At 44.2% G+C, this 72,089-nt stretch overlaps 1 protein-coding gene across 1 annotated transcript; it reads right to left on the bottom strand.

The window, feature by feature from the left end:
- Positions 1 to 14,965: 14,965 nt before the first annotated feature.
- Positions 14,966 to 26,582, bottom strand: mrpl55 (mitochondrial ribosomal protein L55). The gene is made up of 3 exons (XM_072574254.1): positions 26,497 to 26,582; positions 21,053 to 21,254; positions 14,966 to 15,319 (listed from the first exon to the last, which is right to left on the bottom strand). Exons 1-3 carry the CDS (start codon positions 26,535 to 26,537, stop codon positions 15,173 to 15,175), a joined length of 390 nt encoding a protein of 129 aa, XP_072430355.1. The 5' UTR covers positions 26,538 to 26,582; the 3' UTR covers positions 14,966 to 15,172.
- Between the last annotated feature and the right edge of the window lie 45,507 nt (positions 26,583 to 72,089).

Below are 72,089 nucleotides of genomic sequence, written 5' to 3'. Positions count from 1 at the left end.
GGAACCTACTGAGTTCCTCCAGCAGTTTCCTTTTTCTGGTAATTGTTGCTGGATGTTTTTGTGACTAGAAGGCTGTTTCCAATGGGTTCCACAGGACTGAAGTCTAGGTGCCCTACTTTGTTTTTGCTTTGTGCTTAAAATTTGGGTTTACATGTAGAAGGTATAATCAAGAAGTTGCAGATGATGCACAAATTGGTTGCATGTTTGATAGGAGCAAAGCTACAAAATATATGAATATATCAGTGGACTAGCTAAGTGGTCAGAAACATTATAAATGGAATCAAACCCATAGATGAGTGAGCTTTCAAACAAGGCAAAAGAATATATAATTAATGGGACAATACTGAGAGGTGTAGAGGAAATCATTGAAATGAATGACCATTGATCCCTGAAGGTAGCAGGACAGATTAACAAGGTGGTTAAGGAGATATATGGAATGGTTAGGCTGCAGCTTGAGTACTAAGTGCAGTACTAATGACCTCATTACAGAAAGATTTAATTGCACTTGCAAAGGATCAAAGAAGATTTGTGAGAGTGTTACCAGGTCTGGAGATTGCAGCTATGAGGAAAAATGCGATAGGTTGTGGTTATTTTCCTGAGAACATTACAGCCTGAAGCGAGATTTGATTGAGCCTTTCAAGATTGTGAGAGTGAATGGGAAAGGCTTCTTTCCCTTCACAGACAGATTAACTGGGAAACATAGATTTGAATTAATTGGTGAAAGGATAAGAGGGGAGATGACGAAAACATTTTTCCAGAGGATGGTATGGATCTGGAACTCACTGCTGGAAAGGGCAGTTGAAAGGAAGCCCCTAATTGATTTAAAAAGTGTCTGGGTATGTGCCTGAATTCCTGTAAATTTTGCAAATATGGATCAATTGCTGACAGATAAAATTAGACGAATGCAGGGTGATCTTGTTCTGTGGGATAACCTTTTTAAAATAATAGTCTAACTATCTGGAAAGGAGGCAATAGACAATAGACAATAAGTGCAGGAGTAGGCCATTCTGCCCTTCGAGCCTGCACCACCATTCATTAAGATCATGGCTGATCATCCTCAATCAGTATCCTGTTCCTGCCTTATCTCCATAACCCTTGATTCCACTATCCTTGAGAGCTCTATCTTAAATGAATCCAGAGACTGGGCCTCCACTGCCTTCTGGGGCAGAGCATTCCACACAGCCACCACTCTCTGGGCGAAAAAGTTTCTCCTCATCTCTGTCCTAAATGGCCTACCCCTTATTTTTAAGCTGTGTCCTCTGGTTCGAGAACTACCCATCAGCGGAAACATGTTTCCTGCCTACAGAGTGTCCAATCCTTTAATACTCTTATATGTATCAGTCAGATCCCCTCTCAGTCTTCTAAACGAGCGTCTCACCTTCCGCCTAGGAACACTCCAACCACAAGGGATGAATGCAGATTTCTCCAGCTTCCTCATTTCCCCTCCCCCCCCACCTTATCTCAGTCCCAACCCTCGGACTCAGCACCACCTTCTTGACCTGCAAACTTCTTCCCGACCTCTCCGCCCCCACCTCCTCTCCGGCCTATCACCCTCACCTTAACCTCCTTCCAACTATCGCATTTCCAATGCCCCTCCTTCAAGTCCCTCCTCCCTACCTTTTATCTTAGCCTGCTTGGCACACCTTCCTCATTCCTGAAGAAGGGCTTATGCCCGAAACTTTGATTCTCTTGCTTCTTGGATGCTGCCTGACCTGCTGCGCTTTTCCAGCAACACATTTATTAGCTTCTAAACTCAAGGGTGTACAAGCCCAGTCGCTCCAATCTTTCAACATAAGATAGTCCCGCCATTCCAGGAATCGACCTCGTGAACCTACGCTGCACTTCCTCAATAGCCAGAATGTCTTTCCTCAAATTTGGAGACCAGAACTGCACACAGTACTCCAGGTGCAGTCTCACTAGGGCCCTGTACAGCTGCAGAAGAACCTCTTTGCTTCTATACTCAATCCCTCTTGTTAAGAAGGCCAGCGTGCTATTAGCCTTCTTCACTACCTGCTGTACCTGCATGCTTGCCTTCAATAACTGGTGTACAAGAACACCCAGATCTCTTTGTACTGCCCCTTTACCTAACTTGGCTCCATTTAGGTAGTAATCTGCCTTCCTGTTCTTGCCACTGAAATGGATAACCATACATTTATCCACATTAAACTGCATCTACCATGCATCTGTCCACTCACCTAACCTGTCCAGGTCACCCAGTAATCTCCTAACATGCTCCTCACATTTCACCCTGCAACCCAGCTTTGTATCATCAGCAAATTTGCTAATGTGAGTATTAATACCATCTTCTATATCATTAATATATATTGTAAAAAGCTGCGGTCCCAGCACTGATCCCTGCGGTACCCCTCTGGTCACTGCCTGCCATTCCAAAAGGGAGCCATTTATCACTATTCTTTGTTTCCTGTCAGCCAACCAATTTTCAATCCATGTCAATATTTTGCCCCTACCATGTGCCCTAACTTTGCTCACTAACCTCCTATGTGGGACTTTATCAAAGGCTTTCTGAAAGTCCAGGTACACTACATCCACTGGATCTCCCTTGTCCATCTTCAGAGTTACATCCTCAAAAAATTCCAGAAGATTAGTTAAGCATGATTTCCCCTTCATAAATCCATGCTGACTCTGACCTATCCTGTTACTGCTATGCAGATGTGTCGTAATTTCATCCTTTATAATTGACTCCAGCATCTTTCCCATCACTGAGGTCAGACTAACTGGTCTATAATTTCCTGCTCTCTCTCTTGCTCCTTTATTAAAAAGTGGTACAACATTAGCCACACTCCAATCCACAGGAACTGATCCCGAATATATCGAACTCTGGAAAATAATTACCAATGCATCCACATTTCTAGAGCAACCTCCTTCAGTACCCTGGGATGTAGACCATCAGGCCCCGGGGACTTATCAGCCTTCAGACAAAACAGTCTCTCCAACACCAATTCCTGGCAAATATAAATTCCCTTCATGTGCAGAAAGGTGAGGAGAATTCAGTGGAGTGGCTGTCTATGATTTACTTCATTGGTGGACCAGTATGGGCACAATACGTCAAATGGCCTTCTATAGTGCAGTAATGATACCCTAATCCATTCCTCATTCACGTCCAACAACCCAACATTTTCCCAAAGCACCTTTCCATGCAAATACTGCAATGATAACATCTGCCCTTTTAATTCCTCTCTCCTTACCATCCAAGGTCTCAGACACTTCTTTGAGTCAAAGCAGTGATTTACATATACTTATTTCAATCTAGTTCACTGTCCTCATTGTGCAGAATGTGGTCTCCCCATTGTACACATTGGGTGACCACTTTGAAGAAAATCTCCATTCAGGCTATAAAAATGAATCCAAGTTTCTGATGGTTTCTTATTTCAGTTCTCCACTTTGCTGTCTCACTGAACATTCTGTACATGACCACTGCACTGTTTCAGTGAAATTCAGTGTAACCTTGAGGAACCGAATCTCATCTTTTGCTTAGGCACTTTACAGCCTTCCAGGCACATCAGTGAGTTCAGTAATTTCCAAAGATAATCTCTGCTCCATTTTATTGTTTTGTTCTGCTATTTTTCTTTCAGTCAGCAGCACACCTGCATCTTTTGTTTCTTTTTTTTCTCTTGCTCCATCATTATTATGTGTGACCTGAGGAAGACTATGTTTTTCTCTTAACTTTCATTCTTAAATCTTCCTTTTCTCCTTGCCCCAAACACTCCAGTTCAAAACCTATTTCATCTCTAATTTTTCCCAGTTCTGATTAAAGGTCATGATCTGAAACTACTGTTTCTGTCCATAGATATTGCAATAATATGCAGAATATTTGCAACATTTTCTGTTTGTATTTCAAAGATTCTTGAAACTTTAATTGCTATTATTAATGCATATTGTAAGTTGCGATTCTTTAAAACTGAACTTTGGCCATTATTAATTATTAACATATTATTGAAGTAATGTAGTGCAATTACCTGGCAAGATGTGATCATTCATTTTCTTTCCACCAGTAATAAACTTTGTGCAGCTTGGCAACACCAAACATTCAGGATCACCAAAAAATGATTGCTTATGCCCTTTTTGAATTTTTCAAACTATTTACTGTTCAGAATGATAAATGTTAATCTTCATGCGTAGAGTGCGTTTACCTCTTAAGCTCACATCCAAATCATTTATATAAATGACGAAACCAAAAGTGGACCCAGCACCGATCCTTGTGGCACTCCACTGGTCACAGGCTCCAGTCTGAAAAACAACCTTCCGTCACCGCCTTCTGTCTTGTTTTAACCCATCTCCTGTCTCTCAGGACAGAAGCCCTTCAAACATTTATGTACTATAGATAAAACAATGTAACACCATAGTAATGGAATTTTAATATATATAAGTACTGTGTATAAAGGGGCTCTTGTAAGAACTGAATTTCGTGATTCTATTGCTGCCTCAAACTTGTGCTGTGCTACTGAATAAAATAGGCTATTTTCACCACTCACTGATTCTGGTCATTATTTGACCACCACCCCATTGGAGTACTGTACTCATTGAAGTTCAGAGAAATGAGAAACAACCTTATTGAAACATACAAAATTGACAGGGTTAAAAATCACACAACACCAGGTTATAGTCCAACAGGTTTAATTGGAAGCACACTAGCTTTCGAAGCGACGCTTCTTCATCAGGTGGTAGTGGAGGGCTCAATCCGAACACAGAATTTATAGCAAAACTTTACAGTGTGATGTAACTGAAATTATACATTGAAAAATTGATTGTCTGTTAAGCCTTTCATCTGTTAGAATACAGTGATAGTTTCACTTCTTTCATGTATAAATCACAAAACCTTTTTTTTAAAAAGTTGCTTTCTCGGGTTAGCTGTTAACAATGGTGATAGCTAGACAATATGTTGAAGGTGTTGGATTTACACATATGTGTTAGGATTGAGCCCTCCACTACCACCTGATGAAGAAGCGTCGCTTCGAAAGCTAGTGTGCTTCCAATTAAACCTGTTGGACTATAACCTGGTGTTGTGTGATTTTTAACTTTGTACACCCCAGTCCAACACTGGCATCTCCAAATCAAAATCGACAGGGAGCTTGACAGGAGGAACGTGGAGAGGTTGCATCAACTCGTGGAGACTTGAATAACAGAGGGCATTATTTCAAAGTGGAGATTGCCCAATTAGGACAGAGATGAAAAGGAATTTCTTCTCTCAGAGGGTAGTAGATCTGTGGAATTCTTTACTGCAGTGGGTTGTTGGGGCTTGGTCATTAAGTATAAGGCTGAGACGGACAGAGCTTTGAATTGGATGCGAACATAAGGGGTACAGTTAGTAAGTTTGCAGATGACCCCAAAATTGGAGGTGTAATGGACAGCGAAGAAGGTTACCTCAGATTACAACAGGATCTTGACCAGGTGGGCCAAGAAGTGGCAGATGGAGTTTAACTCTGATAAATGTGAGGTGCTGCATTTTAGGAAAGCAAATCTTAGCAGGACTTATACACTTAATGGTAAGGTCCTAGGGAGTGTTGCTGAACAAACAGACCTTTGAGTGAAGGTTCATAGCTCCTTGAAAGTAGAGTCGCAGGTAGATAGGATAGTGAAGAAGGCATTTTGTATGCTTTCCTTTACTGGCCACAGTATTGAGTGTAGGAGTTGGGAGGTCATGTTGCAGCTGTACAGGACATTGCTTAGACCGCTGTTGGAATATTGCGTGAAATTCTGGTCTCCTTCCTTTGGGAAGGATGTTGTGAAACCTGAAAGGGTTCAGAAAAGATTTACAAGGATGTTGCCAGGGTTGGAGGATTTGAACTATCGGGAGAGGCTGAATAGACTGGGGCTGTTTTCCCTGGAGCGTTGGAGGCTAAAGGTTGAGCTGAGTGAGCTTTATAAAAACATGAAAGGCATGACTAAGATAAACAGACAACGTCTTTTCCCTGGGTGGGGGTGTCCAGAACTAGGGTGAGAGGGGAAAGATATAGAAGAGACCTAAGGGGCAACCTTTTTACGCAGAGTTTCCTACGCATATGGAATGAGCTGCCAGAGGAAGTGGTGGAGGCTGGTACAATTGCACCATTTAAAAGGCAAGTGGATGGGTATATTAATAGGAAGGGTTTAGAGGGATATGGACCGGGTGCTGGCAGATAGGACGAGATTGGGTTGGGATATCTGGCCGGCATGGACGAAATGAACCGAAGGGCCTGTTTCTGTGCTGTACATCTCTATGATTCTGTGACTCTGTGCTAAGTGCTAGCTGCTACTTCTGATGGGATTAAGAGTCCAATCTGCTGCATAATTAAGAGGTGTTTTAAGTTAGTAAATGTTGGTAAAAATACTAGGCCTATATACTTTAAATAATTAGACATTGTACCTGCACTTAATAAAACTGATTCCTGCAGCTGGCTTGTGGGATTTATTTACTATTTGCCGGGGTGAGTTTCATTCATTCTTGCAATTTCATGGAAGCTCTGTTTTGTCAGTTAGTTTCTTAAAGGGATAATAGCTCAGTTAAAAGGTATGTAACATGGACATACTAACTGGGGAAACTCTTTGGTGTTCTGTAATCTATTCAGGTCCAGAGATGGTTGTTAAGAGCTGATTAATATTATAATGTTTTGTGGAGACATGATGGTGGGAATGATATTGTTCTGCTGTATGCTAGACAGAGGTAAACAGAGATAAACATTGTATTCAGAGGTAAACACTGCTTGTCGCAAGGGCTTATAGGGTGTTAAAATGCAGTAATGGGTTTGTTTAAAATTTACTACTATCCAATGATAGTAAAACATACCACAAAACAGCAGTTTTATGAATGAATGAATGAAACCGTGTTATCGTAAATAACGGGTTAGTAAAGGGTTATGAATAAATGAACTGGAACCTGGTGTTAATGAATATAGTGAGCTAGTGAGTGAGTTAGTAAAGATAACTTAAAACTTAATATCTCGCAGTACAGGCTTAACATACTGAACTTCTCGTAAGACACTTAGTCAAAACCCTGGATCAACCTAGTGAATCTTAGGATGTAACTGTTGTGGAGGACACCACACATGGGAAAGGAAGCATGCCCAGCATGGGAAATGCAAGGCTTTGACTGCAAGAAGCTGACCCACTTTGCTCAGCCGGAGAGAAGGAAAGCAAGCTGATAAACATGTCAAATGAATAATGAATCGTTCTGTACTCTGGAACAGGTAGACACCATCAGATTAAAAGGCAATAAGTAGTTTGTGCCAATTAGAATGATACTGCAGAAAGAGAGCATCAGGTGAGTGTGAAATATGAGATAGACACCATGCTATGTGTAAAATAATGAACTTTGCAGACATATGTTAAGTGGCTGAAGATGGTGACCCAAAAATGAAGCCATCAACAGTAACGTTGAGGCTATTTAATAGAACAATGCTTATTCCAAGAGGAAAAAGGTGAGAAACCAATGCAATGTGAAGAAAACGATATGCAATTCCAGGCAGTTGACATTAAGTAAAATCCACTTATCTGACATGAAACAATCCAAGTCTTGAATTCTACGTGTGCCCAGAGAAATTTGCATAGGTTTTACCAAGCACTGCATCATTGAGCTGATGAACAGATCCTTAATACAAAGATGCCTTAATGAACCTTAGATGTTTTCCTGTTTAATATGACCATGAAGTCAATCAAAATGTGGAGCCAACTTGGCAGCTGACAGGGAGAGTTTCATCTGCCCTCGAGCCCAGAATGTACAGCTCCTTCAGGCTAGATTTGCAATATAGTAGCAGTGAGAGAAACCTGGCAAACTGTGAATATGCATAGATCCAAAGAATTTCAGTAAAGACTTGAAGGGGTCTGACTACACCACATCAGTTATTAAAGAAGTTTTGTGGCAACAACCTCAATGTTGTTGGTTTTTACTGGTTTTTACTGCCCCAGATGTGAAAGATGGATACTACCAAATTGAAACTTTTTGAAGCAGCATTTCCTGACTATATTTTGGATATCATTTGGAAGTTATTTGCTTTTCAACAGCTCCAGAACAGTATCAGCATATACAAAATGATACAGTTACTGATCTTCCCAAAGTGGAAGTGATCATGGATGATCTGTTGGGTCTATGGGTGTGAAGATATAATGGAAGCAGCCACTGCAGACCACAATAAGAATCTATTGTCATGCTGGAGAGAGCACGTCTTTTGAATCTGAAGCTGAATAAAAAAAAGATGCAATTGAAATGCTAGAAGTCCAGTAGAAAGGTCACAAACTAACAGCAAAAACACTTTGCCCTGAAAAAAACTATTACCACAGTCCCGTGGTAACAGAGAAACAGGAATTAACAAATATGAATGCAATGCAATGATTTGTTGGCTCTGTAAGCTATCCAGCAATAGTCTTGTCGAATTTGTCATCAGTGTGAGAAGCCCTATTGAAGCTCACTGCAAGGGGTGTTCAGTGCTATTGGAGCACAGAACAAAAAGCAGCTTTCACTTGAATCAAACAACCAGTGATTACAACAATAAAACAAAGACTGCAGATACTGGAAACCAGAGTCTAGATTAGAGTGGTGCTGGAAAAGCACAGCAGGTCAGGCAGCATCCGAGGAGCAGGAAAATCGACATTTCAGGCAAAAGCCCTTCAAGGACGGCAGGTCAGGACAGAAGAGAAGCTGAACAAGTGATAATGAGAGCTGACAAGGCAGAGAATGGCATTGCTGTGCTGGAAACAACCCATTTCATGACAGGACCAAAGCGGGTAAAAACATTGAAGTTATTGAACTCAATGTTGAATCCTAGAGACCAAGAGGAAAATTAGGTGTTGTTCTTTAATCTGAAGAAAGTGAGAGGAGTTAAAGGAGAAAAAAGCACCAGACTCTTATTCCCCCCCCCCCACCCCTTGTCAGCCTTCCACAAGGACTGTACCCTCCAGAACACGTTGATCCACCCCCAACATGCTCTCACAGCCCTGTGATACCTGCCTCTGCAACCACAGAAGGACTAACTCCTGCTCGCTTACTTTCTCTCTCCTCACTATCCAGTGTCCCAGACACACCTTCCAGGTGAAGTAGCGATTTGCCTGTATTCATTCAATCTAGTGTACTGTATTCACTGCTCTCAATGTGATCTCCTGTACATTGGGAAGACAAAATGCAGACTAGATGAATGCTCTGTGGAATACCTACATCCTGCCAGTAAAAATGACCCCAAACTTCCAGTTGCCTGCTACTTCAACACATCATTGTATTCTACAGCAACATTCTAGTCGTAGGTCTGCTGCAGTGTTCCAGCGAGGCTCAATGCAAATTCAAAGGACAGCATCTCATTTTCCACTTGGGAAAATGAGCTGCTTTCAGCACAGCCAAATCATTCTCTGCCTTGTCAGCTCTCATTATCACTTACTCAGCTTCTCTTCAGTCCTGGCCTGCTATCCATAATCTCTTTGTTTACCTACCCCTTTCAATCTCCCTCTCTCTCTTCCCAGCTTCATCTCCACTTATTCACTCACCTCTTCCCCCAGCCTCATCTTCAGTATAAGTATCATGTTTGCTGAGCAGCTAACAGTTCTGGCCTGCTTTCTCTGCACAAATGATACCAGACCTGCTGAATTTCTTCAGCAATTTCTGTTTTTGTGTTAGTGAATACAATGCCAATGTTGAGGTACTACAGGCTGGGTATCTAACGTTGCACAGAGACTCATAGAGATGTACAGCATGGAAACAGACCCTTCAGTCCAACTCATCCATTCCAACCAGATAACCCAATCCAATCCTGGCCCATCTGCCAGCACCTGGCCCATATCCCACCAAACCCATCCTATTCGTATACCCAAAAAGATGCTTTTTAAATGTTGCAATTGTACTAGCTTCCACCACTTCCTCTGGCAGTTGATTCCATACACATACCACCCTTTGAGTGAAAAAGTTGGCACTTAGGTCTCTTTTATATCTTTCCCCTCTCATCCTACACCTATGCTCTCTGGACTCCCTCACCCCAGGGAAAAGACTTTATCTATTTATCCTATCCATGCCCCTCATGATTTTATAAACTTCTATAAGGTCACCCCTCAGCCTACGATGCTCAAGGGAAATCAGCCCAACCCTATTCAACCTCTCCCTATAGCTCAAATCCTCCAACCCTGTCAACATCCTTGTAAATCTTTTCTGAACCCATTCAAGTTTCACATCTTTCCGATAGGAAAGAGACCAGGAACTGCACACAATATTCCAACAGTGGCCGAAACAATGTCCTGTACAGCCGCAACATGACCTCCCAACTCCTGTACTCAATATTTTGACCAATAAAGGAAAGCATACCAAACACCTTCTTTACTATCCTATCTACCTGCGACTCCACTTTCAAGGAGCTATGATCCTGCACTCCAAGGTCTCTTTGTTCAGAGAACTCCCTAGGACCCTACCATTAAGTGTCTAAGTCCTGCTAAGATTTGCTTTCACAAAATGCAGCATCTCACATTTATCTGAATTAAACTCCGTCTGCCACTTCTCAGTCTATTGGCGCATCTGATCAAAATCCCATTGTAATCTGAGGTAACGTTCGTCGCTATCCACGACACCTCGAATTTTAGTGTCATCAGCAAACTTACTAACTGTACCTCTTATGTTCACATCCAAATCATTTTTATAAATGATGAAAAGTAGTGGACCCGGCACCGACCCTTGTGGCACTTCACTGGTCACAGGCCTCCAGTCTGAAAAACAACCCTCCACCACCAGCCTCTACTTTCTATCTTTGAGCCAGTTCTGTATCCAAATGGTGAGTTCTCCCTGTATTCCATGAGATCTAACCTTGCTCACCAGTCACCCATGGGGAACCTTGTCGACTGCCTTACTGAAGTCCATATAGATCACATGCAGATCACTCTGCCCTTATCAATCCTCTTTGTTACTTCTTCAAAAAACTCAAATCAAGTTTGTGAGACATGATTTCCCATGCATAAAGCCATGTTGACTATCCCTAATTAGTCCTTGCCTTTTCAAATACATGTACATCCTGTCCCTCGGGATTCCCTCCAAAAACTTGCCCACCACCAATGTCAGGCTCACTGTCTATAGTTCCCTGGCTTGTCCTTCGCACATTTCTTAAACAGTGGCACCACATCAACCAACCTCCAGTCTTCTGGCACCTCACCTGTGACTATTGATGATATAAATATCTCAGTAAGAGGCTGAGCAATCACTTCCCTAGCTTCCCACAGAGTGCTAGGATACATCTGATCAGGTCCTGGGAATTTATCCACTTTTTTTGCGTTCCAAGACATCCAGCACTTCCTCCTCTGTAATATGGACATTTTTCAAGATGTCACCATCTATTTCCCTACATTCTATATCTTCCATATCCTTTTCCACAGTAAATACTGATGCAAAGTACTCATTTAATATCTCCCCCATCTCCTGTGGCTCCACACAAAGGCCGCTTTGCTGATCTTTAAGGGGGCTTATTTTCCCTCTAGTTACTCTTTTGTCCTAAATGTATTTATAAAAACCCTTTGAATTCTCCTTAACTCTATTTGCCAAAGTTATCTCATGTCCCCTTATTGCCCTCCTGATTTCCCTCTTAAATATACTCCAACTGCCTTTATACTCTTTGAAGGATTCACTTGATTTATCTAGTGTATTACTGACATATGCTTCCTTCTTTTTCTGAACCAAACCCACAATTTCTTTAGTCATCCAGCATTCCCTATACCTACCAGCCTTTCCTTTCACCCTAACAGGAATATACTTTCTCTGGATTCTTGTTATCTCATTTCTGAAGGCTTCCCATTTTCCAGCCGTCCCTTTACCTGTGAACATCTGCCTCCAATCAGCTTTTGGAAGTTTTTGCCTAATACCGTCAAAATTGGCCTTTCTCCAATTTAGAACTTCAACTTTTAGGTCTGGTCTATCCTTTTTGATCACTATTTTAAAACAAATAGAATTATGGTCGCTGGCCCCAAAGTGCTCCCCCACTGACACCTCAGTCACCTGCCCAGCCTTATTTCCCAAGAGTAGGTCAAGTTTTGCACCTTCTCTAGTAGGTACGTCCACATACTGAATCGGAACTTTTTCTTGTACACACTTAACAAATTCCTCTCCATCTAAACCCTTAACACTATGGCAGTCCCAGTCTATGTTTGGAAAGTTAAAATCCCCTACCTTAACCACCCTATTATTCTTACAGATAACTGATATCTCCTTACAAATTTGTTTCTCAATTTACCACTGACTGTTAGGGGGTCCATATTATAATCCCAATAAGGTGATCATCCCTTTCTTATTTCTCAGTTCCCTGGTCCCCCCCACCCTGCCACCTGCCCCCACTAACTAGTTTAAATCCTCCTGAACAGCTCTAGCAAATCCCTACCAGTATATTAGTCCCCTTCCAATTTAGGTGCAATCCGTCCTTCTTGTACAGGTCACTTCTACCCCAAAAGAGATTCCAATGATCCGAAAATGTGAGTCTTTCTCCCATACCCCAGCTTCTCAGCTATGTATTCATCTGCTCTATCCTCCTATTCCTGCCCTCACTAACTCGTAGCACCGGGAGTAATCCAGATATTACTACTCTTGAGAACCTTCTTTTTAATTTCCTGCCTAACTCTCTGTAATCTCTCATCAGAATCCCAACTTTTTCTCTTCTTATGTCGTTGGTTCTAATGTATACAATGACCTCATGTTGGTCCCTTTCCCCCTTGAGAACATTCTGCACCCTCTTGGAGGTATCCTTGATCCTGGCACCAGGGAAGCAACACACCATTCTGATTTTTCGCTGCTGGCCGCAAAAACATCTGTCTTACCTCAGACTAGAGAGTCACCTAAGACAATTGAGCGCTTGGAACCCGATGTACTTCTCATTACATTAGAGCCAGTCTCAATACCAAAACCTTGGCTGTTCGTGCTACATACCCCTGAATCCATCACCCCCTACATTTTCCAAAACAGCATACCTGTTTGAAATGGGGATAGCCACAGAAGACTCCTGCACTACCTGCCTACCTCTCTTCGCTTTCCTGGAGTTAACCCACTTATGTGACTGTTTCTGAGACTTTCCCCCCTTACTGAAACTGCCATCCATCACATCCCCTTGCTCTTGTAAAAATTCCTGATTGCCTATCCAACCGAATTGATAGGATTTGCAACCAACGACATTTATTGTAGATATTATCCTCAGTAACCCATAAACTCTCCCTAAACCCCCACATCCGACAATATACGCATTCTACTAAGGGTCATTTTTGCTTCTTTCAATCTACAGACCCAGAAAATAGTCTTATTCCTCTACAAAACACTGCTCCAGCTTAAATTAATAGTTATGGCTTATATTTTAAGTTTAATCAAGAGCTGTAGCTCAATAAAACATATAATCAAGAAAGAACCCCCTCTACTCACCACTGCAGACTGATTTTAAGGCCGTTTACTGCCTTTTATTACATAAATGGATTTTGAGGACTTTGGGATTTCCTTCTATGTTACATTACCAGTCCGTCTGATCCTCTCCACGTTTCTCATTTCATCTTCTATATTCAGCCTGGCTCTCACTTGTATTATCAAGCTGACATGTCTTCGACAATTTTTGTGCTTCATTTTACTATCTCTCTCATTTGTTATCTCGGAAGTTCTGGTTTTGCTTATCTGCCTGCTCTCCCTTGTCATGATGTACCTTGACCGTTAAAGTAGCTCCTATTTCAAGAGAGTCCATTGTTGTTGCCAATCTTGGAATCCAATTCACCTCGGCTAGGTATTTTTCTGACCTTATTGAAAATAATCTTCCATCAATTAATTTTTGTCGTTCTGCATTGCGCCTTGTCCTGTTCCATAGCAACATGATACTTTGAGCACTAGCTCACAAATGTGCTTCTACTGTGCCTCCACTAACATTTGATTCATGTGACCTCATTCGCTACAGCTAGACTGAACGTCTCCTTCCCCATTAGACCAGAAATATTCTGATCCAGAAATCTCTCTTGAACACACTTCCAGAAACTCTTCCCCACCTCTGCCCTTTACAATATTATAATCTGAGTCAAAGGATGAGTGAAGTCTCCCATTATAATTATTCTCATTTATCGTGTTTGTAACTTCCAGACAAAATTATTCCATAAACCTAAATCGGTGGATGACATAAATCCAAACATGTAATGGTGCCTCTACTGTTTCACAAATTAAATCAATTCTGATCTTGATCTCTGACATGAGTCGTGACTTTAACTCGAAGCCAGTTTTAGGTACTTCTATAGCGTGATGGTTGCGTTCTTGTGTAACCCTGTGTTATGGAGAAATTGCACTTTGTAAGCATGTTATAGCCACACATTTTAAAACTTTATCCTTTAGAAACAGTGTCCCCCATTTGTCAATCGTGTTGTAGCAAAATCATGCTACAGCAGAACAATACGTAGGTCATAAATTTACCTATTGCAGCAAAAACAAGGTTCCCAGAAAAGCTAAGTTCTGGGTGCTTTTTCTATCTCTACATTTAAACTCCAATCCTTTCAAAAGTTGAAGCAGTAGAATTGGATGCGGTTTGCACACATTAGTAATTCAAACTGTTACTAATCCACTTTTTGCTACACAGTTTAAATCAGTCAGTATTTTAAATGCAGCACGATCTAAAATACGAAGGTAAAACTGCTCAGAAGTACTCTGTCCTGGACTGAACATTGTAGCTATGGATTTTACATTCAAATGACAGATCCAATTTCAAAATGTAAGGATTTTATGTTTAGTACAACCCTAACTACTTGTTCATTTCAGATTGTTGCAAATATCATTCCATTTCTAGGATAATTATCATTGAATGGAATTACTTGTAATCTGTCAGAATAAGATAATAAACGTCTAACATAAAACTCAAATGTGGCTAAATGTTCTCAAAATAACCAATATATCTATATAAGCGCAGCCAGGCACTGCAAGTACAGAATAGTTGTGTCTGGTGATGATGGGGGATGTCTAGTTAACAGGAAAATATTTTCTCCTAGCATTTAAGCCATATCATCCTAGAGATAAAAAGAAATAAAAACAGGATTTATTCCTGGTGACATTTTGAGTCAAGAACACAAGTGGATACAAACATACAAATAAGACTACTATTCATCAGTGAAAACGCAATTGTAATATGTGCAGTGTACATCAGTCAAGGTTTCACTGATGTCAGCGCCAGTCAAGCAGTCTGGTGACAGTTGTGCATTTCTGAATTCAAAATCCTGAAGGTCACTTTTTCTTCCAGAATTTGCTATAATCGTCAATTTTAAATTCATCTTCAAAATGCTCCTCTTTCATCCTGGTTCTCTTGGGATCACGTTTGCGCATTCTTGCTTTCCGTTCAGCTTCTGGCAGAAGGGAAACATCGACTGGCATCTGTAACAAATCAGTTAATTATATTCAAGAAATGGTTTTCAAATAATATGGATATACTGATGAAATGCATCAGCTCATAATAGAAAAACAGGCAATCTGCCTCAGCACATACTACAAGTGATCAAAACATGTTTTGATTTTAGAGATAGAATATGAAAAGCTTGTACGATTTTGAAATGATGACGAATGATTACTGTAGGAAGAGCAAGAAGCTTTATTTTCAATGAAACAATTATTTATATCTGATTTCACCTTTACCTTGAAGAACGCTTTAATGATATTTCATCTTCTATGTTTTAAGGTAATTTAACGAGTGGGGAAATCCAGAACAAAGAAACATAAACTTGAAATTAAAGCACAGGCCATTCAAGGTGGAATCAATAAGCATCTTCAAGCAAAATGAACACCACTGCTGAATTGTTTCCTCAAAAGCTGTTAATGCTAAGTCAATTAAAAATGTCAAAACTAAGACTGTGTAGGTATGAATCTAAAATTTGCTGGTTTAGTCAAAATATAGTTAAATGAAATTGAATGAATGAAGGAATAGGTGTGTTTAGATTGAGTACAGTAACTTAGCAGTAATGGACTGTCACATAAACAAGATTTCAATTTTCCAGAGTTAAAAATAGACCATGTGTCTGATGTAATTGTAGGGAGAGGGCAGTGTAATCTAAACTTAGGAACAGTGCCCTTAGTTACTTTGTCCAGATTGTTAATGTACAGCATGGATAGTTGTGGTCCTAACATAGGTAAAAACAATGACTGCAGATGCTGAAAACCAAATACTGGATTAGTGGTGCTGGAAGAGCACAGCAGTTCAGGCAGCATCCAACGAGCAGTGGTCCTAACATAGACCATTGCTGAATTCCAGTAGTCACTAGCTCCCACCCTAAAAAAGACCCCTTTATCACTACTCTATGCCTTGTCAGTCAACCAATGCTCTAGCCAGTACCTTGCCCCTAACACCATGGGCACTTCTCTTATTTAGCAGCCTCCTGTGCAACACCTTGTCAAAGGGCTTCTGGTAATCCAAGTAGTTCATGTTCACTAGCTCTCCTTTGTTTAACTTGTTTGTTACCTCCAAAGAGTTCTAACAGCTTGGTCAGGCATGACCCCGAACTCCCACCCTCACCCCGACTTTAATGAAGCCCTGTTTTACCATGCACTTTCAAGTACTTTGCAGTCTCATCTCGATAACGACTGTAAAATCTTACCAACAACACAGGTCAGGCTAACCAATCTATGGTTTCCTATCTTCTGTCTCCCTCCCTTCTTAAACAAGGGTGTTACATGAGCCATTTTCCAGTCTGGTGGAACGTTCCCTGACTCCAGTGATTCCTGAAAGATCACCACTAATGCCTCTACAATCTCCTCCGCTATCTTTTCAAAATTTTGTTATGTAGTCCATCTAGTCTAGATGATTTGTCCACCTTCATACCTTTCAGGTTCCCCAGCACCTTCTTCTTAGTGATGACCACAACAGTTACCTCTGCCCTCTGACCCTCCTGAAGTTCCGGTATGCTGGTGTCCTCCACTGTGAAAGGTAATGCAAAGTACCTATTCAGTTCCTCCACCATTTCTTTGTTGTCCAATACAACTTCTCCAGCCTCATTTTCCAGCGGCCGATTGTCCACTCTTGTCTTTTTTTTTAACCTTTTAAAATATCTAAAAAATAAACACTTGTAATCTTACTTACTACTGCTAGCCAACTTATCCTCATATTTCATCTTCTCCCCCATTATTGATTTTTTAATTACCCCTGCTGGTTTTTAAAGGTTTCCCAATTCTCTGGCTTCCCATGAACCTTCACCACATTGGACACTTTTTCTTTTGCTTTTATGCTGTCCTTGACCTTCCCTCGTCAGCCATGGTCGTCTCGTCCTCCACTTCTTCCTCTGGATAAATTTCTGCTGTGCCTCTCGAATTACCCCTGGAAACTCCTGCCATTGCACTCCGCTGTACATTCCCCTTCCAATCAATTTTGGTCAGCACCTTCTTCATTTCTTTGTAGTTACCTTTACTTAATTGTAATACCATTACATCTGATTCAAACTTCTCCCTTTCAAGCTGCAGGGTGATTTTGATCATATTATGGTCACTTCCCTTCACCTTAAGCTCCCTAATCAAAGAGTCATAGAGCCACACAGCATGAAAACAGACTCTTTGATCCACTCGTCCATGCCAACCAATAAGTCTAGTCCAATTTGCCACCATTTGGCTGCTTTCCCTTTGTACCCTTCCTATTCATATACCCATCCAGTTACCTTTTAACTGTTGTAATCGTACCAGCCTCCACGACTTACCCTGGCAGCTCATTCCGTACATGCGTGTATGGAAAAAGTTTCCTTTCTAAATCTTTCCCTTCTCACCTGAAACCTATGCCCTCTTGTTGTGGACTCTCCCACCCCAGAGAAAAGATCTTGTCTAGTCACCCTGTCCATGCTCCTCATGATTTTATAAACCTTCATAAGGTCACCCCATAACATCCATCGCTCCATGGAAAATAGCCCCAGTCTATTCAGCCTCTCCCTATAGCTCAAACCCTCCAACACTGGCAACACACTCGTAAATTTTTTCTGAACCTTCAAGTTTTACACCATCATTCCGAAAAGAGGGAGACCAGAATTGCACACTATATTCCAAAAGTGGCCTAACCAATGTCCTGTACAGCTGCAACTCCTGTACTCAATGCTCTGACCAATAAAGGAGAGTATACCAAACGCTTTTTTCAGTATTCTATCTACCCGCGACTTCACTTTCAAGGAACTATGAACTTGCACTCAAAGGTCTCTTTGTTCAGCAACACTTCCCAGGATTGTACTATTAAGTGTACAAGTCCTGCCCTGTTTTGCCTTTGCAAAATACACATCCCACATTTATCTAAATTAAACTCTATCTGCCACTCCTTGGCCCATTTGATCAAGACTCTATTGTAATCGGAGGTAATCTTCTTCGCTGGCCATTCCACTTCCAATTTTGGAGTCATCTGCAAACTTACTAACCATTCCTCCTACGTTCAAATCCAAATTATTTATATAAATGATGAAAAGCAGTGAACACAGCACTGCCTTACTATACATCACCAAATCAAAATTGCCTGTTTTCTAGTGTGATCTACCACCAATTGCTCCAAAGTACCATAACATTGACATTTTACATGTTCCTTTTTGTGAGGTCCGTTACCAACCTGATTATCTTGTTCTACCTGCATACTGAAGTCCCCTAGATTACTGCAATAGAGTCTTTATTACATGCCTTTCCTATCGCCCGATTTATTTTCTTCCAGACTACTGTTGGACAGCCTTCCAACTTCTATCAGGGTCTTTTTACCTTTGGGGTTCCTCAACTCTAACCATTCCATGTCTTCCGACTCAATATCAGTTCTTACTATCAATTTAATTTGATTTCTTACCAACAAGGCAACCCACCCTTCTGCGCATCCACCTGTCCGTTCAACAGAATGTGTTTCCTGGCCCTGATCCTCTTGCAGCCAGGTCTCTGTGATACCCACAATAGCATACCTGCCAATTTCACTCTGGAATGGCAAACTAATTTACCTTCTATCATATACTGTATGCATTTAAGTACAACACCCACAGTCCTGTATTGACTGTCCCTCTTTTCATAGTTGTTCTCTCATCTGCTGTGCCTGAAGTTAGGTCCCTGACCCTTTCCTTATTCTTTGGTCCAATTAGTTGTTCTGGAAACTTTCACAACCTCTGCTGAGATCTCCCCTCTAACTTTTTCAGTAATTTTTCATACAACTGCACCCATCCCTACATTATTTAGTTTAAAGCCCTATTCACAGCCCTCGTCATGCGATTCGCCAGGTCTCTAGTCTCAGCATGATTCAGGTGGAGCCCATCCCATCCCTCCATTCCCAGTACTGGTGCCAATATCCCACAAATTCAAACCTGTTTCATCCACATCAATCTTTGGAATCACACTCTTTAACTTTGTTGACCTTGTGCTATTTGCCCGTGGCTCAGGTAATAATCCAGAGATTACTAAATTTTTGGTTCGGTTTTTCTAATTTAGCAATGAAATGCTTGCAATCCCTCAGCAGAGCTCTTTCTACATAAGTCGCCGGTACCTACATAAACCATGACAATGAAGTCATTCCCCTCCCACTCCAAGTTTCTCTGTGGCCCAGATGAAATATTCTGAACCTGGACGCCAGACAGGCAATGCAGCCTTCAGGACCCTCAATCCTGGACACAGAAAACAGTACCTTTTCCCTGACTATACTCTCCTTGATTACAACTACTCTTTTCTTCTCCTCCCCTGCAAGTCAGTGTAAGGGGTGTGGCTGTCCCCAAAACACAACATCCAGGTAACTCTCCCTCTCCCTGTGTGTCACAGTGTTCAAAACTCAGATTCCAGCTCATAAACTCTAAGCCAGACTTCCTTAAACAACCAGTCACTGTGAACCACAATGGGGTCCACCAACTCCTACAACATGCAGGTATAATACATCACTTAACCCAGCATTTCCATTTTAATTACTTATTTCCCCACCTAGGAAGTTACCAATCATTTAAGGTTGGCATCAGTATGGAAATTCAGCCTTGCATCCAATCTGTGTGCACTGCCTTTGAACACGTAAAGATATGAATCATTAATGACAGTGACATATGTGTTGATATCAAGGTTCTTGTGTATAAGGTAAGTCATCTTTCAACTCTTCCACATGGCTCCAAAACTATGCATAGAAGCAACATTAAGGAACTTGCTAAGTACCATCAATGTTGTTTGAGGTGGAATTTCTGCATCAGCTGAGAGGACTGGCATACTGACATCAGCATCCTTGAAACAACCAATAGCACCAACATCAAGGCCATGATCATCTGAAACCAATTCCGCTGGGCTAGTCCGAGTTGCGACTGCCAAAACTAATCACCTTCATCCAGTTCATGGAAGGCACTTGAACAAGAGGAGGACACTCAAGAAATGCAACATGGATGTTAATGTGTGAGAGATCTCCATTCAGAAGAAACCGAGTTGCAGAAAACTTGTATGAAGGGACATAATTCTCTGAGATCACCTATTAGCAAGAGGAAGTACAGGAAAGGAACCAGAGAAAGGAATGCCAGTGATTTCAAGGTCAGGGGTTAATTCCACTTTTACTGGAAACAAATGTGTGGTCAGAGATGCAGCTGTCGGATTGGGTTCATCAGCCAGACAAGGATCCACATGATCAGCGACACATAATTTCCACATCGACAGTCACATTCATTAGTGAGTGACTGCCTCCACTAACTTTGGACCTGCCTTCAGACAGAGACTTGAAGACGATAAAACAATGTATACATGCCATCACCCTTATTTTCAAATGTCCAGTTCCAGGAATATAAGGTAATAAGAACAAAAAAAAAGCTGGAAAATTAAGTAGGTCATGCAACATCTGCCTCTCCACAGTTTCTACCTTTATTATTATTTCAGATAGTTAGCATCTTGTCTTGCTGAGCTCATTTTTGATGTGGCAAAACCATGAACATGGAAGAAAACATTCATATTTTTCCTAAGAAAGTATTCATTTCAAAAAAGCTTGAGGTGTTTTTGAGTTAAAATGTTGACAGGAAGGTTATGAAATTACAAATCCTCTCTTATGTGCCACCATATTATTTGTCTTAGAAGCATTACAGCACTTAAACAATCAATTAGTTTGGATGTTTTGATCAAAATTGCTTCCTTCTACCTCTCCCAAAAAAACAAGATAACCTTCATCCTTACAGTAATAATTCTTTTAGGTTCCTTGTATCGGATATTGATAGTGGATCCATCAGGTCGAACCAGCAGAACAGGATATAGCCTGGCATAAACCTGTCTTCCACAGCGAACTACTGAAGTTCGATTAGAATTGTTCCGCCTGGATGTGCTGTGCACAGGATACACAGCAGGAAGCAACCTTTCAGAAGCTTTTAGCTGTAAAGAACTATTGAAAAGAAAAACACTTACTAATAAATTTAAAGCAATGATTACTTAAACAGGTGAAGCATATGCATAATCAACAACATATCAATCCTGTGTGTGAAATTCAGTTATGATGTTAGCAGTAGATTTACACATATGGAGGTGCTTTTGCAAGCTGACTTATAACAAGTTAAGCTCGTAATAAAATTCAGATATTTCTTTCAATTAATAAGCTACAGGACAGCTGATTAGTACATAACGGGTCAACTGTTTTCTCCGCTTTCAATCTGCATTAAGGAAAAGCAAGAGTTGTGGCTTTAAAGTAATTTATTTTGTAATTGGCTTAAATTCAGGGTAAGGGTATTTTTAATGAAAGAAGCCCATCTCTGCACAGCCTGCAATATGGAGGAAGTTTCCGACATTCCTAACAGACCGGATGAGTCCATCTGCAGAAAGTGTGATTGGCTTGACCAGCTTTAGCATCAGGTTCCAGAGCTTCAGCATCGGCTGGAAGTATTGCAGTGCATCAAAGAAGCTCACAGTTAGGTGGATATGTTTAGATGCAGTCACCCTGTAGCTTATGGAAGTGCAATGACAGAAGGACTGGGTGACCACCATGCAGAAGGGAACTGGAAGGGACTTAGGAAAGCCCCAGTGTGTCTCTCACCCAAAAACAGCTTTCCTGTTATGGAAAATGGTGAATGTGTTAGCTCATCTAGGGAGTGGAATCAGAACTCACTGCTCAGGGGAGGAGCAGATAGAGAGGAAGAACAATATTGGTAGGGTTCTCAATAGTGAATTGTACAGTAAAGTGTTTCTGCAGACCTCACTGCAGGATATGCTGCCTCCCTGGTGACTGAACTGTTGAAGTGAGAAGGTAAACAGTTTGAGGCTGTGGGTCACACAGAAACAAATGACAGGCTGAAAAAGAGGAATGAATTTCTGCAACAAGAATTTAGGGAGGTATGTAGCAGATTGAAAGGCAGGACCTCAAAGAAGAATAGGCAGACAGATCAGATCAATCGTGGTTGAAGAGTTGGTGCAGGAAAGTGGGCTTTAGAATGAGATGGCGTGCAAAGGGTAGTGTCTCAATATTGATCAAAAAGTTGATAATTGTAATACGGAGACACGCTATTTTTGGAAGCTCCTCGAAGGTTGGTGGTTAATGGGAAATATTCATCCTAGCATTCAGTTACCAGTGGTGTACCGCAAGGATCTATTTTGGGGCCACTGCTGTTTGCCATTTTTATAAATGACCTGGATGAGGGCATAGAAGGATAGCTTATTGAATCTGCGAATGACACAAAGGTTGGTGGAGTTGTGGATAGTGCTGAAGGATGTTGCAAGTTACAGAGGGACATAGATAAGTTACACAGCTGGGCTGAGAGGTGGCAAATGGAGTTTAATGCGGAAAAGTGTGAGGTGATTCACTTTGGAAGGAGCAACAGGAATACAGAGTACTGGGCTAATGGTAAGATTCTCGGCAGTGTAGATAAGCAGAGAGATTTTGGTGTTCATGTACAGATCCCTGAAAGTTGCCACCCAGGTTGATAGGGTTATTAAGAAGGCTTATTGCTTTTATTGGTAGAGGGATTGAGTTCCGGAGCCACAAGGTCATGCTGCAGCTGTACAAAACTCTGGTGCGGCCGCACTTGGAGTATTGCATACAGTTCTGGTCACCGCATTATAGGAAGGATGTGGAAGCGTTGGAAAGGGTGCAGAGGAGATTTATTAGGATGTTGCTTATGAGGAAAGGCTGAGGGACTTGAGACTGTTTTCGTTAGAGAGAAGAAGGTTGAAAGCTGATTTATTTAAGAAAATCAGAGGGTCAGATAGGGCGGAAAATGAGAGTCTTTTTCCTCGGATGGTGATTGCTAGCACGAGGGAACATAGCTTTAAATTGAAGGGTGATAGATATAGGACAGATGTCAAAGGTGGTTTCTTTACTCAGAGACTAGTATGGGGAGTGGAATGCACTGGCTGCAACAGTAGTAGACTCGCCAACTTTAAGGGCATTTAAATGGTCACTGGATAAAAATATGGATGAAAATGGAATAGGGTAGGATAGATGGGCTTCAGATTGGTTCCATAAGTCAGCGCAACATCGAGGGCCTGCACTGTTCTTTAATATTCTATGTTCTCTAAGTGTGGAGCTTGAAATCAACAAGGGGGGCAATCATACTACTGGGATTGTACTATAGGCCTCCACTCCCCTACAGTCAGGGCAAGACAGAAGGATGGATATGCATGCAAATCTTAGCAAAATGTAAAAATGATAGGGTACGAACAGAGGATTTCAACTTGCCCAATCATAAATGTGATAGACAAATGTGAAAGTTTCAGAGGGGGTGCAATTCTTACAATATATCCAGGAAAGCTTTTTAAACCAGGAAGCAGTTGGAGTGTTAGCAGAGGAGCATTTCAGTAATAGTGACCATAACTCAGTTAAGATTTAAGGTAATTATGGAAGAGGGCAAAGGTGGACCAGAAATAAAGGTTCTGAATTGGAGATGGTCGATTTTAATGTAAGGCTGGACATGACTAAAGGGTATTGGGAGAAGTTACTTGTAGGAAAATCGACATCAGAACAGTGAGAGCTATTCAAAAGGTTTATAGTGAGAGTGCAGAGCCAATATACTCCCACAAATATGAAGAGTTGGAACCAACAAGTCCAGGGAATCTTAGATATCCAGGGATGTATAGGACTAGATAAGGAAAGAAATGGTAGCTTAGAGCAGATTCTGAAGACTCAAAACAGCAGAAATCCAACAACAGGATGTATTGAAAATAAGGAGTTACTTAAAAAGAAATTGCAAGAACAAAGAAGGGGCATGAAAAAGAAGTGAAGTAAAATAAAGGAAAGTTCAAAGATGATTTATATACATACAAGGGGAAGAATAACTTGAGAAAGAGTAGTGGCCATTAAAGATCATTGTGGCAACCTGTGTGGAGCCAGATGAAGGTTAGGTTTTAAATGATGACCTCATTATATTCATTCATTATAAAGAAAGGCGATGCAGGTACAGAAATCAGGAAAAGGGACTGTGATATTCTTGAATACATTAATATTGTAAGGGATGCGGTATTAAGAGTTTTTGACAGCTTAGAAGTGGATAAATCCCTGGGCCCATGTGAGATATATCCCAGGCTGTTATGGCAGGCAAAGGGGTTCTGACAACTTTCAAATCCTCGCTGGCCAAATGAGAATTGCCCTGAACAGAAGGGTAGCTAAAGTGGTCCCATTATTCAAGAAGGTTGATAGGGATAAAGCAGGTAACTAGAGATCAACGAGTCCAACACCAAAGGCAGGGAAACTGCTGGAAAAAATCTCATGGACTGAAATCTTCTCCACTGGAGAATTAAGGATTAACCAAAGATAGTTAGCCTGGCTCTATTAGAAAGGAAATCATGTCTTACAAATTTGATTAACTTTTTTATCAGAGGTGACTAGGTATATACATGATGGTAGCGCAGTTGATTTTATCGACATGGTCTTCAGTAAGGCTTTTGATGTGATATTGAATGAGAGACTGGTCAAGTAAGAAAGATGGATCCATGGAAATTTGGCAAAGTGGATCCAAAATTGGCTTAGTGGCATACAGCAGGGTGGGATGCTGGTCCCTTGCCACTTTTAGTGCACATTATATTTCCTACATTCACATGTAGAAAATTATTCAGTTAGGTTTGCAGATGACATAAAAATTGGTACTGCAGCAAGCTTTAGAATACAGGACAATATAGATGGGTTAATCAGGTGTGCAGAACAGTGGAAAATGGAATTTCATCCTGAACAATGTGAATTGATAGATTTTGGGAGGACTAACAAGATAAACAATAGCACAATGAATGCTAGGACCCTAGGAACAAAAAAGGATCAGAGGGACCTTCATATGCATGTCCATGCATCCTTGAAGGCTTCAGGACAGTAGAAAAGACAATTAAAAAAGCACATGGGATACCTGTTTTTATTAGTTAAGGCACTGAATACAAGAGTAGGGAGGTTGTGTGTAAAATATTGATTAGCTGCAGCATGCATGCAGTTCTAGTCATTGCACTATAAGATGGATGGGTTTACACTTGAGAAGAGATTCATCAGATGTTGCCTGGGCTTGAATGTTTTAGTTTAAAGATAGGCTATATAATTTGGGATTGTGTTCTTCAGAGCAGAGAAGGCTGAAGAGAGGACCTAATCAATATGTACAAATTGAGTATATGACCTGGAGGTGCCAGTGTTGGACTGGGGTGGACAAAGTTAAAAATTACATAACACCAGGCTACAGTCCAATAGGTTTATTTGGAGGGACTAGCTTTTGGATGGCGCTTCATCAGAAGGAGCGGTGCTCTGAAAGCTACTGAGGGAAAAAAGTAAGTCACTCAGATGGTGGGGGGCTATCTGTAACTCACTGCTTAAAAGGGTGGTATACACAGAGTCAAAAAGTGGGGTACTAGAAAAGCACAGAAGGTCAGGCAGCATCCGAGGAGCAATTGTTGTTGCTTCAGGCTTACCAAAACATTAACTCTTTTGCTCCTCATATGCTGCCTGATCTGCTGTGTTTTACCAACACCACACTCTCGACTTTAATCTCCAGCGTCTGCAGTCCTCAATTTCTCTCAGGTAGGAACCCTCACAAGATTTTACGAAGTATTTAAATAAGCATGAAAAGCACAATAGCATACAAGGCCACAGGCCAATGTTGGAAAATGAAATTCGAGTAGCTAGGCGCTTGATGAATGGTATGAATACGATGGGCCGAAGGAGCTGTTTCCGTGCGATGGAACTTTACGATTCTCAACTGTATTGGAATGATCTAGAGATTAAACATAGGGATAAGGAATTATTAGAGGGGAAACAGGGAGTTGCATTGCACAGATGTGTTCAGAGAATCACTGTTGACATTTAAAACCAGGAGTGCCTGAGAAAGTTGCTCGAGGAAACAATAACGCTCCACAATTTTTAGAAAGGTTCTTGCAAGAAGTCACATCAGATCAATTCTGAACCTCAAGCGATTGGCAGCCGCTTTATAAGAACAAATCCGCTTATTTTCCAAGTGAAACAGAAGCACAGGACTGTCCCAAAAAAGAAATTCTGCGTCAATCCTGATCCAAGAGGGACTTCAACAAAATCAGCCAATCCCAAAGTGAAAAAAATAATAACCCCAGACACATCTCAGCCTGGGTACAACAAGCTCTGCTTCTGCTCCGTCCAATGACAAATGTTTGAAATGTTGATATTTAACTGCTTTAAACTGACATTCATTACTTACAGCGCAGACCGACAAAGCCGCACAATACACCCCGACGCCATTTCCACGAGCCGGAAGTGTTCAGCGCACAGACCGGGTCGGCAGGACAACAGCGGCTCAGGACAATGGTTCCGCCCGGACACTAACCTGGGCCGCACTTAACCAGGGCCGCACTGAGTGCAGTTTATTTCATCGTTTCAGAAACCGGTGACGTTTTCCAGCAGAAATAACGCTGTGAATCCGGATTTATTTTTATGTCAGCAGTTTTTTTTTCGTTATTTATGAAATGTGAAGTATTTCCAAGGTATATCTGACATGAAAATGCTTCCCCCAACCCAATGCATTGTGATTTGTATTTGTTGCCAATTCTGCTTGAAGGTTTTCCCAGAGGCTTCATCACATGACGATCTGGGCACAAAATCTGACCTTGTCACTGAAGTAAGTCCACAGAGGACAGTATTCTGTTACCCAGGCACCCTTTATTTACACATGGAAAGTGCTTGACACTGATCCAACTTCCACAGAGTGAACAGAACCTCTTAACACTTTTTGTTGTAAAGAAATCCCCATTTCACTGCTTGTGGCCAACTAGCTCAAGAGCCAGGAACCCCGAGGCACACTGACTGTGGCTGGCCAGCTCAAGAACCAGCTCCCCACAAACAAAAACAAAATCCTCAAAAGCTAGTTTCTCACAAAAAAAATAAAATCACAAACAAAAACTCCCTAGGGCCACTGGTTGTGGCCAGTCAGCTCAGTAGCCAGTTCCCCATAAACAAATAAAACCATGACTAAAAATCCACAGTACACACTAGCTAGCTCAAGAGCCAGCTGATACTCTGGTTTTTATCTGTCAGCCAGGACCCCAGCTCAACAGCCCCGATCAGGGAACTCATTTTCCATGAGGTCCACCTGGTTGACCTCTTTACAATCACTACAGTCACACCAATAAATGTTCTCACATAAGGTTTCAGTCTTTATAGTTGACAATCTTTCTCATGGTTTTGGAATGAAATGTCAGCATCGTTGGCAAGGCTGGCATTTATTTCCCATTATATTTGCCCATGAGAAGACATTGGAGAGGCACCTCCTCAGTCCACTGCAGGTTGTGGTGGAGAGAGTTCCAGGAACCTGATGTGGCAATGGTGAAGGAACAGTGATGTATTTCCAAATTGGGATATTATAGTCTCCATAATCATACAGAAACAGACCCTTACGTCCAACTTGTCCACGCTGGCCAGATATCCAAATCTGACCTCATCCCATTTGGCAGCATTTGCCCATATCCCTCCAAATGTTTCCTATTCATGTACTCACACAGATGTCTTCTAAATGTTGTAATTGTACCTGTCTCTACCATTTCATCTGGCAGCTTGTTCCATACATGCCTCACTCTCTGAATGAAAAGTTTACCCCTCTTAATTTTTGAAATATTTACCCTCTCACTTATGTACTCGAGCTTTGGATTCCTCCATCCTAGGAAAAAGACCTTGCAACATGGAAACAGACCCTTCGGTCCAACCTGTCCATGCTGACCAGATATCCCAACCCAATCTAATCCCACCTGTCAGCACCCGGCCCATATCCCTCCAAACCCTTCCTATTCATATACCCATCCAAATGCCTCTTAAATGTTGCAAGTGTACCAGCCTCCACCACATCCTCTGGCAGCTCATTCCATACACGTAGCACCCTCTGCTTGAAAAAGTTGCCCCTTAGGTCTCTTTTATATCTTTCTCCTCTCACCCTAAACCTATGCCCTCTAGTTCTGGACTCCCCGATCCCAGGGAAAAGACTTTGCCTATTTATCCTATCCGTGCCCCTCATAATTTTGTAATCTTGGAGGAACAGGTATAGGAAGGGGGGAAAGTCTCAGATACAGTCACATAAATGGGTTAAGTGCAGGAAGGGTAAGAGAGGTAGGCACCTAGGGCAGGAGTCTTTTGTGGATATACCCATTTCAAACAGGTATGCTATTTTGGAAAATGTAGGGGGTGATGGATTCTCAGGGGAACATAGCAGAAACAGCCAAGTTTCTGGTGTTGAGACTGGCTCTAATGCAACGAGGGGTACGTTGGCTTCCAAGAGATCAATTGTGTTAGGGGATTCTGTAACTGGAGGTATAGACAGACGTTTATGTGGCCAGCAGAGAAAAAGCAGAATGGTGTGTTGTTTCTCTGGTGCCAGGATCAAGGATGTCTCTGAGCGGGTGCAGAATGTTCTCACGGGTGAGAGGGGCCAGCAAGAGGTCATTGTCCACATTGGAACCAACGATATAGGAAGGGAAAAGGTTGAGATTCTGAAGGGAGATTACAGAGAGTTAGGCAGAGATTTAAAAAAGGAGGTCCTCAAGGTTAGTAATATCTGGATTACTCCCAGTGCTACAAGCTAGTGAGGGCAGGAATAGGAGGATAGAGCAGATGAATGCATGGCTGAGGAACTGGTGTATGGGAGAAGGATTCTCATTTTTAGATCATTGGAATCTCTATTGAGGTAGAAGTGACCTGTACAAGAAGGATGGATTGCACCTTAATTGGAAGGGGACTAATATACTGGCAGGGAGATTTGCCAGAGCTGCTCGGGAGGATTTAAACTAGTAAAATGGGGGGGTGGGACCCAGGGAGATAGTGAGGAAAGAGAACAATCTGAGACGGGTACAGTTGAGAACAGAAGTGAATCAAACAGTCAGGGCAGGCAGTACAAGGTAGGACTAATAAATTAAATTGCATTTATTTCAATGCAAAGGGCCTAACAGGGAAGGCAGGTGAACTCAGGGCATGGTTAGGAACATGGGACTGGGATTAGGGTGCATGGTATTGGGGGCAAAGTACTAACTTGGATTGAAAGTTGGTTGGCTGACAGCAAAAAAAGAGTAGTGATAAACAGCTCCATTTCGGAATGGCAGGCAGTGACCAGTGGGGTACCGCAGGGATCAGTGCTGGGACCGCAGCTTTTTACAATATATATTAATGTAGAAGATGGTATTAATAATAACATTAGCAAATTTGCTGATGATACTATGCTGGGTGGCAGGATGAAATGTGAGGAGGATGTTAGGAGATTACAGGGTGACCTAGACATGTTAGGTGAGTGGTCAGATGCATGGCAGATGCAGTTTAATGTGGATAAATATATGGTTATCCACTTTGGTGGCAAGAACAGGAAGGCAAATTACGACCTAAATGGAATCAATTTAGGTAAAGGGGCAATACAGAGAGATCTGGGTGTTCTTGTCCACTAGTCAATGAAGGTAAGCATGCAGGTACAGCAGGTAGTGAAGAAGGCTAATAGTATGCTGGCCTTCATAACAAGAGGGATTGAGTATAGAAGCAAAGAGATGTATAGGGCCCTGGTGAGACCACACCTGGAGTACTGTGTGCAGTTCTGGTCTCCAAATTTGAGGAAAGACATTCTGGCTATTGAGGGAGTGCAGCGTAGGTTCACGAGGTCAAATCCTGGAATGGCAGGATTACCTTACACTGAAAGACTGGAGCGACTGGGCTTGTATACCCTTGAGCTTAGAAGACTGAGAGGGGTCTGATTGAGACATATAAGATTATTAAAGGATTGGACACTCTGGAGGTAGGAAACATGTTTCCGCTGATGGTTGAGTGTCGAACCAGAGGACACAGCTTAAAAATACGGGGTAGACCATTTAGAACAGAGATGAGCAGAAACTTCTTCACCCAGAGAGTGGTGGTGTGTGGAATGCTCTGCCCCAGAGGGCAGTGGAGGCCCAGTCTCTGGATTCATTTAAGAAAGAGTTGGATAGAGCTCTCAAGGATAGTGGAATCAAGGGTTATGGAGATAAGGATGTTAGGAGATTACAGGGTGATTAAGGATGATCAGCCATGATCATATTGAATGGTGGTGCCGGCTCGAAGGGCAGAATGGCCTACTCCTGCATCTATTGTCTATTGTCTATTGGGATATCATAGCAATTACAGAAACGTGTCTCAGGATGAACAGGACTGGTAGCTTTTAATGTTCCAGGATACAAATGCTACAGGAAGGTTAGAAAGGGAGGCAAGAAAGGAGGGGGAATGGCATTTTTGATAAGGGATAGCATTACAGCTGTGCTGAGGGAGGATATTCCCAGAAATACATCCAGAGAAGTTATTTGGGTAGAACTGAGAAATAAGAAAGGGATGATCACCTTATTGGGATTGTTTTATAGACCACCTAATAGTCAGAGGGAAATTGAGAAACAAACTTGTTAGGAGATGTCAGCTATCTGTAAGAATAATAGGGGAAGGGATTTTAACTTTCCAAACATCGACTGGGATTGCCATAGTGTTAAAGGTTTAGATGGAGAGGAATTTCTTAAGTGCGTACAAGACAATTTTCTGATTCAGTATATGGATGTACCTACTAGAAAAGGTGCAAAACTTGACCTACTCTTGGGAAATAAGGCAGGGCAGGTGACTGAGGTGTCAGTGGGGGAGCACTTTGGGGCCAGTGACCATAATTCTATTTGTTTTAAAATGGTGATGGAAAAGGATAGACCAGATCTAAAAGTTGAAGTTGGAGAAAGGCCAATTTTGACAGTATTAGGCAAGAACTTTCGAAAGTTGATTGGAGGCAGATGTTCGCAGGTAAAGGGACGGCTGGAAAATGGGAAGCCTTCAGAAATGAGATAACAAGAATCCAGAGAAAGTATATTCCTATCAGGGTGAAAGGGAAGGCTGGTAGGTATAGGGAATGCTGGATGGCTAAAGAAATTGAGAGTTTGCTTAAGAAAAAGAAGTAAGCATTTGTCAGGTATAGACAGGATAGATCGAGTGAATCCGTCAAAGAGTATAAAGGAAGTAGGAGTATACTTAAGAGGGAAATCAGGAGGGCAAATAGAATTAAGGAGAATCCAAAAGGTTTTTACAAATATATTAAGGACAAAAGGGTAACTGGGGAGAGAATAGGGCCCCTCAAAGATCAGCAAGGCGGCCTTTGAGTGGATCCGCAGAAAATGGAGGAGATACTAAATGAATATTTTGCATCAGTATTTACTGTGGAAAAGGATATGGAAAATATAGACTGTATGGAAATAGATGGTGGTATCTTGCAAAATATCCAGATTACAGAGGAGGAAGACTCCAAGGTCTCTTCGTTCAGCAACACTCCCTAGGACCTTACCATTAAGTGTATAAGTCCTGCTAAGATTTGCTTTCCCAAAATGCAGCCCCTCGCATTTATCTGAATTAAACTCCATCTGCCACTTCTCAGCCCATTGGCCCATCTGGTCCAGATCCTGTTGTAATCTGAGGTAATCCTCTTCGCTGTCCACTACACCTCCACTTTTGGTGTCATCTGCAAACTTACTAACTGTGCCGCTTATGCTCGCATCCGAATCATTTATGTAAATGACAAAAAGTAGAGGACCCAGCACCGATCCTTGTGGCACTCCACTGGTCTCAGGCCTCCAGTCTGAAAAACAACCCTCCTCCACCACCCTCTGTCTTCTACCTTTGAGCCAGTTCTGTATCCAAATGGCTAGTTCTCCCGTTATTCCGTGAGATCTAACCTTGCTAATCAGTCTCCCATGGGAACCTTGTTGAATGCCTTACTGAAGTCCATATAGATCACATCTACTGCTCTGCCCTCATCAATCTTCTTTGTTACTTCTTCAAAAAACTCAATCAAGTTTGTGAGACATGATTTCCCATGCACAAAACCATGTTGACTATCCCGAATCAGTCCTTGCTTTTCCAAATACATGTACATCCTGTCCCTCAGGATTCCCTCCAACAACTTGCCCACCACTGAGGTCAGGCTCACCGGTCTATAGTTCCCTGGATTGTCTTTACTGCCCTTCTTAAACAGTGGCACCACGTTTGCCAACTTCCAGTCTTCCTTCACCTCACCTGTGACTTTCAATGATACAAATATCTCAGCAAGAGGCCCAGCAATCACTTCTCTAGCTTCCCACAGAGTTCTTGGGTATACCTCATCAGGTCCTGGGGATTTATCCACCTTTAACCATTTCAAGACATTCAGCACTTTCTCCTCTGTAATCTGGACATTTTGCAAGATGTCACCATCTATTTCCCTACAGTCTATATCTTCCATATCCTTTTCCACAGTAAATACGGATGCAAAATATTCATTTAGTATCTCCCCCATTTTCTGTGGCTCCACACAAAGGCCGCCTTGCCTCCATGTCCCTAATGATTTTATAAACCTCTATAAGGTCACCTCTTGGCCTCCGAAGTTCCAGGAAACAAAGGCCCAGGCTATTCAGCCTCTGTATATCTCAAACCATCTATTCTCAGCAACATCAATGTATATCTTTTTGGCACCCTCTCAAGTTTAACAACATCCTTCCTATGAAAGGGTGACCAGAATTGTTCACACTGTTCTTAAAGTGGCCTAATCAATGTCCTGTTTAGGTGCAATATTACCTCCCAACTGCTATATTCAGTGTTCTGACCAATGAAGACAAGCATGCCAAATGCTTTCTTCACCACCCTGTTTACCTGCAACTTTTTTTTAATTTAAAAAAATACTTTATTCATAAAATAATTTGATGGTCTGTACAGTTGGTCATGCCATACATACGTAAACATTTACATACAGAGATCAGAATTTATCATTTTTATATACAGGTCTGCATGTTTATCAATCATATGTCCATATATTTAGCTGAGGTGTCAGCAGAGCCCAAATGTCTGCGTGAGGCCCCTGTTCTTCTTAGGCAGGCAAATGTTACACGGTGGTCTTTCCCCACCGCGCCTTAGCGGCAGCTGCCCCAAGCTTCAGCGCGTCCCTTAACACGTAGTCCTGGACCTTGGAATGTGCCAGTCTGCAACACTCAGTCGGGGTCAACTCCTTCAGCTGGAAGATCAACAGGTTTCGGACTGCCCAGAGAGTGTCCTTCACCAAGTTGATGATCCTCCAGCACAGTTGATGTTTGTCTCGGTGTGCGTCCCGGGGAACAGACCGTAGAGCACGGAGTCCCACATCACGGCACTGCTCAAGACGAACCTCTCCAAACACCACTGCATTCCTCTCCAGACTTCTTCTGCGTAGGCACATTCCAGAAGGAGGTGTGTGACAGTCTCATCTCCCCCACCCCCCGCAATCGCTTCGTGGGCAGTGTGCAGTGTGGCTGAGAGTCCAGGCGTGCATAAAGGACCTCACAGGCAGAGCCCTTCTCACCACCAGCCAAGCCACGTCTTGGTGCTTGTTGAAAAGTTCTGGCGATGAGGCATTCTGCCAAATGGCTTTAACAGTCTGCTCAGGGAACCGCTCGACAGGATCCGCCCTCTCCTTTTCCCGAAGGGTCTCAAGGACACTACGTGCTGACCACTTCCTGATGGACTTGTGGTCAAAGGTGTTTTTTCTTCATAAACTTCTCCACAAAGGACAGGTGATACAGAAAGGTTCAACTACTCGGAGTGTTCCACGGCAGCGTGGCCAGGCCCATCCTTCGCAACACTGGGGACAGGTAGTACGTAGTGACACTTGGTGTTTGCATACCAGGGATCCACGCACAGCTTGATGCAGCCACACACAAAGGTGGCCATCAGGGTGAGGGTGGCATTGGGTGTATTTTTTCCCACGTTGCCCAGATCTTTGTACAACGAGTCCCTTTGGACCCGGTCCATCTTTGACCTCCATATAAATTGGAAGATGGCCTGAATGACTGCAGCGGCACAGGTTCTGGGAATAGACCAGACCTGTGCCACATATAACAGCAATGACAGTGCCTTATACCTGATGCCCCGGTTTTATCCCGCGATGGAGAGTGACCGTAGCTTCCATCTGCCCAGTTTCTGCCTCACTTTGCTGATACGCTCCTCCCAAGACTTGGCGCATGCCCTAGCCCCCCCGAACCAAATACCCAGCATCTTCAGGTGATCAGTCCTGACGGTGAAGGGGATCGGGGATTGGTCGGCCCAGTTCCCGAAGAGCATGGCCTCGCTCTTGCCTCGGTTTACCTTGGCCCCCAAGGCCCGTTTGAACTGGTCACATATGCACATGATTCTGCGCACCAACAGCGGATCTGAGCAAAAAATGGCGACGTCATCCATATACAGAGAGGCATTAACCTGTAGGCCCCCACTGCCAGGAATAGTCACCCCTCTCAGGCTCACATCCTTCCTGATGGACTCAGCAAATGGCTCTATGCAGGACACAAACAAGGCAGGAGAGAGAGGGCAGCCCTGCCTGACTCCAGATCTGACTGGGAAGCTATCTGATTTCCACACATTGATTGAGACTGCACTGACAATGTTAGTGTAGAGCAGTCTGATCCAATTGCAGATTCCCTCCTCAAAGCCCATTTTGGAGAGAACATCTCTCATATACCTGTGTGATATCCTGTCAAAGGCTTTCTCCTGGTCCAGGCTGATCAGGCAGGTCCAACCCTCTCTCCTGCACGTAGGCGATCGTATCCCTGAGGAGTGCGGGACTCTCAGCGATCTTCCTGCCCGGTACAGCACAGGTTTGGTCAGGGTGAATCACCAACCCCAGAGCAGACCCGACCCGGTTGGCGATTACCTTTGACAGAATTTTGTAATCCGCATTCAACAGTGAGATTGGTCTCCAATTTTTGAGTTCCTCCCTCACCCCCTTCCGCTTGTAGATGAGGGTGATGATGCCTTTCCTCATGGATTCACTCATGGAACCTGCCTGAAGCATACTGACATACACCTCCAGCAGGTCCTGGCCAATCAAGTCCCACAGAGCAGAATAGAGCTCGACTGGTAAGCCATCGCCTCTGGAAGTTTTATTCTTTTCAAAGGACTCGAGGGCCTTGGTCATCTCGTCCAGAGATAGCGGCTGGTCTGGCCTGTCCCGTGTTCCGTCGTCTAAGACCTCCGTGATAGAAGACATGAACGACTGGGAAGCCACGCTGTCGGTTGGCTTCGAGTCATACAGACTGGCATAGAAGGATTTGCTGATCCTCATGATGTCAGCCTGAGATGATGTTACCGAGCCATCTTCTTCCTTCAGGCTGCTGAGCATGGAGCTCTCTTTGTGCACCTTCTGGAAGAAGAAACGTGAGCACGTCTCATCCTGCTCCACAGAGCGGACTCTGGACCAGAAGATTATCTTGGAGGCCGCCGAGGCAAAGAGCGAGGCTTGCTGGCCCTTCACCTCCTGGAGGTCCTCCGTGACATCGACCCCCAACGTCTGCAGCAGAAGCAGGTTCTGCATACTTTCCTGGAGTTGGGACAGTTTTCCCCGCCTCTCTCTCACCTCCTGAACACCTTTGAGGAAGAAGAACCTCTTGATGTTCCCTCTTACTGTTTCCCACCAGCCCGCTGGGGACTCAAAGAGGGGCTTCGCGGTTCTCCAACCTGCGTAATCTCTCTTGAGCTCCTCGATGTTTCCCGGGTTCAACAGCTTAGTGTTCAGTTTCCACGTTCCATTACCAGCCCGCTGCTCGTCCTATAGGTGACAGTTGGCCAGCAGGAGGCAGTGGTCAGAGAAGAACACCGGCTTGAGGTCGGTGGATCTGACCAAGAGCGTTTGGGACACAAACAGGTAATCTATCCTTGAGTGGATAAACCCGTCTGCCCGTGACCAGGTGTATCTACGCTGTGTTCCGTCTGCAGGGGTGCTGAAGACGTCGTGCAGCTTGGCATCTTTTACCACGTCCATCAGGGCTCTGGACGTGGTGTCCAGTTTACTGTTCCCCCCCCACCCGCCGGATCATCCATCTGCATCAATGATACAGTTGAAGTCTCCGGCCAAAATGACTAGCCGGGACGTAGCCAGCAACAGTGGAAGCTGCTGCAGGACGGCCAACCATTCACTCTTACCCACTGGGGCATACACATTAATCAGTCTCAGGGGAGCATACCTGTACATGACGTTGGTGACAAGGAGGCACCCGCCCACCACCTCCTTAACCTCGGAGATGGTGAAGTTGCCTCCTCGCAACAGGATACCCAGGCCAGAGGCGCGGCTTTCATTGTCCCCCGACCAAACTGACGGCCCATGGGCCCACAAGCTCGACCATCTCTTGTAGTTGCTGAGGTGCGGTATCCCATACTCCTGCAGAAACAGGACGTCGGCTTTAACGTTGGCCAGGAAGGCCATCGTAGAAACACATCGCGTAGTCGATTTGATGCTACGCACATTGATGCTGGCAATTCTTATCCCCATTTTAACATTAGTGGTGCTGGAAGAGCACAGCAGTTCAGGCAGCATCCAAGTAGCTTCGAAATCGTCGTTTCGGGCAAAAGCCCTTTATCAGGATTTATTCCTGTGCTGCTGTGCTCTTCCAGCACCACTAATCCAGAATCTGGTTTCCAGCATCTGTAGTCATTGTTTTTACCTCCCCATTTTAACAGTTTACAAGGTTACCAGTGTCCATTTGCTGCTGGTCTTGCCTCTCTGGGGTAGCTGTGTGCATCCCCGTGGTGACGGCAAACTGCTGGACCCTCCCAGGGCTGAGGTAGCTGTCCTGCTCCACGCTGGAGCCATTTCCCCGCTCTGGTGTCTTCGGGTCGGGCCCAGGGTCCGCACAGTCCAGTTCTCCATCTGACAGCTGGGCTGTCACAGGACCATTGCTCCTAGTTACCTGGAGCTGTGGGCCGGTGGGTATCTCTTGGTTCTCAGCAGGTGGGGGGAGGCCTTTACTCATCCCCTCAGAGGGATCGTCTTTTCCTGTTTGGGCGGTGCTGCCCTCCTTTTTTCCTGCGCGCTCTGTCTCTTCCTCTGGTGATGACCCTCCTTGCGCCCGTCCTCACTGTCGGAAGAGCTGCCTGTATCCTCGTTGTGTAGGTGTCGCTTCCTCCTTTGTTGGGTGGCTTTGGGGGCCTTGTGAGGTTTCCTTTTCCTACTTTTGACAGTAGTCCAATCCTCTGCCTCCTTTGTTCCCTCCTCTTCCATTTCCTTTGCCTATCTTGAAGGAACTTGGATCGGCTGCTGCATCTCCCCGCTGTCTGCCGTCTGCTACAGCCTGTCCTTCCTTCTGGGTGCCCCCAGACACTGTTCCCGTGCTGTTTTGTGGTACCTTGCTGGTCTTAGGCGGTTCGCGGCTCGTGTTGCCACCTTCGGCCATCTGTGCATAGGTGGTGGCCCCTTGTCTTGGACAGGCCTTGTACATGTGGCCTGCCTCTCTGCACAGATTACAGTTCTTGGCCTCCTTATATTCCTTGGTCAGGTGGCCTTCCTGCTTGCAGTTTAGACAGAAGGTCACCTTACAATCCATGTGACCTGACCTCCCACAGGTTCGGCACACTTTTGGCTGCCCTGCGTATGTCAGGTAACCTCTGCTTCCTCCGATGGCAAAGCTGGAGGGTGGGTGGAGGATGTTCCCACTGGCATCGACCCTCAAGGTTACCCTGAACTGTCGTTTGCTGGTCCAGATCCCGAAAGGATCGACCACATCGGTGCTTTCTCCCTCGACCTGGACATATCTTCTCAGGAAGGTCACGACACCCGCTGCTGGGACATGGGGGTTGTACATATGGATTGTAACAACCCGACTCCTCTGTGCAGGAAGCACACACAACGGGACCGCCGACAAGATGGAGAACAGAGGTTCCCCTTCCTTCTCCTTGAAGACCTTCAGGAGCTGCTCGCAACTTTTGACGCACCCATGGTTGCCTCATCCTTTCTGTATCATGCTTCATTTTCCTCAGGACGAATCTTGCTGTATGTCCTGAGTCACTCCCAGAATCCTTGCCATTAGTGTTCCACTGTCCTTCCTGCTAGGCTCTTCTACCAGTCAATTCTATCCAGCTCTTCCCTCATACCTCCATACTGCCTTTATTCTGATTCTATCTTCTCCCTCTCAAATTGCAGAGTAAATTCAATCATATTGTGATCACTGCCACCTAACAGTTCCTTCACCTTAAGTTCCCTTATCAAGTCTGCCTCATCGCACAACACAAAATCCAGTGTTGCCTGTTTCCCTAATGCTCCAAAAAGCCATCTCATATACATTCCACAAATTTGTTTTCTTGCAATCCACTGCCAACCTGATTTTCTCAGTCCATGAAATTCCCCACGATCACTGTAACTTTGCCTTTCCTACACATAGTTAAAAATTATAGTCCAATTAGTTTATTTGGAAGTACAAGCTTTAGGAGCGTTGCTCCTTTGTCAGGTCGCTAGTGGAGCAGGATCATAGAACACAGAATTTATTGCAAAAGATCATAGTGTCATACAACTAATGTGATATATCGAACAAACTGACAGTGCTGTTTAGTCCTTCATCATTTAGAATGGGGTTACAGGTTTTGATTCATTAATATGTAAATCTCAGAACTTCTTTCAAATCACATTTCTGAGATAACAAGGTTTTATAAAAAAAGGGACACCTCAGCTCAGACAATGCATTAAAGGTGTGAGATTAGAATCTGTATGTATTCTAATCTTGAGTCAGACTGGTTCTGTTTCCAAAGTAGGAATTTATAAAATGTCACGTAGACTGACTGCCTACAGATTGAGCGCTTTTTGAACAGAATAGAATGTATCTGCAAATACAATTCTGCAAATGCAAATTCATCCCATAGATTTATGTGTGTGTGCGTGCATGTGAGGGTGAGAGAGTGTATGTGTGTGTTTGCATGTGAGAGTCTGTGTGTGTATGCTATATGCCTCTTTCTATCTCTTGGTGTACTTTGCACCCCAGCTCCTGACTACCGTTTGGAGGCCTCAACATAGTTCCAACTGCGGTTTTTATACCCTTGCTGTTTCTCAATTCAATTAGCAGCTCAAGAAGCACCAGCCTTGCCCTTCACACTAACAGGAACATACTTTTTTTTAATTTCAAAAATATACTTTACATATATAATCACTAAAGCAGTTTAGTTCTGTATGGTAGTGTCTGAAGAAAACATACTGTTTCTGAACTCATTATCTCATTTTTAAAAGCCTCTTGCTTCCCAACCATTTCTTTACTGTGAACAGCCGTCCCCAATCGACTTTTGAAAGTTCCTGACTAATGCTGTCAAAATTGGCCTTACTTCAATTTAGAACTTTAACTTTTTGATCAGTTCTATCCTTTTCCATAACTATCTGAAAACTAATAGAATTATGATCACTTGCCCTAAAGTGCTCCCCCACTGACACCCTGCTGTTCCATAGTGTCAGGAACACTGACCCATCTGAAGGTTCTGAGAATGTAGTAGCAAAGGATTTTCCTGCCCTTGGGAAACTGAATTTTTGCTCCAATTAAGTTCCTCTGCCTGTCCTTCTCAAAGGCAGACCTAGAAGACTCCACCTCACATTACCATCACATTAATTGTTGATGCAAACATATATGTACATTGCAGTGGAAATTCTTTCCTTCATGGTAGTATCAGAAATTTACATACAAATTTCTTTGGCAAAACATATATTTCAACGTCTAAATCATGTGTTCCATAATGTAAAATATTCTTCGGAATACAGGTCAAATTAAACACAAATTGGATAAGTATGCTGTCCTGTTAGATAATTAGCTTAGTATTGATCATGCATATCTTTGTTTTCTCAGTGCAGGGTTCCAAATACTTCCAGGAACAAATTATACCTCCCATATTTTCCAAGGCTTTATTGTTTATGAATTTGGCCAATCAGTCAACAGATGGCAATTAAACAAATGGTGGAGGTCATTATTAATTATCACTCGGTTATGCCAAGTAACTACTGTTGTTCGGAAGAGTGAACCACTCATAATTCATCCCTGCTGCAAGTCTATACAAGTTCTGAAGCTCTTTCAAATTAACTTAACAGCTGGAATTCACACATGCTAATGACGTTTGGTCCCTGTGGCTTTTGCTGTAACTTCATAACCTTTGTACATTCTGGAACAGTCCCACTACTGCTGGCCCTTACACAACTGTTAAAAGGGTGAGGGAAAAGTTTTGTATGGGCATATGCCTTGCACTTTGCTCTGGAGCTTAACTTAAACATTCTTTCAAGTTTTGATGAAGTTCAAGACCATTTTGTGGAAAGAGCACAAATAGATGATTTAAGTATGAACATAAGCAGGAAAGCTTTCTTCATTTAAATGTGGTAAAGACTGAATCCTTTGTTTTTGGTTTCTGCTCCAAATTCTGTTGGAACTTCATCCCTTTTTAGACAGTAGGTAGGGACTAAGCTAGTTTGTTCACAAGGTTACTGTCACATTGGACCCCGAAATGAACCTCTGACCTCATATTCATGCCCACATTTGATCTTTTGTAGATTTGAGGTTGTCAAAAGCTCTGCTGCTTGCGTCTTAACTCACAAGTCACTTCTTGAATCATCTTTCTATTTGCTGACCAATGTTGGCTCCTGGTCAAGCAGCCCCTTGATGTTAAGATGCTGTCCTTGTTTTCAAATCCTTCCAGCTACTCACCCTTTCCTATTTCTGTAAACACCTTCAACCCCACAATCTTTTCAATGGCATTCATGAAGAACAATAACCACATGACCTAGCTTGTGATACCCGCAGAAACAAAAATGAAATCGTCTTTCCAAGCTCATTCTAAGTCAGATATAGGATCCACAGTGTTAACCTTTTAGGGACTGCCTCATTAGACTGCAGCATATTTTAAGTCATGGATGCTGAAAACTTTCAGATTTTGATGGCTTGTTCTACACATTGTTATCTCTCAAAATTGTAAACTTATGTTTAGGCAGTTACAGTTGCAAACTTTAGTTTGCATAAGCTGATGCTGAAATGCATCTTATCAACTTCTAAAGCAGTTCAGCAACCAAAAAAAGAAAATTCATTTTCAGACTAAAGGGAAAAGCTTTCAAAATGAGCATGTTTTCCAAGTGGTGTGAGATCCCTTCTACCATCCACATCATTCTCTGTAGGCTACATCCTACATTTTTTGACAATGTGTGAGTTGCATTGGAATTTTGTTTAGATTTTTTTCTGTGAGACCTTGTGAGCTTTCTTGCTGTATCTTAACAGACTCATCTCATTAGCTACCACCATGCCGTATGCTATCCACCATGTCTGATTCTATCCTCACCTTACCATGTACCATTCAACTCACCATTCACTGGATATCCCATGAAAAACAAACATTCCTTGAAACATTTCATCTTTAAAAGCCCATTGTGCAGACTGCAAACATTATCCACAGTTCCTGATTTTGCCCTGGACATGCTGACAGTGCAAACGTTTGCCTCGCTTTACAGACAGGGATCTGGAGGTCCTACTGTCCTGGCTGGTGCAGAGGCAGGACCTCCTTTTTCCTAGGACCAGCAGTAGAGGCCATGAGGTCAGACCATGCCAGCCTGGTCCAAAGTTGTCATCGGGTTAAAGCAGTCTCAGCTGTTTAGAGGAATATCCAGCACTGAAGGAGAAAGTCGATATCTTTCTCCATATTGCCAGCGTAAGTGAGACCATCTTTTCTCCAATACCTTACACTTTATAAGACTGTGACATCATAAGACCATCAGATATAGGAGCAGAAATTAGGCCATTTGGACCATCGAGTCTGCTCTGCCATTCAATCATGGCTGATGAATTTCTCAACTCCATTCTCCTGCTTTCTCACCATAACCTTAGACCACTTTAACAATCAAGAACTTGTCTATATTTGTCTTAAATGTGCTCAATGACCTGCACTCCCAGCTTTCTGAAGCAATGAATTCCATAGATTCATCACTCCTGGCTGAAGAAATTTCTCCTCATCTCCATTCTAAAAGGTCTGTGCCTCGGATTCTAGTCTTTCCTGCTGGTGGAAATATCTTCCCAACATCTACTCCATTCAAGCCGTTCAGTAGTCTGTGTGTTTCAATTAGATCCACCCCCATCCTTCTAAACTGCATCGAGTCTCAACCCAGAATCCTCAAATGTTCCTGTATGTTAAGACTTTCATTTCTGGGATCATTCATGGGTACCTCCTCTGGACTTGCTCCAAGACCAGTACACTCTTCCTGAGGTATGGAGTCCAAAATTGCTCATAATATTCTAAATGTGGTCTGACCAGAGTCTTATAAATCCTCAGAAGTACACTACTGCTTTTATATTATAGTCCTTTCGAAATAAATGCCAACACTGCATTTGCCTTCTGACCTATTGACTCAACCTGCAAGTTAATCTTAAGAGAAGCTTGGATTAGGACTCCAAATTCCTTTGCACTTCAGATTTCTGAATTTTTTTCCCCATTTAGAAAATAGTCTATGCCTCTATTCTTACATGCATAACCCTCACACTTTCTCACGTTGTATTCCATCTACCACTACTTTGCCCACTCTCCTAACCTATCTAAATCCTCCTGCAGCCTCCCTACATCCTCAATACTGCCTGTCCCTCCACCTATCTTTGTATCATCTGCAATCTTAGCCAGAATGCCGTCAGTTCTCTCATGCAGATTATTAATGTATAAAGTGAAAAGTTGTGATCCCAACACTCACTCTTGCCAAACCCCACTAGTCACCAGTTGCCATCCTGAGAAAGATAATTTTATCTCCACTCCCTGCTCTCTCCCAGTCAGGCAATCTTCTATCCATGTCTCTAATACCATGGGCTCTTATCTCCTCAGCACTCACTCTATCTCTGCTATTACCATCTTTAGTATTGTTTGTAATGTCTTCCTCACTCAATCTAATCCACCATAACCCTCCACAACACGAACCCTGCATGCCCTCTTTGCTGCCTACACACTCGCTTGGGATACCTCCCCACTTCCTCCAACAGAACTAGCTGTGCCACTCATTTCCATCTCTGTCAGTACTTGCTTGCCTCTCATTCCAGGAGGTAATCAGCTCCCAGTAGAGTAGAAAGTGTCAAGGTGGGTGGTGGCCAGCACAAATTCATTACGTCAACCCTAATGTGGAAAGGATCTTGACTCTGACTGCCCTGAGTGGCTGACTGACCATATCCAAACCTCTGGACTGGTATTGGAGGTCGTCCTTGACTTATCATGTCAGGAACCCCTGACCAAAGGCTCTTAATTGAGGCCCGCTGGCAAAGATGATACGCTTCCTGGTTTTGTGTCTGCGCTAAATGATAAGGCAAAACAGAAGTAGTGTAAGTTTTGTAAACGTGGCTGTGAGGGCAATGTGCAAAAGGGAAAGGCAAGGCAAAGCAATACAGGAACGCTGTGAGCAACCAGGTAGACTCAGAGTGAGAGAATGCTGGGACAGTGAGCAATAAACCTAGTGACGCAGCCTGATCCAGTCCATAAGCTGGTGCACGTCCCTGAGTGCACACTGTCATTGCTGAATCATTAGAATGATAGTTGTAGCCTGAAGTGCAGCACTGAAGTGCAGAAACATCTGCAAGTGCACCACAGGTATGCTTTGAGGGTTCATAGAGAATGGCATAAGTCGGATGCCAATGTCTTGGATGTGTGGTGCCTGTGGCTGGTGACCATGGACTATGAGCTGAGATGGTGGTGCCCAGTATCCATCATGGCGTTCCTTTGGAGCAAAGTCACAAGGTACCTGATCTGATTTCTGTGTGAAGATCTCTCAATGTCTAGCTTGTTTGTGGATAGGAAACTGAATATTAATGAGATGAGTTGTACTGTTAATGAGGCATTTAATAAACCACATTTATCCTTAATTGGCAACTCACCACTACCTAGTGATAAACTTCCATCACTATTCAACAAAAGTCTAAAACTTGGAGCAAGATAGGCCTCATTGGGCTTTTTGGTTAGTTCAGCCACAAATCTCACCACAGCCATCGTTGCTTGGACCTGATAAGTCTGCCCCAAATCTCCCAGGATATTTAGGATAATTTGCTTTGTGTCTTTCAAGAATGTTATAATTAAAGTTATCCACAGAAAGTGGCGTCCCGACTTTGATTACAATGGGCCCCTCCGAAGTGGTCAAGATTATATGATATAATAAAACCACTGCTAAAACTAAATGTAACAAATCATAGCACAGTAATAACTGTTGACTGCATTGGAGCGTCAATGCAGACTTAGCTGGTTGAATTGGCCTCTTTCTGCACTGGAGGGATTCTTTGGTTTTATAAGTGTCGTGTTTTGTCTTTATGCATTACCTCCATAACTGTGGTAGAAGACCAATGGCCACATGTTTAGCTCAAAGTGTATTTTTAAATTATTGCCTACATCTTGATTTTAATAAGTGCAGGTTTTCTGATATTTCTACCAATGAAGCATGGGCATTAATTCTTTCCAAACCTCTCTGCCAATAAAATTAAATTCAGACAAACTAGTAAGACAGAACATAGATAGCAGTGAGTTGTGGGGTGCGTGGGTTAAGTTATTATATTTTACATTAGGATTAAACCTCGGCACAACATCATGGGCCTAAGAGCCTGTTCTATGCTGTACTTTTCTATGTTCTATGTTCTAACAATATATGGATGTAGGACCATGTCGTCTTGAGGCCAGAATACCAGGGCTCAGAAACCAATGGGGTCTAATGACTGCACTTTGGACACCTGAACCAGGGTGCGTTTTTGTGCGTTTTCCCTGGTGAGATGAACGAGCATCAATTGATTCTCGATGACCTATTAATTAGAATCGCTGACTGTTTTCCCTATCATTTCATATGTTAATGCTTATGAATATTTGTGCATAGATGAGTGGCAGGCAATACTGGAGGTGAAATGCGTTTTAGTTCTATGTCATTTTAGCGAAATTGATCAGCAGCTAAATTAGAACTTTATAAATGCAGAATTTTATGTGTTACGACCTACCCGTGCCCCACAAAAGAAAATCTCATTGCTTCTGATTGTTAAAAACAAAGCACAATTTGCAATTACCTGTAATGATACTCGAAGCAATCAAAGGCAAAATGATCATTTTGAGCATCATGCACATCAACAATTCTCCACTAAATGCAAACTCGTGTTTATTTAGTTCTGACAAGCTTGCACATTCTAAACCAGAATGGTTATGATAATACCTTTGGGGCACAGAAAAACAACTTTGAGTAAAAAATAAATTGCATTTCCCACTCAGCAACGGGGATTTAATGAAGTATTCTAATATGCAGCACATTCATTTTTTAAGTTGATGGTCTCCATTTGAATCCAATTTATACAAATTTCAAAATGAGGCTTGGTGCTTAAATAGTTTCTTTCATCCACACTTCTTTTTTTCTATAGTACCTAAAAATTAATAAACACTTCAATATGTTAAATTGCATAAATATAGTTTGTTGTGAAAACTGTGAGAAATAATGTTGAGTACTTATCATCATTGCATCAATACTTCAACTGGGGGTTTTGCATTGATACGAAAACGTGACAGAGTTCGATACAGAAAGAAAAATATAAAACAGTGAGAGGTTATGGGGGCTCTGCCTTACTACAAAATGGAGGCTGGGGCAACACCAAGAGCAGCACATAAAGGAGGAAATGGCGAGGAACCCAGACCCTACTTCCCACACTAGTGTTTGTATGCAGCAGGCGGGGAAGTAGTGAGTAATCAGTGTCATGATGACAGATTGTAACCTAGGATCACATAGATACATTGAACTTCTTGTTTTCAACAAAGGGCATGCAGCCAAATGTAAATTCATTGGCTGTTTGGAGAGAAAGATAATGAGGTGTCAAGGAAGCTTGAAATTGGTGGACTTAAAAGAGGAAAATGCATGATAAAATGAATTTAAAACTCTCAGAAGTCATCTCAGACTGTGACCATGATGGAAGAAATTACAACAATCTGCGCAAGAGACATTTTCCCATTTTCTTCTTTCAAGAATATCAAAGATTAAAAGCCAGTTCAACCCTGGTCTGTGTGTGCTAGTGGAAGAAGATAGAACATAGAATATTACAGTGACTCAGAGGCCCTTCAGCCCTCGATGTTGCACTGACCTGAGGAACCAATCCGAAGCCTATCTATCTTACATTATTCATTTACATCCAAATATCTATCCAATAACCATGTAAATGCCCGTAAAGTTGGCAAATCTACTACTGTTGCAGGCAGTATGTTCCATGTCCCTACTACTCTATGAGTAAAGAAACCACCACTCTCAAATCTGTCCTTTATCTATCACCTCTCAATTTAAAGCTAAGTCCCCTCGTGCTAGCCATTGCCATCCAAGGAAAAAGGCTCTCATTGTCCACCCAATCTAACCCTCTGATTATCTTATGTCTCAATTAAGTCACCTCTCAACCTTCTTCTCTCTAATGAAAACAGCCTCAAGTCCATCAGCCTTTCATTATAAGACTTTCTCTCCATACCAGGCAACATCCTAATAAGTTGCCTCTGAACTCTTTCCAAAGCTTCCACATCCTTCCTATAATGCAGTGATCAGAACTGTATGCAATACTCCAAGTACAGCCGATCCAGAGTTTAAAACAGCTGCAACATGACCTTGTGGCTCTGAAACTGAATTCCTCTACCAATAAAAGCTAACACACCATATGCCTTCTAAACAATCCTATTCACCTGGGTGGCAACTTTCAGGGATCTATGGACATGAACATCAAGATCTCTCTGCTCATCTACACTGTGAAGAATCTTATTATTAGCCCAGTACTTTTCATTCCTGTTGCTCCTTCCAAAGTGAATCACCTCACACTTTTCTGCATTAAACACCATTTGCCACCTTTCAGCCCAGCTCTGCAGTTTATCTATGTCCCTCTGTAACCTGCAACATCATTCGGCACTGTCCACAACTCCACTGAGCTTAGTGTCATCCGCAAATTTACTAAACCATCTTTCAACACGGTACATCACTGGTAACTGAATGCCAGGATGAACATTTCCCATTAACCACCACCCTCTGTCTTCTTTCAGCTAGCCAATTTCAAACAGTCAAATAGTTAGGGTAGGCAGGGACAAAGCAGAGAACAAGGTAGGACTGATAAATTAAACTACATTTATTTTGATGCAAGAGGCCTAACAAGGAAGGCAGATGAACTCAGGGCATGGTGAGGAACATGGGACTGGGATATCAGAGCAATTACAGAAACGTGGCTCAGGGATGGACAGGACTGGCAGCTTAATGTTCCGGGATACAAATGCTACAGGAAGGACAGAAAGATAGCAAGAGAGGAGGGGGCGTGGTGTTTTTGATAAGGGATAGCATTACAGCTATACTTAGAGAGGATTCCCAGAAATACACCCAGGAAAGTTATTTGGGTGCAATTGAAAAATAAGAAAGAGATTGTATTGTAAACCCCTAACAGTCAGTGGTAAATTGAGAAACAAATTTGTAAGGAGATATCAGTTATCTGTAAGAATAATAGGGTGGTTATGGTAAGGGATTTTAATTTTCCAAATATAGACTGGGACTGCCTTAAGGCTAGGGGCTTAAGTGGAGAGGAATTTTTAAGTGTGTACAAGAAAATTTTCTGATTCTACTAGAGACGGTGCAAAACCTGACCTTCTCTTGGGAAATAAAGCAGGGCAGGTGACTGAGGTGTCACTGGGGAAGCACTTTGGGGCCAGCGACCATAATCCTATTAGTTTTAAAATAGTGATGGAAAAGGATAGATTGAAAAGTTGAAGTTCTAAATTGGAGAAAGGCTAATTTTGATGGTGTTAAAAATCACACAACACCAGATTCATTCCAACAGGTTTATTTGGGAGCACTAGCCTTTGGAGTGCTGCTCCTTCATCAGGTGGTTGTGTGATGAGGAGAGCTAGTGCTTTCAAATAATCCTGTTGGACTATAACCTGGTGTGTGTGATGTTTTAACTTTGTACACTCCAGTCCAATACTGGCAGCTCCAAATCAATTTTGACGGTATTAGGCAAGAACTTTCAAAAGCTGATTGGGGGCAGATGTTCGCAGGTAAAAGGTCGGCTGGAAAATGTGAAGCCTTCAGAAACGAGATAGCAAGAGTCCAGACAAACTGTATTCCTGGTAGGGTGAAAAGAAAGGCCGGTAGGTGCAGGGAATGCTGGACAACTAAAGATATTAAGAGTTTAATTAAGAAAAAGAAGGAAGCATATGTCAGGTATGGACAGGATAGATCGAGTAAATCCTTAGAAGAGTATAAAGGCAGTAGGAGTATACTTAAGAGGGAAATCAGGAGGGTAAAAAGGGGACATGAGATAGCTTTGACAAACAGAATTAAGGAGAATCCAAACGGTTTTTATAAATGCATTAAGGACAAAAGAGTAACTAGGGAGAGAATAGGGCCCCTCAAAGATCAGCAAGGCAGCCTTTGTGTGGAGCCTCAGGAGATGGGGAGATATTAAATGAATATTTTGCATCCGTGTTCACTGTGGAAAAGGACGTGGAAGATATAGAATGTAGGGAAATACATGGTGACATCTTGCAAAATGTCCATATTACAGCGGACGAGGTGCTGGATGTCTTGAAACATATAAAAGTGGATAAATCTCCAGGACCTGATCAGGTGTACCCTAGAACTCTGTGGTTTCTGGGCCTCTTGCTGAGACATTTGTATCATTGATAGTCACAGGTGAGGTGCCGGAAGACTGCAGGTTGGCTAATGTGGTGCCACTATTTAAGAAGGGTGGTAATCACAAGCCAGGGTACTATAGACCAGTGAGCCTGACGTCATTGGTGGGCAAGTTTTTGGAGGGAATCCTGAGGGACAGGATGTACATGTATTTGGAAAGACAAGGAATGATTAGGGATAGCCAACATGGCTCTGTGTATGGGAAACCATGTCTCACAAACTTGCTTAACTTTTTTGAAGAAATAACAAAGATGATTGATGAGGGCAGAGTGCTAGACGTGGTCTATATGGACTTCAGTAAAGCGTTCGATGTGGTTCCTCATGAGAGACTGGTGAGCAAGGTTAGATCTCGTGGAATACAGGGACAACTAGCCATTTGAAAACAGGACCGGTTCAAAGGTAGACAACAGAGAGTGGTGGTGGAGTGTTGTTTTTCAGACTGAAGGCCTGTGACAGTGGAGTGCCACAAGGATCGGTGCTGGGTCCACTATTTTTCATCAATTATATAATAATGATTTGGATGAGGCCATTAGAGGTAAAGTTAAAATGTTTGCAGATGACACCAAAACTGGAGGTGTAGTGGACAGCAAAGAAGGTTATCTCAGATTACAATGGGGTCTTGATCAGATGGGCCAATGGGCTGAGTAGTGGCAGATGGAGTTTAATTTAGATAAATGCGAGGGGCGCATTTTGGGAAAGCAAATTTTAGCTGGACGTATACACTTCATGGTAAAGTCTAGGCAGTGTTGCTGAACCAAGAGACCTTGGAGTGCAGGTTCATACCTTCTTGAAAGGGGAGTTGCAGGTAGATAGGGTAGCGAAGAAGGAATTTAGTGTGCTTTCCTTTATTGGTCAGAGTATTGAGTACAGGAGGTAGGAGATCATGTTGCGACTGTACAGGAAATTGGTTAGGCCACTGTTGGAATATTGTGTGCAATTCTGGTCTCCCTCCTATCAGAAGGATGTTGTGAGGCTTGAAAGAGCTCAGAAAAGAGAGGCTAGAGGGAGAGGTTGAATAGGCTGAGGCTGTTTTTGCTGGAGTGTTGGAGGCTCAGGGGTGACCTTATAGAGGTTTTTAAAATCATGAGGGGCATGGATAAGATAAATAGACAAAATCTTTTCCCTGGGGTGGGAGAGTCCAGAACTAGACTGGTTTAGAATGGTTTAGGGTGGGAGGTTAAAGGTTTAAAAGAGACCTAAGAGGCAACTTTTTCAATCAGAGGGTGGTATATGTATAGAATGAGATGCCAGAGGAACTGGTGGAGGCTGGTACAATTACAGCATTTAAAAGACATCTTGTTAGGTATATGAATAGGAAGGGTTTGGAGGGATATGGGCCAGGTGCTGGCAGGTGAGACGAAATTAGGTTGGGATATCTGGTCAGCATGGATGAGTTGGACCGAAAGGTCTGTTTCTATGGTGTACATCTGTATGACTCTATGAATCTAAATCACCCTCAATCCCATGCCTCCATATTTTGTGCAATTGCCTACCATGGGGAACCTTATCAAATGCCTTATTGATATCCACATACACCACATCAACCACTTTACCCTCATCCACCTGTTTGGTCACTTTCTCAAAGAACTCAATAACATTTGCGAAGCACAACCTACCCCTCACAAAACCATGTTGACTATCCCTAATCAACTTATTCCTTTCTGGATGATTATAAATCCTATCTCTTATAACCTTTTCCAACAACCAAAGTAAGGCTCACTGGTCTATAATTTCCAGGGTTGTCTCTACTCCCCTTCTTGAACAAGGGGGCAACATTTGCTATCCTCCCATCTTCTGGCACTATTCCTATAGACAATGACGACATAAAGATCAAAGCCAAAGGCTCTACAATCTCCTCTTTGGCTTCCCAGAGAATTCTAGGAAAAAAATCCCATCCAGCCCAGGGGACGTATCTATCTTCACACTTTGCAGAATTGCTAACACCTCCTCCTTGGGAACCTCAATCCCATTTAGTCTAGTAGCCTGCATCTCAGTATTCTCCAGGACAACATTGTTTTTTTTTTCCGGTGTGAATACTGACAAAAAATATTCATTTAGTGCTTCCCCTATCTCCTTGGACTCAATGCACAACTTCCCGCTACTGTCCTTGATTGGTCCTAATCTTACTCTAGTCATTCTTTTATTCTTGATATACCTATAGAAAGCTTTAGAGTTTTCCTTGATTCTATCTGCCAACAACTTCCCATGTCCCCTCCTGGCTCTTCTTAGTTCTTTCTTTCCTGGTTTGCTTGTAACTCTCAAGCGCCCTAACTTAGCCTTCACGTCTCATCCTAAAATAAGCCTTCATCTTCCTCTTGATCATATGTGTTGGTGAGCTGAGGTAGTTGTGTGTGCCAACCTGGGTTTGCTGTGAAGGTCATAGTCAAAGAACTATGCCTGCATTGCAGGTAAAGGACTGTCTCACTCTCAGTGTGAGAAGCCAGCAAGATCAAAAGAAACAGGACAAAAGAATTTCAATCAACCTGCAAAGCCATGAAATCAAAATTGGCTGCTCAACTTACACTAAGCAACTTATCACTGTGACTGATCTAAAGACTGATCATACGTCCCAAAACTTTTATCTCTTTCTGGACTCACTTCTCAATTCTCCTCTCTGTGTGCATAAATGTTGTGCCATCATTTCTTCTGACAATTAGTAACTAATAAACTCAGCCTTTTCTTAACTCAACAAAGCTAAATTGTCACCCTCCTATTAAAACATAAATTCTTTTAATCTGGGAAAAAGACATACAGAAGATTGGAGATTCTTTATAAATTAACCTTGTTGTGAGCTATCAAAGTTGGCAGGGGTGGGGGGAGAGAGAGACTTCCATGTGTATGAAGAAGGGGAGCCAGTTTGTCCCCCATTACCTCGGAGCTTGACAATTTGGGAATTCCCAACTGAAACCATAATAAATCAGGGAAACATGTTCCAGGATCTGGTTACAACACAGTGATGATCCACTGATTAAAGTCAGGGCGTTGACACTAAACTTTGCAGAGTTTTACTATCATTTTTTCCATTACACTAGTGATTTTTTGGGACTGAGCAGCAACTTTTATTGCTGCTGACTGAGGCTCCAATCAAATGTAAACTTATTAAATTTTGAGCAATTTTACTGTAACTATTAGGAACGAGTACAAGACTGACAAATTATCACTATGGAAAGTTGAATTTCAAGTTCACATTACATTTATGCAAAGACAACAGTTCCATTTGTGCTTTCCATCTTTTCTTCATTTACATCTGTTGTTGAAAGTGAAGGGAATCCTATTTGGAGAAAAGGATTTGCAACTCCTATTCTCAAAATAAATATTTAGCAGTGAACCTTGAGTGGTAATTTCCCATTTTTAACATCTTCCCTAGTCAGCTGCCAAATGGGAAGCCATTGATTTCAGTATCCTTGTCTCTTGAATAAAACAGTTATTTGGCCTTATGGCAATCTGAATCAATAGTGTAACATCTGTTCTCGGTAAAAAAACTACATATTGTTTCAGTCAATGAGCAGATCATGTACATTTCACCTCTTTTTTTTATGTTGACTGCACTAGCAAGATTCAGGAACCCTAGATGACAAGAGATATTGAAAGCTTTGCCCATAAGAAAAAGGAAGCATTGCTAAGGTTTTGGAAACTGAAGTCAGACCAGGCCCTTAAGGAATATAAAGGGAGCAGTAAAGAAATTAAATGAAGAATTAGGAGGGCTAAAAGGGGCCAAGAAATATTCTTGATAAGTAGGATTAAGGAGAATCCCAAGGCATTTTATACATTGGGGGAAAGAAGGTAGCTACAAAAAGGGTAGATCCACTCAAGGACAAAGGAGGAAATTTATGAATGGAGTCAGAGGAAGTGAATGAGGTCCTTAATGAGTACTTCTCATCACTACACACTGAGGAGAAGGACATGGATGATGGTAAGATTAGGGAGTGGGTATGTTGATATTCTCGGGCATGGCGATATTGAGGTGGAGGTGATGCTGATTGTCTTGACATATGTTAGAGTAGATCAGTCCCAGGATATGATGGTATCTATCACAGAAGACTGATGAGGCAAGGGAGGAGATTTCTTGAGCTTTGACAGAGATCTTTGCAATGTCTTTATCCATAGGCAAGGTCCCAGAAGACTGAAGAATAGCCAATGACCTTCCTTTGTTTAAGAAGGGCAACAGGGATAATTCAGGAAATTATAGGTCGGTGAGCTTTATATCATTGGTGGAGCCGAATCTTAGGGAGAGGATTTACTTGGATTTAGATTAGATTACATTACATTACAGCATGGAAACAGGCCCTTCGGCCCAACAAGTCCACACCAACCCGCCGAAGCGCAACCCACCCATGCCCCTACATTTACCCCTTACCTAACACTACGGGCAATTTAGCATGGCCAATTCACCTGACCTGCACATCTTTGGACTGTGGGAGGAAACCGGAGCACCCGGAGGAAACCCACGCAGATACAGGGAGAACGTGCAAACTCCACACAGTTAGTCGCCTGAAGTGGGAATTGAACTAGGGTCTCAGGCGCTGTGAGGCAGCAGTGCTAACCACTGTGCTAACGTGCCGCCCAGGGAAGAATAGATTTATTAGGGATAGTTATCATGGCTATATGCAGGGAAGGTCTTGTCTCACAAATTTGATTGACATTTTCAGAAAGTGATGAAGATAATTAACGAGGGTAGGACAGTGGATGTTGTCTACAAGGACTTTGGTAAAGCATTTGACAAGGTCTCTCATGATAGGCTGGTCCAGAAGATTAAGTCACATGAGATCAATGGTGAGTTGGTAAATTGGATACAAAATTGGTTTGGTCCTAAAGGCAGAGGGTAGTTATGGAGGGATATTTTTCTGATGGGAGGTCTGTGGACAGAGGTGTTCCACAAGGATCAGTGCTAGTACCTCTGTTGTTTGTCATATGAGTGATTTGGGTGAAAATGTAAGTGGTCTTATTAGTCAGTTGGCAGATGAAACAAAAATTGATGGAGTTGTGGTTAGTGAGAAAGGTTATCAAAGATACAACAAGATACAGACCAGTTGGAAAGTTGAGCAGAAAAATCACAGATGGAATTTAGTCCAGATAGGTCTGAGGTGATGCATTTTGGGAGGTCAAATGCAAGAGTAAAGTATACAGTATATGACAGGGCCCTTAGGAGCATTGATATACAAATTTGAAGACGGCAACAATATGACAGTCCTGTGTCCGTTTCTGTGCACATTGGGTTCAAGCTGTTAAGCTTCTGCACTGGTCAAAATACCATCTGTGGGAATGAGGTCAGAACATCATATTGCTGGTCTTCCTGCCTCCATTTGTTCTACCTAACATGTGTTTGCATCGTATCAGACAGCAAATTTAAGCCCATATAATCCAGTGCACCACTCACTTCATGAATAGTAACCTTTTGTGATCGAAGTTCATTTACATTACCCATGTAAATCTGTACTCTACATGCTGCGTGGAATGAACCTTTAATCCTGAGGTAACTATAATAATTTATGTCTATACAGAGAAATGTCTCGGATCACTTAATAAGGCTGTGCAACCCATGGATGTGGAACAGGAAAATGAAAAGCAAGTGAGGTAGAATGTGAAAGTGCACTTGAAGAGAGATGTAGTTAGAAAGAATTTTGAAATAAATGAGCAGTAACAGAGCAGAAATGCTATGGAGGGATGTTTGAGACAATGGAGAGCTAATGTCTAGAGAATGTCTGACAATGTTGAAATAGAAGGGATAGAGAGTTTAAGAAGGAGGCTGGGTAAAAGGATATGGTATTAATGCAAACTTTTGAGTGGAAATTGTATAACAATGAGCTAAATTTTACTTTTTTTGGCTAAGTCTGAATTATGTCAAGATGTTTGGAGGGATTTTCTCCATGAGTCCTAGCAACCTATTGTAACAGATTTGCTCAGATATGCCCCTATGGCATTCATTACATCTGATTTCTACCCCAACTGACTAAGTACATTTCCATTGTGCCTTGCCTCTCACTGGATACCTTCCATCCAAAGATCTGCGTGTTTTATGCCCATGCCATCTTTGTAAATCTGCTGTGCACCTGGAGTAGTGTTGGTAATTTGATTTTGCCCAAATAGAGGTAAGGAATGAGACAAAAACAAACACAAATTTCAACTTTTATTTATAGAATTCAAAGGGAACATAATGCAAACAGACACTGAACGCTGCCCTCACATTATTCCTTTATTGCTCACCAAAATTAGACATTAGGAATGTGCAGGCTAGATGGATTAACAATGGGAAATGCAGAGTTACAGGGAAAAAAGGTGGGGGTGGGTGCGTTCTGGGTGGGATGCTCTTTAGAGAGTCAATGTGGACTTGAAGGACCAAATGGCCTTCTTCCACACTGTACAGATTCTATGATTATGACCCAAAAGTGTAACAGTCAATGACTGGCATCTGTAGCCATTTCTTTTCGATTCGAAGTGGGTATCAAGGATCACAGAGCTCAACGAGTGCAGAGCAATATACATTGTTTGCTTTGACCTCAGTAAAGCCTTCAACAAGGTTTCACACGGTAGTCAAATTAGTAAAGGTAGTCACGTGGGATTCAGGATGACCATGCCAGTTGAATCCATAATTGGCTTGATGGCAGGAGAAAGAGAGTGGTGATGGAGGGTTGTTTTTCAGACAGGATGCAATCCAAGATGTCACCGGTATGGAAGGTTTGACTTGTCAAGAAAGGCTGAATAGGCTGGGACTTTTTTCACTGGAACGTAGGAGGTTGAGCGGCAATGTATCGAAGTTTATAAAATAATGAGGGGTCTAGATCGAGTTAATGGTAGTTGCCTTTCCCTACAATGAGGGATTTCAAGACCAGGAGCACATTTTTAAGGTGAGAGGAGAGAGATTTTAAAAAGACATGAGGGACAAATTTTAGTTCATGTGTCAAATGAACTTCCAGAGCAACAGGTGGATGTGGGTACAATTACAACATTTAAAAGACATTTGGATAAGTACATGGACAGCAATGGCTTGGAGGGATATGGGCCAGGAGCAAGCAGGTGGGATTGTTTAGTTAGGGATTATGATTGGCATGGACTGGTTGAGCCAATAGGTCTGTTTTTGTGCTGTATGATTCTATGACTCTGACCTGAACATTACTGGAATAGAACCCCTCCCTATTGATGAATTCTGCAGACGTGTGATACAGCTCTCTCAGTGCTACGTGTGTGCACTTGTACACTAGACAGCAGGTCTCCCTACTTGGGGAACTGTGCTCAGCCCTGATCGAGAAGGCATATCACTGTTACAATTCTGAGACCTAAGAAACTCCTTTGTTCCTGCTGTTCCCAATTTAGGTCCTTTCCACGAAGACTGATGGGCCCTGCCACTGGTGAGATGTCAGTCACTGTAGCTACCTACCTCAGAAGATGAGGACACAGGCAGGAGGAGTTGGATTCATGGTGAGTCCAGGAACAGCAGACTAGTGAGTGGATGAGGAGAAGCCAGCTCAGACACAGGCCATAGTCACTGGGTAGTATGCCCCTAAATCTAATTGCCCAGACAGCAGCACTGAGCTGGGGGAGCAAAATGACTCAGTGTGCCCATGCAGAGATGGCAGGGATTTTTGCCCAGATGTATTTGAGGGATACCACAAAGAAGGAGTCAGTCACAGACATTTAACACCGCAGTGTCCTTCACAATAACTGAGAGAGGATGACATTCCACTCTTGCACTCATCAGGTTCCATTCCAGCATACAGCACAGCTTCATCATCAAGTCCAGGGACAGTTGGAGCTTGCATTGGCACCATACCTCTGTCACAGCCATGAATGGGATTCAGGGCCAGATAGCAGAGAGGTGTGAAATGACCAAGCAGCCCAAAAGATGCAGCATCGTCCATTCTGTGAGCTGTGCATGCAAGCTATTCCTGCTACACTGATCTCAATGCAAGTTATTGCTGCAGTGTTCTCAGTCCTGGTAGGTGCTATAGTGTTCTCAGGGCTGATTACCATTGCAGTGTGCTCAGAGCTGGTTACTGCCACAGGGTTCTCACAGCTCGTTACTGCTGCAGGTTGTCATTGCTGGTTGCTGCAGGTTCTCAGGGCTGGTTATTGCTGCAGTGTTCTCAAGACTGGTTAGTGCTGCAGGATCTCAGGGTTGGTTACTGCTGCAGTAATCTCAGGGTTGGTTAGTGTTCGTGCAGTGTTCTCAGGGCTGGTTACTGCCAAAGGGTCTTTGGTGCTGGGTACTGCTGCAGTGTTGGCAGGGCTGGTTACTGCAGCTCTAGTGTTCTTAGGGCTGGTCACTGTTGCTGCAGTGTTCTCCGGGCTGGTCATCCTGCAGTGTTCTCAGGGCTGCTTACTGCTGTAGGGTTCTCAGGGCTGGTTACTGCTGCAGTGTTCTCAATGTTAGTTACTGCTGCTACAGTGTTCTAAGGGCTGGATACTGCTGCAGTGTTCTCAGGGCTAGTTACTGCTGCTGCAGTGTTCTCAGGGCTGATTACTGCTGCTGCAATGTTCTAAGGGTTGGTTACTGCTGCTGCAGTGTTCTCAGGGCTAGTTACTGCTGCTGCAGTGTTCTCAGGGCTGATTACTGCTGCTGCAATGTTCTAAGGGTTGGTTACTGCTGCTGCAGTGTTCTCAGGGCTAGTTACTGCTGCTGCAGTGTTCTCAAGTCTGGCTACTACTGCAGGGTTCTCAGGGTTGGTTAATGCTGCTGCAGTGCTCTCAGGGCTGGTTACTGCTGCTGCAGGGTCTCAGGGCTGGTTACTGCTGCAGGTTCTCAGGCTTTGTTACTGCTGCAGTGTTCTCAGTCTTGATTACTTCTGGAGTGTTCTCACTGCTAGTTATGTTGTGGAGAAAATATAGAGAATCACCAGGAGACGCAGAGAGTTCTTCAAGAAGTAGGCGTTTTAAAGCCATGACACTGAGAAAGCAGATTCTCAAATGCTCCCAAACTTCAGTGTCCGTGGATTTTTTTTTATCATGTTTCTGTTAGCTTATCAGCATGCCAACTATATTAATCAAAGTACCTCACTCTACCTACACAATAAACCAGTGATGTTCGTTCCCATTATCTCTTTAGTTGTACATTCCACTTAATGTTATTCTAATATCACAGTTAGATATTTATTGCTAACTCTGCTACAATGATCTTCTATTCCAGACTAACCTGTCATGATAGATATTTAGTTATTCCATCTATTACAATAGTCTCCTGTCTCAAGCTGACTGTACTAACTATTAATTAGATATTTTAATGTCATGTCCCAAATATTTATGGTCCCAATCCTGCCATAATAACACTTAAAAGAGAAACTTGCTTTATTACTTGTGTTATCTCATCTCGCCATAGTGACCTTAACCTTACTCTGCTAATTGGTGTAAGAGCATTCCACTAGTCTTATCCAATCCTGCCTTCCACAGACCACAGATTGCCAGTGGTCTTCATGCTTTAACCCTTCCCATGCTTTCATGTTCTTTCTTTTCCATTGTTACTGCTGCTGCAGAGTTCTCTGTGTTGAGTACTAAAGCTGCACTGTCCTCAGGGGTGATTACTGTTGCAGTGTTCTAAGGTCTGGAAACTGTTCCTGCAGTGTTCTCAGGGCTGGTTACTGTTGCTGCATTTCACTCAGAACTGGTTACTGATGCAATGTTCTCGGGGTGGGTTATTGCTGCTGCTGTGTTCTTAGGGCTGGTTACTGCTGTAGGGTTCTCAGGGCTGGTTTCTACTGCAGGTTCTCAGGCTGGTTACTGCTGCAGGTTCTCAGGGCTACTTACTCCTGCTGCAGTGTTCTCAGGGCCGGTTACTGCTGCTGCAGTATTCGTAGGGCTAGTTACTGCTGCAACGTTCTCACTGCTGGGTACTATGCTGCAGTTTTCTCAGGGCTGGTTACTACTGCTGCAGTTTTCTCAGGGCTGATTAGTGTTGCAGGGTTCTTAGGGCTGGTTACTGCTGCTGCAGGGTTCTCGATGCTGGTCACTGCTGCAGTGTTCTCAGGGGTGGTTACTACTGCAGTGTTGTCAGGGCTGGCAATTGTTCCTGCAGTGTTCTTAGGGCTGGTTACTGTTGCTGCATTTCACTCAGAACTGGTTACTGCTGCAGTTTTCTCAGGGCTGGTTACTACTGCTGCAATATTGATAGGGCCGGTTACTGCTGCAGTGTTCTCAGGGCTGGTTAATGCAGCTGCACTGTTCTCAGGGTTGGTTACAGCTGCTGCAGTGTTCTCATGGCTGGTTACTGCTGTGGTTCTCAGGGCTGGTTACTGCTGCTGTGTTCTTAGGACTGGTTACTGCTGCAGCATTCTCAGGGCTGGTTACTGCTGCGGGTTCTCAGTGACGGTTTATGCTGCTGAAGTGTTTGCAGGGGTAGTTACTGCTGCTGGAGTGCTCTTAGGGCTAGTTACCGTTGTTATAGTGTTCTCAGGGCTGCTGCATTATACTCAGTAGTGGTTACTGCTGCAATATTCTCGGGGCGGGTTATTGCTGCTGATGGCTCGCCAGGAGAGGGAAGCAGTTGCCAAGATCATGGCACCGTGGTGGGCAATGCTGTTCAGAAGGGCGGGAAAAAGATTCGTAGGGCCATAGTCATAGGGGATTCTATTGTAAGGGGAGTAGGTAGGGAGTTCTGTGGCCGAAAACGGGACTCTGGATGGTATGTTTCCTCCCAAATGCTCAGGTCAGGGATGTCACTGATCGGCTGCAGACCATTCTAAAAGGGGAGGGTAAACAGCCAGTTGTCTTGGTGCATGTAGGCACCAACGATATAAGCAGAAAGAGAGATGAGGTCTTGAAAGAAGAATTCCAGGAGCTAGGAGAGAAGTTAAAGAGGAGGACCTCAAAGGTAGTGATCTCGGGATTACTATCAGTGCCACGTGCTAGCCAGCATAGAAATGAAAAAAATAGGCAGGATGAACATGTGGCTTGAGAGATTGTGTAGGAGGGAGGGGTTCAGATTTGTTGGACATTGGGACTGGTGGACATTGTTGGACATTGAGGCAGAGAGCAGATGAGCGCAAAAGAACTGGTGGCCTGAAATGCATCTATTTTAATGCAAGGAGTATAGTGTGTAAGGCAGATGCACTTAGGGCTTGGATTGGTGTCTGGAAGTATGATGTCATTGCAATCACAGAGACTTGGTGACTTGGTTGAAGGAAGGGCATGATTGGCAACTAAATGTTCCAGGATATAGACACTTCAGTCAGGACAGGGAGGGAAGTATAAGGGGGGGGGATGGAATTGCATTGTTGGTCAGGGATGATATCACGGCTGTGCTAAAGGAGGACACTATGGAGGGCTTGGGTAGTGAGGCATTATGGGTGGAGCTGAGAAATAGGAAGGGTGTAGTTACATTGTTGGGGCTGTATTACAGGCCTCCCAACAGTGAGCGTGAGGTAGAAGAACAAATAGGTAAACAGATTATGGAAAGATGTAGAGGCATAGAGTAGTAGTGATGGGAGATTTTAATTTTCCCAACATTGACTGGGATACACTTAGCGTCAGAGGTCTGGATGGGGTCGAATTTGTAAGAAGCGTCCAGGAGAGTTTTCTAGAGCAGTATGTCAATAGCCCGACGAGGGAAGGGGCCACAATGGACCTGATATTGGGGAATGAGCTAGGACAGGTGGTAGAAGTTGCGCTGGGGGATTTCTTTGGGAACAGTGACCACAATTCTGTAAGTTTTAGAATACTCGTAGGTAAAGAAGAGAGTGGTCCTAAGGGAAGAGTACTAAACTGGGAAAAGGCCAATTATATCAAAATTAGGCAGGAGTTCGGAATTGTGGATTGAACACAGCTATTTGAAGGGAAGTCCACATTTGAGATGTGGGAGGCTTTCAAAGAAAGGTTAAAGATAGTGCAGAATAGGCATATCCTGTTGAAGGCAAAGAATAGGAAGGGCAAGATTAGTGAACCATAGATGACAAGAGAAATTGTACAACTAGCCAAAAGGAAAAGGGAAGTGTACATAAGGTCTAGGTAGCTAAGAACAGAATGGGCCCTGGAGGAATATTGGAAGAGTAGGACAAGTCTTAAATGAGGAATCAAGCAGGCAAAAAGGGGTCATGAAATAGCTTCAGCGAGCAGAATTAAGGAAAATCCCAAAGCATTTTATTCTTATATAAGAAGCAAGTGGATAACTAGAGAAAGGATTGGTCCACGAAAGGAGAATGAAGGAAGGCTGTGTGTCGAACCTGGGAGAATGGGTGAGATTCTGAATGATTACTTTGCATTAGTGTTCACTCAGGAGAGGAACATGATGAATCTTGAGATTAGAGATAGAAGTTTGGTTACTGCTGCAGGTTCTCGGTGTTGGTTACTGCTGCAGTGTTGTCAGGGCTGGTTACGGCTGCAGAGTTCTCAGTGCTGGTCACGGCTGCAGGTTCTTGGTGCTGGTTACTGCTGCAGTGTTGTCAGTGCTGGTTACGGCTGCAGAGTTCTCAGTGCTGGTTATGGCTGCAGGTTCTCGGTGCTGGTTACTGCTGCAGGTTCTCGGTGTTGGTTACTGCTGCAGAGTTCTCAGTGCTGGTTACGGCTGCAGCATTGTCAGGGCTGGTTATGGCTGCAGGTTGTCAGGGTGAGTTACTGCTGCTAAAGTATTCTCAGGGCTGGTTACTACTGCTACAGTGTTCACAGGGTTAATTACTGCTGCAACAGTATTCCCAGGGCTGGTTACTGCTGCATTGTTCTCAGGGCTAGTTACTGCACTACAGTGTTCTCAGGGCTGGTTACTGCTGCTAAAGTATTCTCAAGGCTGGTTACTGCTGCTACAGTGTTCCCAGGGCTAATTACTGCTGCAACAGTAATTGTTGCAGTTGGAGGGTTGGAATATAAAAGCAGAGATGTACTACTAAGACTTTATAAAGCTCTGGTTAGGCCCCATTTGGAGTACTGTGTCCAGTTTTGGTCCCCACACCTCAGGAAGGACATACTGGCACTGGAACGTGTCCAGCGGAGATTCACACGGATGATCCCTGGAATGACAGGTCTAGCATATGAGGAACGGCTGAGGATACTGGGATTGTATTCGTTGGAGTTTAGAAGATTAAGGGGAGATCTAATAGAGACGTACAAAATAATACATGGCTTGGAAAAGGTGGATGCTAGGAAATTGTTTCTGTTAGGCGAGGAGACTAGGACCCGTGGACACAGCCTTAGAATTAGAGGGGGTCATTTCAGAACAGAAATGCGGAGACATTTCTTCAGCCAGAGAGTGGTGGGCCTGTGGAATTCATTGCCACGGAGTGCAGTGGAAGCCGGGACGCTAAATGTCTTCAAGGCCGAGATTGATAGGTTCTTGTTGTCTAGAGGAATTAAGGGCTACGGGGAGAATGCTGGTAAGTGGAGCTGAAATGCGCATCAGCCATGATTGAATGGCGGAGTGGACTCGATGGGCCGAATGGCCTTACTTCCACTCCTATGTCTTATGGTCTTATGGTCTTATAACAGTATTCTAAGGGCTGGTTACTGCTGCACTGTTCTCTGGGCTAGTTACTGATGCTACAGTGTTCTCAGGGTTGGTTACTGCTGTGGGTTCTCAGGGGTGATTATTTCTGCTGCAGGGTTCTCAGGGCTGGTTACTGCAGCAGTGATGTCAGGGATAGTTACTGCTGCTACAGTGTTCTCAATGCAGGCTAATGTTGTAGATTCTCAAGGCTGGTTACTGCTGCAGTGCTCTCAGCGCTGGTAAGTATACCTGCAGTGTTCTCAGGTCTGGTTACAGCTGCTACAAGGTTCTCAGGTCTGGTTACTGCTGCACGTTCTCTGAGCTGGTTACTGCAGCAGTGTTGTCAGGGCTGGTTACTGCTGCAAGTTGTCAGGGCTAGTTACTGCTGCAGGTTTGAGGGCTGGGTACTGCTGTTGCAATGTTCTTAGGGCTGGTTACTGCTGCAGTGTTCTTAGGGCTGGTTACTGCGCCAGGTTCTCAGGGCTGGTTACCGCAGCAGTGTTGTCAGGGCTGGTTACTTCTGCTGCAGTGTTCTCAGGGCTGGTTACTGCTGCAGGTTTGAGGGCTGGGTACTGCTGCTGCATGTTGTCAGGGCTAGTTACTGCTGGTACAGTGTTCTCAGGGTTGGTTACTGCTGCAGGTTCTGAGGGCTGGGTACTGCTGTTGCAATGTTCTTAGGGCTAGGTACTGCTGTTGCAGTGTTCTCAATGCTGGTTACTGCTGCAGGTTGTCAGGGCTGGTTACTGCTGCAGGTTCTCAGGGCTGGTTACTGCTGCAGTATTGTCAGGGCTGGTTACGGTTGCAATGTTGTCAGGGATAGTTACTGCTGGTACAGTGTTCTCAGTGCTGGTTACTGCTGCAGATTCTCAGGGCTGGTTACTGCTACTGCAGTGTTCTCAGGGCTGGTTACTGCTGCAGTGTTCTCAAGGCTGGTTACGGTTGCAGTGTTGTCAGGGCGAGTTACTGCTGCTGAAGTATTCTCTGGGCTGGTTACTGCTGCTACAGTGTTCACAGGGTTAATTACTGCTGCAACAGTACTCTCGGGGCTGATTGCTGCTGCACTGTTTTCAGGGCTGGTTACTGCTGCTGCAGTGTTCTCGGGATTGGTTACTGCTATGGGTTCTCAAGGCTGGTTTCTGCTGTGACTACTGCTGCAGTGTTGTCAGGGGTGGTTACTGCTGCACTGTTCTCCTGGCTGGTTACTGCTGGTGTAGTGTTCTCAGGGGTGGTTACTGCTGCAGGTCCTCAGGGCTGGTTACTGCTGTTGCAATGTTCTTTGGCTGGTTACCGCTGCTGGTTCTCAGGGCTGGTTACTGCTGCAGGTTGTCAGGGCCAAGGTACTGCTGGTGCAGTGTTGTCAGTGCTGGTTACTGCTGCAATGTTCTCAGGGCTGGGACTGCTGCAGTATTGTCAGTGCTGGTTACTGCTGCAATGTTCTCAGGGCTGGTTACTGCTGCAGGTTCTCAGGGCTGGGACTGCTGCCGTGTTGTCAGTGCTGGTAACTGCTGCAGATTTTCAGGACTTGTTACTGCTGATGCAGGGTTCTTAGGGCTTTTTACTGCTGCAAGTTGTCAGGTCTAGTTCCTGATGGTACAGTGTTCTCAGGTCTGGTGTCTGATGCTGTGGTGTTCTCAGTTCTGGTTACTGCTGCTGCAGCGTTCTTTGGGCTGTTACTAGTGCAGTATTCTCAGGGGTGGTTACCTCTGCGGTATTGTCAGTGCTGGTTACTGCTGCAGGTTGTCAGGGCTAGTACTGCTGCTACAATATTCTCAGTGCTGGTAACTGCTACAAGTTCTCAGGACTTGTTACTGCTGCTGCAGCATTCTTTGGTCTGGTCACTGTTGCTGCAGGTTCAAAATGCTGGTTACTGCTGCAGAGTTCTCAGTAACCAGCCCCGAGAACCTGCAGCAGTAACCAGCCATGAAAATACTGCAACAATAACCAGCCCTGCGAACACTATAACAGCGGTAGCAGCAGTAACCAACACTAAAGCAGTAGTAGTCAACACTGAGAACAGCGCAGCGGCAGAAACCAGCAGTGAGAACACTGCAGCAGTACCCAGCCCTGAGGATACAGTAGCAGCAGAAACCAGCCCCGAGAACACTGTACCAGAAAGAACTAGCCCTGATAACACTGCAGCAGTAGCCAGCCCTGAGAACCTGCACCAGTAACCAGCCCTGAGAATACTGCAGCAGCAGTAACCAGCCCTGAGAACCTATAGCAGTATCCAGACCTGAGAACACTGCAGCACTAACCAGCCCAAAGAACGCTGCAGCAGCAGTAACAAGTCCTGAGAACCTGCAGCAGTTACCAGCACTGAGAACCTGCAGAAATAACCAGCACTGAGAACACTGCAGCAGCAGTAACCAGCCTTGAGAACCTGCAGCAGTAACTGCTACAGGTCCTCAGGACTGGTCACTGCTGTTGCAATATTCTTAAGGTTGGTTACTACTACACTGTTCTCAGGGCTGGTTACTGCTGCTGCAGTGTTCTCAGTGCTGGTTCCCGCTGCAGGTTGTCAGGGCTGGTTACTGCTGCAGGTCCTCAGGACTTGTTACTGCTGATGCATTGTTTCTGGGCTGTTTGCTACTGCACTGTTCTCATGGCTGGTTACTGCTGCAGGTTGTCAGGGTTGGTTACTGCTGCAGTGTTCTCAGGACTTGTTACTGCTGCTGCAGGTTCTCAGGGTTGGTTACTGCTGCAGGTTCTCAGAGCTGGTTACATCTGGTGCAGGTTCACAGGGCTGGTTACTGCTGCACTGTTCTCAGGTCTGGTTACAGCTGCTGCAGGGTTCTCAGGGCTGGTAATTGTTCCTACAGTGTTCTCAGGGCTGGTTACGGCTGCAGCATTCTTAGTCTTGATGACTGCTGCAGTGTTCACACTGCTGGTTAGTGCTGCTGCAGAGTTCTCAGTATTGACTACGACTGCTGAAGTGTTCTCAGGGTTGGTTACTGCTGCAGGTTCTCTGGGCTGGTTACTGCTGCAGTTTTCTCAGGGCTGGTTACTGCTGTAGGTCTCAGGGTTGGTTACTGCTGCAGTGTCCTCAGGACTGGTTACTGCTGCACTGTTCTCAGGGCTGGTTACTGTTTCAGTGTTTTCACTGCTGGGATCTGCTGCTGCAGGTTCTCAGGGTTGGTTACTGCTGCAGTGTTCTCAGGACTTGTTACTGCTGCTGCAGTGTTCTTGGGGCTGGTTACTGCTGCTGCAGTGTTCTCGGGGCTGGTTACTGCTGCTGCAGTGTTTTTGAGGCTGGTTACTGCTGCTGCAGTGTTCTCAGGGCTGGTTAGTGCTGCAGTGTTCTCAGGTCTGGTTACTGTTGCTACAGTGTTCTCAGGGCAAGTTACTGCTGCAGATTCTCAAGGCTGGTTACTGCCGTTGCAATGGTCTTAGGGCTGGTTACTGCTGCAGTGTTCTCAGGGCTGGTAAGTGTACCTGCATTGTTCTCTGGGCTGGTAGGTCTACCTGCAGTGTTCTCAGGTCTGGTTCCTGCTGCTGCATATATCTCAGTGTTGACTACTACTGCTGCAGGTTCTCAGGTCTGGTTAGTGCTGCAGGTTCTCAGTGCTGGTTACTGCAGCAGTGTTGTCAGGGCTGGTTACTGCTGCAAGTTGTTAGAGCCAGTTACTGCTGGTACAGTGTTGTCAGGGCTGGTTACTGCTGCAGGTTCTCAGGGTGGTTATTGCTGCAGTGTTATCAGGGCTAGCTACTGCTGGTGCAGTGTTGTCAGGACTGGTTACTGCTGCAGGTTCTCAGGACTTGTTACTGCTTCTACAGTGTTCTCCAGGCTGCTTACTGTTGCTGCACTGTTCTCATGGCTGGTTACTGCTGCTGCACTTTTCTCAGGGCTGGTTACTGCAGGTTCTGAGGGCTGGTTACTGCTGCTGCAGGTTCTCAGGGTGGTTATTGCTGCAGTGTTGTCAGGGCTAGCTACTGCTGGTGCACTGTTGTTAGGACTGGTTACTGCTGCAGGTTCTCAGGACTTGTTACTGCTTCTACAGTGTTCTCCAGGCTGCTTACTGTTGCTGCACTGATCTCATGGCTGGTTACTGTTGTTGCAATGTTCTTCGGGCTGGTTGCTGCTGCAGGTTCTGAGTACTGTTAACTGCTGCATTGTTCTCAGGGCTGGATACTGCTGCAGGTTCTGAGGACTGGTTACTGCTGCTACAGTATTCTCAGGGCTGGTTACTGCTGCAGTGTTCTCAGGACTAGTTACTGCTGCTACAGTATTCTCAGGGCTGGTTGCTGCTGCAGTGTTGTCAGGGGTAGTTACTGCTGTTACAGTGTTCTCAGGACTGGTTACTGATGCTGTAGTGTTCTCTGTGCTGTTTTCTACTGCAGGGTGCTCAGTGCTGGTTATTGCTGCGGCAGTATTATCAGGACAGATTACTATGGCTGCAGGTTCTGAGCACTGGTAACTGTTGCTGCAGGTTCTCAGGGTTGGTTACTGCTGCAGGTTCTCAGGGCTGGTTACTGCTGCAGGTTCTTAGGGTTGGTTACTGCTGCAGGGACTCAGGACTTGTTACTGCTGCTGCAGTGTTCTCAGGGCTGGTTAGTGCTGCAGTGTTCTCAGGTCTGGTTACTGTTGCTGCAGTGTTCTCAGGTCTGGTTACTGTTGCTACAGTGTTCTCAAGGCAAGTTACTGCTGCAGATTCACAAGGCTGGCTACTGCTGTTGCAGTGGTCTCAGGGCTGGTTACTGCTGCAGTGTTCTCAGGACTGGTTACTGCTGCAGATTTCTCAGTGTTGACTACTACTGCTTCAGGTTCTCAGATCTGGTTATTGTGGCAGGTTCTCAGGGCTGGTTACTGCAGCAGTGTTGTCAGGGCAGGTTACTGCTGCAAGTTGGCAGAGCCAGTTACTGCTGGTACAGTGTTCTCAGGGCTGGTTACTGCTGCAGGTTCTGAGGGCTGGTTACTGCTGCTGCATGTTCTCAGGGCTGGTTACTGCTGCAGGTTCTCAGGGTGGTTATTTCTGCAGTGTTGCCAGGGCTAGCTACTGCTGGTGTAGTGTTGTCAGGACTTGTTACTGCTGCTACAGTGTTCTCCAGGCTGCTTACTGTTGCTGCACTGTTCTCATGGCTGGTTACTGTTGCTGCAGTGCTCTCACGGCTGGTTCCTGCTGCAGCAATGTTCTTTGGGCTGGTTACTGGAGCAGTGTTCTCATGGCTGGTTACTGCTGTTGCAATGTTCTTCAGGCTGGTTGCTGCTGCAGGTTCTCAGTGCTGTTAACTGCTGCATTGTTCTCAGGGCTGGTTACTGCTGCTGCAGGTTCTCAAGGCTGGTTACTGTTGCAGGTTCTCAGGGTGGTTAGTGTGCAGTGTTGTCAGGGCTAGCTACTGTTGTGCAGTGTTCTCACGGCTGGTTACTGCTGCAGGTTCTCAGTGCTGGTTACTGCTGCAGGTTCTCAGGGTTGGTTAGTGCTGCAGTTTTTCTCAGGGCTGATGAGTGTTGCAGGGTTCTCGATGCTGGTCACTGCTGCAGTGTCTCAGGGGTGGTTTCTACTGCAGTGTTGTCAGGGCTGGCAATTGTTCCTGCAGTGTTCTTCGGGCTGGTTACTGTTGCTGCATTTCACTCGGAACTGGTTACTGCTGCAGTGTTCTCAGGACTGGTGACAGCTGCTGCAGTGTTCTCAGGACTGGTTACTGCTGTGGTTCTCAGGGCTGGTTACAGCTGCTGCAGGTTCTCAGGACTGGTTACAGCTGCTGCAGTGTTCTCAGGACTGGTTACTGCTGCAGGTTCTCAGGACTGGTTACTGCTGCAGCATTCTCAGGGCTGGTTACTGCTGCGGGTTCTCAGTGATGGTTTATGCTGCTGAAGTGTTTGCAGGGATAGTTACTGCTGCTGCAGTGCTCTTAGGGCTAGTTACCGCTGTTATAGTGTTCTCAGGGCTGCTGCATTATACTCAGTAGTGGTTACTGCTGCAATATTCTCGGGGCGGGTTATTGCTGCTGATGGCTCGCCAGGAGAGGGAAGCAGTTGCCAAGAACATGGCACCGTGGTGGGCAATGCTGTTCAGAAGGGCGGGAAAAAGATTCGTAGGGCCATAGTCATAGGGGATTCTATTGTAAGGGGAGTAGGTAGGGAGTTCTGTGGCTGAAAACGGGACACTGGATGGTATGTTTCCTCCCAGATGCTCAGGTCAGGGATGTCACTGATCGGCTGCAGACCATTCTAAAAGGGGAGGGTAAACAGCCAGTTGTCTTGGTGCATGTAGGCACCAACGATATAAGCAGAAAGAGAGATGAGGTCTTGAAAGAAGAATTCCGGGAGCTAGGAGAGAAGTTAAAGAGGAGGACCTCAAAGGTAGTGATCTCGGGATTACTATCAGTGCCACGTGCTAGCCAGCATAGAAATGAAAAAAATAGGCAGGATGAACATGTGGCTTGAGAGATTGTGTAGGAGGGAGGGGTTCAGATTTGTTGGACATTGGGACTGGTTCTGGAGAAAGTGGGACTATTACAAAATGGATGGTCTCCATCTGAACCAGACTGGAACCAACGTCTTTGGGGGAGTTTCTGCTCCTGCTGTTGGGGAGGTTTTAACCTAATGTGGCAGAGGGCTGGGAACCAGAAGAGAAAACAAGTAGGCAGTGAGGTGGAGACTGGAGACTGTAAGAATCATAAAGATAGCATTAATAAGGGAAAGAGTAGGCAGAGAGCAGATGAGCGCAAAAGAACTGGTGGCCTGAAATGCATCTATTTTAATGCAAGGAGTATAGTGTGTGAGAACAGCGCAGCGGCAGAAACCAGCAGTGAGAACACTGCAGCAGTACCCAGCCCTGAGGATACAGTAGCAGCAGAAACCAGCCCCGAGAACACTGTACCAGAAAGAACTAGCCCTGATAACACTGCAGCAGTAGCCAGCCCTGAGAACCTGCACCAGTAACCAGCCCTGAGAATACTGCAGCAGCAGTAACCAGCCCTGAGAACCTATAGCAGTATCCAGACCTGAGAACACTGCAGCACTAACCAGCCCAAAGAACGCTGCAGCAGCAGTAACAAGTCCTGAGAACCTGCAGCAGTTACCAGCACTGAGAACCTGCAGAAATAACCAGCACTGAGAACACTGCAGCAGCAGTAACCAGCCTTGAGAACCTGCAGCAGTAACTGCTACAGGTCCTCAGGACTGGTCACTGCTGTTGCAATATTCTTAAGGTTGGTTACTACTACACTGTTCTCAGGGCTGGTTACTGCTGCTGCAGTGTTCTCAGTGCTGGTTCCTGCTGCAGGTTGTCAGGGCTGGTTACTGCTGCAGGTTCTCAGGACTTGTTACTGCTGCTGCTTTGTTTCCGGGCTGTTTGCTACTGCACTGTTCTCATGGCTGGTTACTGCTGCAGGTTGTCAGGGTTGGTTACTGCTGCAGTGTTCTCAGGACTTGTTACTGCTGCTGCAGGTTCTCAGGGTTGGTTACTGCTGCAGTGTTCTCATGGCTGTTTATTGCTGAGGTTTCTCAAGGCTGGTTCCTGCTGCTACTACTGCTGCAGTGTTCTCAGAGCTGGTTACTGCTGCAGTGTTCTCATGGCTGTTTACTGCTGCAGTGTTCTCATAGCTGTTTACTGCTGCAGTGTTCTCTGTGTTGACTACTACTGCTGCAGTGTTCTCAGAGCTGGTTACTGCTGCAGTTTGTCAGAACTAGTTACTGCTGGTGCAGTGTTGTCGGGACTGGTTACTGCTGCGGGTTCTCAGGGCTTGTTACTGCTGCTACAGTGTTCTCCAGGCTGCTTAATGTTGCTGCACTGATCTCATGACTGGTTACTGCTGCTGCAGTGTTCTCAGTGCTGGTTACTGCAGCAGTGTTGTCAGGGCTAGTTACTGCTGCAAGTTGTCAAAGCCAGTTACTGCTGGTACAGTGTTCTCAGGGCTGGATACTGCTGCAGGTTCTGAGCGCTGGGTACTGCTGTTGCAGGTTCTCAGGGTTGGTTACTGCTGCAGGTTCTCAGAGCTGGTTACTGCTGCTGCAGGTTCTCAGGGTCGGTTAGTGCTGCAGGTTCTCAGAGCTGGTTACATCTGGTGCAGGTTCACAGGGCTGGTTACTGCTGCACTGTTCTCAGGTCTGGTTACAGCTGCTGCAGGGTTCTCAGGGCTGGTAATTGTTCCTACAGTGTTCTCAGGGCTGGTTACGGCTGCAGCATTCTTAGTCTTGATGACTGCTGCAGTGTTCACACTGCTGGTTAGTGCTGCTGCAGAGTTCTCAGTATTGACTACGACTGCTGAAGTGTTCTCAGGGTTGGTTACTGCTGAAGTGTTCTCAGGGTTGGTTACTGCTGCAGGTTCTCTGGGCTGGTTACTGCTGTAGGTTCTCAGGGTTGGTTACTGCTGCAGTGTCCTCAGGACTGGTTACTGCTGCACTGTTCTCAGGGCTGGTTCCCAGTGTTTTCACTGCTGGGATCTGCTGCTGCAGGTTCTCAGGGTTGGTTACTGCTGCAGTGTTCTCAGGACTTGTTACTGCTGCTGCAGTGTTCTTGGGGCTGGTTACTGCTGCTGCAGTGTTCTTAGGGCTGGTTAGTGCTGCAGTGTTCTCAGGTCTGGTTACTGTTGCTACAGTGTTCTCAGAGCAAGTTACTGCTGCAGATTCTCAAGGCTGGTTACTGCCGTTGCAATGGTCTTAGGGCTGGTTACTGCTGCAGTGTTCTCAGGGCTGGTAAGTGTACCTGCAGTGTTCTCTGGGCTGATAGGTGTGCCTGCAGTGTTCTCAGGGCTGGTTCCTGCTGCTGCAGATATCTCAGTGTTGACTACTACTGCTGCAGGTTCTCAGGTCTGGTTAGTGCTGTAGGTTCTCAGTGCTGGTTACTGCAGCAGTGTTGTCAGGGCTGGTTACTGCTGCAAGTTGTTAGAGCCAGTTACTGCTGGTAGTGTTGTCAGGGCTGGTTACTGCTGCAGGTTCTCAGGGTGGTTATTGCTGCAGTGTTGTCAGGGCTAGCTACTGCTGGTGCAGTGTTGTCAGGACTGGTTACTGCTGCAGGTTCTGAGGGCTGGTTACTGCTGCTGCAGGTTCTCAGGGCTGGTTACTGCAGCAGTGTTGTCAGGGCTGGTTACTGCTGCAAGTTGTCAGAGCCAGTTACTGCTGGTACAGTGTTGTCAGGGCTGGTTACTACTGCAAGTTGTCAGAGCCAGTTACTGCTGGTACAGTGTTCTCAGGGCTGGTTACTGCTGCAGGTTCTGAGGGCTGGGCACTGCTGTTGCAATGTTCTTAGGGCTGGTTACTGCTGCATTGTTGTCAGGGTTAGTTACTGCTGCAGTGTTGTCAGGGCTGGTTACTGCTGTAAGTTTTCAGGGCTAGTTACTGCTGGTACAGTGTTCTCAGGGCTGGTGTCTGATTCTGTGGTGTTCTCAGTGCTGGAATCTGCTGCTGCAGCATTCTTTGGGCTAGTTACTGTTGCAGGGTTCTTACCCCTGTTTATTGCTACAGGTTCTCAGGACTGGTTATTGCTGTTACAACTTTCTTAGGGCTGATTACTGCTGCAGGTTCTGGGTGCTGGTTACTGCTGCTGCAGCGTTCTTTGGGGTGGTTACTGCTGCAGTATTGTCAGGGCTGGTTACTGCTGCGGTTTGTCAGGGCTGGTTACTGCTGGTTCAGTGTTCACAGGGCTGGTTACTGCTGCTACAATATTCTCAGGGCTGGATACTGTTGCAGTGTTCTCAATGCTGGTTACTGCTGCAGGTTCTCAGTGCTGGTTATTGCTGCAGGTTCTCAGTGCTGGTTATTGCTGCAGGTTCTCAGGGCTGGTTACTGTTACAGTGTTCTCAGTGCTGTTTACTGCTGCTGGTTCTCAGGACTTGTTACTGCTGCTGCAGCATTCTCAGGGCTGGTTACTGTTGCCCACCTTCCGAGGATCCCTTCGCCCGCCTCCAACACACTCCATCCACCTGGACACCCCGTGCTGGCCTATTACCCGCCCTTGAACTCTTCATTTCCAACTGCTGCTGGGACATTAACCGCCTCAACCTGTCTACCTCCCTCCCCCACTCC

The sequence above is a fragment of the Chiloscyllium punctatum genome, chromosome 7 (assembly GCF_047496795.1).
Source record: "Chiloscyllium punctatum isolate Juve2018m chromosome 7, sChiPun1.3, whole genome shotgun sequence".
In the NCBI taxonomy this organism is placed as follows: domain Eukaryota; kingdom Metazoa; phylum Chordata; class Chondrichthyes; order Orectolobiformes; family Hemiscylliidae; genus Chiloscyllium; species Chiloscyllium punctatum.
This window is presented reverse-complemented; position numbering and strand designations above follow the sequence as displayed.

What these genes read in the sequence shown, in the direction of transcription:
- mrpl55 (XM_072574254.1), bottom strand. Translation starts at nt 26,537, where the DNA reads ATGGCGTCGGGGTGTATTGTGCGGCTTTGTCGGTCTGCGCT. An exon ending in CGGCTTTGTCGGTCTGCGCT is followed by an intron (nt 21,255 to 26,496) that starts GTAAGTAATGAA and finishes TCTTTTCAATAG; the next exon opens with TTCTTTACAGCTAAAAGCTT. An exon ending in AACCTAAAAGAATTATTACT is followed by an intron (nt 15,320 to 21,052) that starts GTAAGGATGAAG and finishes GATTTGTTACAG; the next exon opens with ATGCCAGTCGATGTTTCCCT.